General features: G+C 39.2%; 1 pseudogene; it reads right to left on the reverse strand.

Annotated features, from left to right (window-relative positions):
- Positions 1–29,046: 29,046 nt before the first annotated feature.
- Positions 29,047–35,407, reverse strand: LOC146320992 (uncharacterized; annotated as a pseudogene).
- Between the last annotated feature and the right edge of the window lie 36,527 nt (positions 35,408–71,934).

Consider the following 71,934-nt stretch of genomic DNA (forward strand, 5'->3'; position numbering starts at 1 on the left):
TCAATTTTAAGACAAAGATTTTTAAAGACTTTTAACACATTTTTTTAATTGTGTGAAGTTGTGAATTCTTGTAAGCAAACCAAAAATTGTCATTAATTCTATATGTTTAAATCCTTAAAGAATATTTGAGTGTTTTTTTTTTGTATGTTTGTTTGTTTTTTGGTAGGACATGTCCCACTTCTCAATAATAGGTAATATATGACCCACATACTTTCTTCAGGTGCCAACAACTGACTAAAAATTAACTTGTTCACAAGAAATATTAAAATTCAGGTCTTTATCAGGCCTCAAATGTCAACTTTACAAATTAGCCTTCTTAAAATCCAGAGGTTTTCAAAATCAAATCAAATGCATGCTGTGGGAAAAAAATGTCTATGAATGAGATTAATTTGGATGAAGAAACAAGAGTGCTCTAATGCTAGCAAGGTTCATAATATTTTCCTACTTCTGCTTAGGCGTTTTAATAAACTGTCTGTATTCTTGCTGAGATGAGGACAATAACTAAGTAGTCCAGGTTTGTCTGCTCCACACACAGTATGTGGTCAGCGAACATGTGCTGTGCCTCCTGTGTTGTCTTACGGTTTGCAGAATGAAGGACACAAACTCATGGTGGGGATTCCAGATCAGGAGAACAGTGCTGCAGGATCACTGTCACATCATTACACCAGACACTATCGGTGTAAAAATAGACTCCTGTGTCACAATCCAGAGGTCGGCATCAGTTCACACAGCCATGTTTTTATGAAGCTCAAAACAGAAGATGAAGAAAAGTCTGTTGCACAGTGATCACATGTTGGAGAGATAATGGTCTGTGAAGTCATGTGGGTTTCCTTCTCCTCTGGCAATTTACTGCATGGACTAAGTTAAAGGTAAAGGTCAGCTTTATTATCATATGTACAATTAGACAGTGAGAGTACAGAGTACAGTGAGAGTCACTCTGTGCGTTTAAGCCATCCTGATATCAGGAGCTGTGGACTGTGCAGCGCCCAGGGACCAGATCCAGATCTAAGCCAGCACCTTGGTCAGAGGAACTAACTGAAGAACTGACCCACGTTACACAAAAATGTCCACTAATTCCATGGATGAAATTATAATAGTGTGAAATAAATTCACTGGAGTTTGGGGCTGAGTTTCAGAGATCAGTACCAGTGCTAGTACCCATGAAGAGTACTTCCTTCAATACCTTTTTTACATGGTGCAGCTGTTCAACTTGATGAGGTGCTCCATCACATTACAGCCATTTTTTTCTCGATCTAGGAACAAAAGGCTCAAATGCAGATATTGTTTGACTGGAGAAGTTTCGATACTACTTGGCACTGGATTATTTCAATCGATACCTTAAAGGTGCTGCGTACTGATACTCAGCTGTACTGGTGTTGTTTCTATCCATGTATCCATTATTGTACGTAACCACTTATCCTTGAAGGCTTGAGGGGGGAGCTGTTTCCCTGATGTTCATAAGCTCTCCTCTGGTGAAAGAGCTTCGGGTCCCACAACTGAGTCAACAAAAGAAGCAAGACAATACAAGGTGCGCCAACACAAGACAGCCATCCACATCTTGAAAATATGTCAGGTAGCCCACATATATAATCATATCAAACTTTAGGCTGAAAAAGAAAAGTGGTGATGTCAAATCAAAAATATGAAGGAGCCTTTCTCTCTTGAGTTCACACATAAAAGTCACAAAGTGTAAAAAGCTGGGCAAAATATACCATGTATGTTCAGTTGCTCACTAGAAATGAGAGATGTGCCATTCATACTCTTGATCATGTTATTCTAACAAATTTCTGCTTGCCTTTTCGTATTAATCACCCCAAAAATGGGAAAATGCAGACTGTTTACTGAGCCATTTTTGCATGTAAAGTAGCATTATGTAGCCATTCTGCCATCATCTCAAAAATGAGTGTTGTAGTCCAAATAGGAGGCTGGAGCCATGAAGTGTACATTAAATAGGTTGTAATCCTGTTGCTCCCTCTTCCTCAGACACGTCAGGCCGCAGGAGCTCTGCAGGAGTGCAGGATGATTACAACATGGTAAACTGACAATAACAAGTGAGGACGAGTCCTCCACTGTAAGCTGATCAAGCTGTTTGTGCGTAAATGTCAGTTGTCTGTCAAAGTAAAGCCTGTTATCCTGAAAACAAAAGTCCACTGCTCTGAAGTAACACACTCTGGGTCTGGACAATGAGTTGAGTGGCTGTCTGTCTCACTGCTGCCAAACTCCATTAACATTTTTCCTCAATTTAACCATTACAAACATCTACACCTTCTATAAGACTATTAATGATTTCTCACAACTCATAAACATACACGTAAACATTGTGTAAAAATTCAGCATTAATTTGAACTCTGATTAATGTGAAACAGACATACAAAACAGTTGTTCCAGTCCAGAATGGAGGATACCACGGCTGTAGCATTTATGTCAAGGGAAGAATAGTAACTTAACATGTTTCCTTAATCTCTGGCGCCACATCATGGTCATTTTATTTTAAGATTTATTATAGTAAATGTATAACAGATTTCTCCTTTAAATAATTGATTTTACAGAAAAGGCTTGGCACATCATCATTTTGTCATCACAGCAGACTTGGAGTCCTTATGGAGTAAAATATTTTGTGTTGTGAACGCTTCGGCTTTGCTTCTTTCAAATATTCACCACATTATTCTGACAGAATGTTCAAAGGGTTGACCCTGCCTAACCTTAGACAAGTTCAGTGTGGATTTCACCGGAGGGTTTGACTGTCCCATGATGATGATCTAAATGCTTCTCCACCCAGACTGAATCTTTTGCCATGAAAATGCTCCAATTTCATCATTTTGTTTATTGCTTCAATATATCAGCGTCTTCCAGCAGATTCCACGCTGGTGTACAGCACACAGCCTTTATCAGCCCTTTGTGCCTGTCCAGTCTCATTGCCCTGAAATAGATCACAGCAGTTCACACACTGATCCACAGCAGAGGCATTACCCCCACCACACACACACACACACACACACACACATTCACACACACACACACACACACACACACACACATCACCATCAGTCTTTCTGACTGGAGGGCCTGTGTTTTTCTGAGGTCATGGAAGATCAATGTTGACTCCATGGCGTAATCATCTGAGGAATAAGATTAGCATATCTTAGCGCCGATTGAGTTGTCTCAGTGGCTGCAGTGGGGAGGGGTGATTAAGGATTGATTGTCCCAGCAGGAGCAGTTGTGAAATTCAGGAGACAAGGATGGAGAAGACAGGAAAAAAGAGAGCAGAAAGACAAAGAGAGGAGAAAGACTTTGACTCACTTTCAATGTGACAGATCATTTTTTTTAAATTCCAAATGAATAACTATTATTACTCATAATAGCTGGTCTTGACAATTTTACAACTTTGTTATGAGAGCGATTCTGTTTTTTTTTTTTTTTTTTAACTTAACTTGTGTTGTATTCTGGTAGTTTGGGCCATCATTTATGATAACACTGCACTCACCACAGTAATTGCTGACATCAGTAAAATAAAGTGTGGCAGACCAAGAAACATAAGCAGGGCACTTTGGGTAACGATTTTACAATTCACCTTCATTATAGCTCTCAAATCAGTTTGTCTAACCTGAGGAGGTTTGTTTAAAACCTCTCCGCTCATGTTTTTTGCCCACGACGACTTCTTTTTAGTCCTCCCAAGAAAAACAAAAAGATTTGTCGTTCCAGAAGATGTCCAATAACTAGAGGGATGGACATGAGTTGGACACACAAATTTGATGACATTAGACTCAAAATCAAACAAGACTCGCTACTTAACTGGAACTTAAAAACCAATGACGCCTGACTTCACTTAGGTTTGTGCATTTTTACTTGAAAATACTTCATACCTTCCCCCAAACCCTATTAATAAAAAAGTATGTTATTTAAAAAGTGTGAATCAACCAATCAGTGTTTGCTGATTCAGCGAATGAAGGGAAATGAATTAACGCTTTTTCAAACAGTTGTACTTTACTCCTCAGATCCACTTTGTTTGAACAAATCCGACAGCATCTGATCAAGTTTCAGGTGAGAACCATAAAGAGCCAACATTATGCTACTGACCTCCAATTGGAAAAGATCATTTCGTTTCATGTACAAAAAACAACACAAACTATTTGCAGTATGCAAAACATGCCAAAAAAAAAGAGAGACAACAATCACAGATGCAACAACTTCCAGCTTAAACATTTAAAGTTGCACTAAAAATAATAAGTCGAGGCTTAAATTGACATTACATTTAGTGAAGAGTATAATATGACAAGTTTAAGACTTGAGATTTGCCTGGATTTAATGAGACTTGTGAAAGCTCGAGTGCAAAGACTTGAGACTTAATTGTGACGTGCAGAACAATGACTTTGTACCGCCTCCACCAAAATGAGGGATTTGTGTGATGTTAGAGACTCGCAAAGTCCACAGATTTTGAGTTAGAGTGAATCGATGGGTTAACTAACCATCAGACATTAAACATCGATCATTAGATGTCGATCAATCATCATCCCTCTTCTCACTTCTCACTTCTTACTGGCAGTCAGTGTTGGTCTCTTCTCTGGTCTTTGCCTGTCATTTAAGCAAGCAGTTTGTTTTGCACCTAAATCCAACCAAACCACAGCATCCAGAGCAATGGAAGGTCAGAAAACACTTGAACAAATCACTTCAGTAACTTATTTTTAGAGATTTTGGACGGTAAATACAATTTATTTTGTCATTTCATTTGAAAGATTTCTTTTTAGAAATGTCCCTGTTCAATGACATTAGACAGGGACATTTCGTAGAGCAAGGAAATTATGTACAAATAAAGTTGTAGTAGTATACTAGAGTTTTTTGCATTTTGAGGCTCCCAGTTTCAGAGTGCAACTGATGTATACACCTCTGTCATGAACATGAGCAGATGCACACATGCACTTGTTATCATTACATTACTTATGATCAAAAACTAGCAACTAACTTTTCTAACACAGCCAAACATCATGCAAATGCAACAACATAAAACATAGCAATCAGCTAATATTATGGACTATTCCAACAGCTAGAAAGCCTGCTCATCGTCTTGGAGGTTCAGGCAGACAGGAGACAGCAGACGGAGGACACCTGCTGGATGGAACGGGAAAAACAAGCAGTTCGACAAAACATCAGAAACATGTGACACTATGTTACTATGGTGTTGTTGCATTGTTCACAATAAATTGATAAAATACATTTTAAAAAACTGTGTGTATTATCGTATGGAATTATGATAACATTGCATGTGACTATAAAATGTTGCTTTCTCTAAATATTGTACTGAAAACTTAACCTAATGTTAGTTGTCGCAGGTAGTTCCATATTTTATCGACACATGACCGCTAAATTTTTGTTTGGTTCAGACCACAGTTTGGAGGCAAAAGAGTTTTTCTGATGTAGGCAATATAATAAATCAGAATTATCCCTTAATTATGTTCCAGTAAGCATTAGTATTAGCAACCCTGGTCTGGACAATATGAAATACTTGTTCAACATCATGGAAACACTATTTGTGAAGTCTATTTCAGGGTGTATTTCTCCTCCACCTTACCTTCCTTTAGGTGTTAACAACAAATTGAATATTCCCAACAAACGTTTCCCATCACTCATTCTTTATTGTCTGGGTGTTTGTTCATAAATATTCATAAATAAACTCCAACCTCTGACTTTAACTGTCACAGGGGACAGCAGAGGGCTGATTCCACGTCCTGTGCCAGTTGTTGTCAGAGAATATAAAGAGCCCATTACTGTGTCTGTTTGAGTAGCTGTGAATACCATTACAAAGTCCTCTACGCCACCTCTGAGAGCGTTTTGTGGCTCTCCAGTGGGCTAAAGGTTACATCGCGTTGGTTCATTGTGGCCATTACCTGCGCATTCACACCTGCTCTCTCCAGATGCTGCTACATTTGGCTCTTTAACGTCAGAGTGTGACTGACAGATGCCAGCGGTGATTAGATCCAGCGGATTAAGGTGGAAGCTCGCTGCCTGAAATACACCTCTGCAGCTCTCAGATGTCAGCCATGAAATGAGACAGACACTCCAAATGAGGGAACAGCTCAGGCTAATATCCCATTACAAATGCTGTTTACTGCGGGTGTCTGGATTTATCCTGGCTGCCCATGACTGTGTCTGGCCAGAACTGTGTGTTGGAAGGAAGGAGCACTGCCAGAAACATTTCCCTTGAAACCTAAAGAGACATTCCCGACGCTACGCGCAGAATGCGCCGTATCTCATCCGGCCAATTCTCTGTCAGTCATGTCTGAAATCTTCCCCCTAACGCAAGCTGAGAGGCAGGCGCAGAGTGGCGCCTCCTATTGCCGGGGAGTGGCAAAGTGCCACAGAGGCTCCCATCGCAGCCAAAACACAGCAGATAACATTAATTAGTGAGTCCTTTGTCCTTGTGTTTTTGGACGGTTTCCCCTCCTTTATGGATGAAAGTGAAAACTCTCCAACTGAGTTCACCATTGAGGAAATATCACACTTTTGGATGTCAACATGATGTCAATGGAGATTATTACCCCCCAAAAAAAGTTTTTCACTTCCCTGTGAGTACACCAGCTCCATCATGCACCTAAACATGTTCCCTGTTTTGTCATGTTGAAACATTCACAGTATTATTGTGTATGACTTTATGGATTGTGCAGTAATTACAGCAGAGCTTCAAAACAGGACATCATAACCATTATGAAATCTTCTCTCCCTGCCTGAAGTCAACGATCACAAGACTAAAATCACCAGTGGAGAGTATCAGCAACAGGCATACTGGACCTTAAGTCATTTAATCTGCCAAAACTTGCATCACTTAAGACAGAAATACACTTGTGAGCACTGGAAAATGAAGATGTGAGGTTTGGGTCCAAGAGCAGCGGATCCTGAGTGGTTGATTCCACTGGGCACGTGTCAGCCATGGTTTTGATCCATCCTCCAAATGTCTGCAGCCCCCACCAGCAGCATTTCAGAAGTGTTTCAGAAGCGGAGCATTTTGCATTTTGCCCGCCTAATTATGTTAATTTGCTCAGATTTTGTTCATTTGGTCCTCTTTCCTCTTTGTGCTTCTACCATGAATAAGTGGAATAAGTAAATAAATGGATTCTCTCTTTTGTCTACGTCTGACTTCCTGCCCACTCAGTCTGCTCTGTGCTACTTGATGTTGCATTTGGCAAAAGTAGACTCAGTGCGTATTTGAAGATGAGCAGAAAGCCGCTTCTGGAGCACTCCTTGACATTGCTGGTGAAATCACAAGCACAGGCAGTAACGCAGTGCAGTCGTGCCTTTGGCCATGAGATGTTCAACAAATGCAGTCGTCATCTTTCGAACATGCAGTCAGGTCACCTGGATGCACCGTGGGTGGACAGGAGGAGTGGAGTGGAACCGGAGAGTGTACACCTGCAATCCGCCCATCAGGTGCAACAGTCCAGGATGCTGTGGATCAGGCTCAACAGTCTCTGGTTTCCCATTGTTTGGAGTCCCATTTCTTTCATTTCATTTCCCTGAGCGGACATTATCCAAGAGCAACCTTAAGTCATAGCTGTAGCATTGGCTCTTATCCACTCACCTCCACTCCTCCACCTGCGGCGGTGCATCCAGCAGATCTGACTACGCTTGAAAGATGCCGACATTACAACATTTGTTGATCATCTCAGGGTCCACTGCTCTTTAATCCAAAACTCACATCCTTATTTTCCAATACCATATTTCTGTCATAGGTAATTTATGTCACAACAATAAAGCTGAAAACTTTTAAAAGAGCTACTGGCTGCTGCATCTACATGTGCAGCCGTAGATAGTAAAACAGTAAAATGTAATGCTAGAGCGGTACCTATCGTGTCATAGTTTGAAGCACAGGGGCCCTGACCACGCTGCTGTATTTTGTATCTTATGAGTAAGAACAGGCTGTTCTGATGGTAGAATGAGCGGTGATTATTAGCAGTATGAGTATTAGAAGAAAGGACCATCATCTTCTATTTCAGTGGTGGGCCAGTGGCATCTGATAATGATGTCAATAATGTTAAAGTGCAGGACAAAACGGTGATCTCTTTGTGTTTTTTGTATTTTTGAGCCAGAAATATCTGTGTCAGGTTTCAAAACCTACACCGTGGGCACTCAGGAGACAGTGTTCTGACGTGTCCCGGTGTTGTCTGTCAGGGTCCAGCCTGCTGTTTGTTGTCTGTGCTGCTGTTATTCTCGGTGCAGTGGTGTGATAAGGGCTGCTGGGAGCTGATCTACACCTAGCCTCTGTGTCCAGCCTGTTTGTTTTTGATTGTGAGTCAGACCCACTGCAAGGACAAGAAAAATGTACAGCTCCGACCTCCGTGACCCCTCAGATCACTGCTTCCTGTCCACCTCCCCTCACTCCTCCTGTGCTCTTTTGGCTTACACCATAAAGACTTCTTCTGATTGGTTTCTCTTCTCCTCATCTCCTGTCTCGCTTAGATAATAACAGTGTGCAGGGATGTCTTTTTTTTTCTTTTAGTCAAATTATATAAATTATACTTTGAGGTGTTTTTTGTGTTGTTCAGCAACTACCAAGGTCTTTTTTCCTCCTATCACAGAAAACAGAAATGTTAAATAGCAGGTTCAGGTCACACGTCTTGCACTCAAGCCAGACTCAAGTCACAAATTGGATGACTTTAGACTCGACTTGACAAAATCAAAAAGGACTTCTAACTCGACTTGGACTTTAACACCAATGCTTCATGAAAACACTTGGACTTGTGCCTTTTGACTTGGAAATACTTGATACTTTCCTCCAAGCCTGAAGATAAAAAAGTCAAAAGCGTGAATCCACGAATCAATTAATTTCCCTTAAATTCCTGAATGAACAAATGTTAACACTACTCATCCTCTTTAATTCAACACCCCAGATGCACTTTGCTTGAACCAATCAGACATCATCCAGTCAAGTCGCAGGAGAGAACGATGAAGAACTAATGTTTTGTTACTGAACTCCAGTTGGAAAAAAGTTATACCAAAGATAATTTTGTTGATGAACAAAGACTAAGTGGTGGTTAAAAAAATAAAAGAAATTGCAGTATGCATGGTTGAAAATTACAGATGGAGGTACAACAGCTCTCAACTTCATTCAGCTTTTGAAGCTGCACATTGAGTATGTTGAGGCTAATAGTAGCATAGGTAGTGAGCTAATGCTTCGCTAATGTCAGCTTAGCTGTTAGACATAATTGAACACAAGATGTCTGAGAGGAATCTAGATTCTGCTCTTGGCTCTATTGTCAGGCTTTAGAAAGTCTAGCCTTTGATGGTAGACTTTGGCCAATCACAGGTCAGTAAGCTAGTTGAAGCGTTTTGCATTCCCCAGAAACGTCACTTGTTCACAACCTGGGAATGACACTGAACAATCAGCCATCTTTAAGCCACTAATCCAAAGCATCAATAGTTTTTTGACCTGGGAATGACACCTTTAAATATGTTTTATTGCCGTAGAAAGCAATGATTCAGGTCAGTTCAATTTATCTATATAGCACCAAATAATAACACACTTATCTCAGGGTACTTTCATATAGAACAGGTCTAGACTGTATTCTTTATAGTAACAACAAAGTAACATTGTATATCAGTGAAGCTGGAAAATGTTCTATTACATTATGGCTTGTTTAAGACTTGAAAATCAAAGTTTAGAACTTGGGACTTGACTAAGGACTTGCCTGTTTTGACTTTGGACTTAACTTTTGCGTAAAGACTTGGAACACACTTTGACTTGCAAAACAATGACTTGATCCCATCTCTGCTGCGTACAAGACTAAAATAACTCAAAATGATTTCTCCTCATAGGGACTGAATATGAAATGATATCTCATGTTAACAGATGGCAGAGACAGTCCTGACAAACATCTATTATAACTTTTATTATCAGTTTTATGTGGTTATTTTGTAATTGCTTTTCCCTCCATTTCTCTCATGTCTGTTTTTCATGACGTTTTATTAATATTAGATAGATATGAGATAGGTTGTTTTTTGTTTTTTTTAAATTAATTTTCTTAAAGCTCTATTAGTCTACACTATTAGCAGGACTTTAATTTTCATCTTTTTGGCATTGCATGACCCACACTTGGATTTACCTGCCAAATGGAGACTGAACTGGAACTTTGTGTGCATTTTTGCAGAACTGTCATGGTACTGTGATGTTGTTTCTCTTTTCAGATTTAAAGACAAAAATAATTTATTTTTATTTTAATTTCCACCCAGTGAAGTATTTTTTTCACTAGAAGCCATGATAATGAATTGACAGCTGTAATTCAGTTATATTGCCTGGTTTTGCAAAGGTCAGATCGATGTTGTGAGACTGATGAAGTGTAATATGTGTGAACTGTGCATGGTAGCAACATGTATTTTAAAATTAGAATCCTGCTAATAAGCCTCACTAACTGACTGAATGTGTCATTACAGTTCTCTACTTTTTGTATCCTTATTATATAATTCTCTTACATGTAATCTGTTACTCTTCAACCTTGCTTATAGGTGCTTAACAAAAAATAAAACAACAAAATTGTTGTCTGAAATACATGTGACAATCACACTGTTGTTTCAGAACAATGGACCGTGTTTTGTTGTCTGTAGGGCTTTTGAAACAGTTGTCTTACATTTTTCAGCCTTTCTGAGGCAATGGCATGATTAAATCAATTACATTTATTTTACGAAAGAATTGCCCCTTCACAAATATTTAACTGCTCCCTCATTCACTTTACCTGGGGTCTCGTTAATCTCCATTTTTGACTTACAGTCTGCAGTAAGACATTATAAGTGAAAAACTATATTCTGATTCACCGGTTGTCCATTCAAATAAAAGACACAAATTTTAAACCATACAATGAAACATTTCAGCTGCAGCATGTCTCATTTCCCTCTGCAGCATTGTGTATATGTTTGCCAATCATATGGGCTGTGCAACAGTCAATAATGGGTGAATCAGACGCTGAAGCGGAGGGGTGGGAAAGGCTGACAGCATGGCAATGTCGCTCCGTTTTAGCCTTTAGATCAGCCAGCATGTAACACAAAGTGACAGGCAAAGCCGACTCCAAAAATCAAAGCCTCCTTTAGCTTCCACATTCTGCGAATGGAACTATTTGAGTGGCTTAGAAAAACTTCAAAGCCGGGGAGAAGGGGACTTTTTTAATTTCAGATAAGGCCCCGGAGCTGAATGTGAACTGCTGGAATTGTAGAAGTTCACATCTTAATCGACGTGACCAGCTGAATTGAGGAGCGAAGAACTCATCTTCCGAGTCCTGTTTTTCTTTCTCCCTCCTGTTTTTTTTCCCCCTTTTTTTTCAAATTTGTATAATCGAAAGATGTTGCCAAACCTCAGTGTGCAGAGGGGCTGAAAGAGAGTGTGTGTATTGATTTAAAAAGAGCTTTAGTTAGTGCAAAATACATTTACTTTGTTAAGCTGCAGTAGTATCATCAGCTCCATTGATTTCACTGCGATGCTGTTGTCATTATCAAGCCTAGATAATCTCCACTAAGTCGGCCTTCCTGCATGAGCAGTGAAGTCAGTGGCTTTCAATGTATTAGGCTATTGACTCCAGCTTGTTCTGCAGCCTTCCTGTGTATCTCTGTGTGGGTATGTGTGTGTGTGTGTATGTGTGTGTGTGTGCATTGCTTGTTCAAACCCCACTTCTTTCTCTCCCTGTTTGTACTGAAGGTCTGACTAAGGAACAAAGGCCTCAGTCACACAAACACAGACTGTCACACTGTCACATATAAATGAGCCCAGGGAAGCAGGAGGAGCAGGTCTGCACACACAGTGGGCTGATACTGTCAGACTTATTAGGCTGCATTCACACCAAATCAGGCACTGCGACGATTAGCACGGTGTTGTGCAGCAGTGTGGAAATGTATCTATGTGGCCCAGCATTTGGTAGCTATGCTGATTATAGCACAGGTAGAAAAAAATAACCAGAAATCCCAGTTTAAAGAGAAATATACCATAGGGCTGGGTGACAGGCTACATAAAGATGGAGCTCATATCGGTCTCAAAAGTGTGAGCATCAGTCCCTGAAACACATTTAAGATCCCAACATGATAGATTTAGTTATTGATTGATTGATCAGAGTTAACATAGGTGTTTTTCTGTACTGTTACATTACAAAAATATTACTCAATTACAGGTGAAAGTACTGGTGTTAGAAATGCACTTCTGCTCAGGGGTCACCCAGGTGGTGCATTCACCTCGTCTGACCAGGGCTGCAAATTTTGTGCGTGTTCCTTAACCGATAGATTAATAGTTGAAAATGCCAACAATCAATTGATCATTAATAATTTATAAGATGTTTTTTTTGCTCAATTGTCATTTTAAGTTTAAGTTTTTTTATTTAACAAATGGCTCCACCAGACAAAACAATGTCAAATGAGGTGCAGTGCCGTTTCTGACTGATTGATTAAATATCTATGAATACATCTGTAATTGTTTAAATTCTCAATGGCGATTAATCGATTTATCTATTAATCATGCTGCTGCAGTGTTTAGTTTTTCATCCATATGTCCTGGTTTTCACTGGCCTGTTTGTGATCAGATCACCTGATTGGCTACTAAAATGCAGATGAAAGGTTTGGATATTCATTCAAATTGTACTCAGTACTCAACTATGATTTTATAACTAAGAGGATTACATAGTGTAATGAATAATTAAGTACCAGTAAAATACTGAGTTGAAAATCTACTCATAAAAGTACAAGTACCCAAAAAGCTATTTAATGACAGTAATCTGAGTATTTGTAATTAGTTACCGCCATCCCTGGTTGAAACAGACACAAGTTAACAGCAGTTTTTGTTTGATTTCACATGATGTTACTTCACATCACCTTTACAGCATGAATGTATATTTAATCAGAGCTGCAAAGTTTAAATGTCAAACATTGGAGTATCAAGTACAGATTTGATGCATCTCATTGGTTTGTGGAAAATAATTATCTGCAGCGATGATATTAATATGAAATGATGCATGAATTTGTGTCTTTGCTGCATGTGGTGCTCATAAAGGTCTGTCTGCAGTTCACAGCACAATAATCTACACTTAGTTTCTCTGTATTTCATAAAGAAAGATAGTCACAAATGAATTTAATATCCTGTTGTCCTATTTCTTCTTGTTTCACAATCAAACCTCCATAAATCTGCTTAGAAATCATCAATGAAAGATGCTTCAGAAGTTGTCTGCGATTTATCAGATTTCTAAGCTTTTGTCAATATCAAAATAATCCAGTTATAGTTGTCTGTACAGTGAGCTGCTAATAGCCTGAAACTTTCGGACCTGAAGTCTCAGAAAGAAACTTGTTCCCCAGATTTTGTTGGTGCAGAAGAGTCTATCAGGGTTCCTACACAGTATGGAACACTGTGGGATTTGATTTGAGGAACTTCAGGCTCTGAATAACTAAAGACAGAAGAAAAGAGGACGGAAAAAATATTTGTGTTTTCAGACTATTGCCCCTTTTCTTTCTTTTCTTTTTTTTGAAAAGAAAATTCAGAATTTTAAAAAATAAATGAATAATAGTAATACACTCGGCTCTTGGAGCGTAGCATTTTCCAACAAATGAGGGAAGCTTTTTGAGGGTGCTTTTTACAGCAGACTCATACCCACGATGCATTGCAAACACACACTAAAACAAGCAGTGTTGTCATGGTAACAGACCTATGTCTTGTGAGGCAAATGTGCATTTAAAATGTCTGAAAATGCCTTTGAATTTTTTGGCATTGACCAGTCATGCAAACTGTTGTCTGATGCCCTAAATCATGTTTTGATGATTCTCAGATACAAAAGTTGTGATCAGTCAAATAGTCAAAGTACAAGAAACTGAATTTTACTCTGGTGTCGAACTTTTTCACTAGGGTGGTTGATCTTTCTCTTCCAAATCAAAGAAAACTAAACCTTTATGGCTGCATTCATCAGTGTTTCCATGGACACAGTCAACTTTTTTCAACTCATTTTCACTTCTTACTTATAAAAGAAGCTAAAAAATATAGGGGTGAACAGAATATAATTTCATTGATTTCATATGTTGAGGTTAGTTTAGCTCCTCTTTGGTAAGTGTGAGAAGAGATTTCTGCAAAGGAAAAATGTGTAGGAGCCTCCTCTATCCACAGAAGTCACATCCGTTTGTGTCTTTACCTTTTTTCTGCCATTTTGAAGTTTTATCCAAATCTATTTTTGCTACACTAAAAGAAAAAAAAAAGATCAAGTTAAAAAAAAAAGGTTGACAGAAAAATAGTCTCCCCAGCTCTCCTGAAGAAATGAATTCAGTATGAATGGGGCTTCAATCGATTGTAGACGTGACCTTTCACTTTATTTGTGTACATATATTTCTCTTTATGAAATGTGGACTTTGAACTCTCCTCCATGTCCAAACAAGGCTGGTGTGATCAGTGTTGGTTTGAATCCTGCTTGAGGACATGTGTTCTTGTCTTGAAAGACACCAGCAGAGCAACGCCCCCTACAGGCTGCTCTGATTCACAGTGTATGTGGAGATGATTGTTCTTAAAACAAGAAGATTAACATTCATCTGCAACCACTTACCTGAATGATGATCAACCAGTTAACAACAGGATTGTTTCACATTACATGTTTAAACCAACAAAGTTCTTGAAAGTCATTTTTGAGCATTTTACAGGTTGTTTATGAACTCCTGCTGTTCAGCCTGTCAGTGAAATAGATTCATATCTCAAAAATATACTATGCCTACACTCTTAATGGCATGTTTATAAAGCATATGTGGGAAAAGTCCTAATATATTAGGACTATAGAACTATGGGTCAGAATGGGGTTATTGAACCATCAACGTTGGGACACCAAAACCCTGGAGACCAGCCTCCAAGGTAATACAACCACTCCAAACACGTCCTTCAGCCAGAACTGACTTAACTGTGGCAGACTTGGTGCTACTGGTGGAGACTAGTGCTGATGTGGAATTGACATGACTGTGGTAGACTTGGTAGACTGAGTATAGTGGGTAGGAGCACCTGCTCATTTATGAACATCAGCCATATCAAGTATACTCAGTCTACCAAGTCTACCACAGTCATGTCAATTCCACATGAGCAGGAGTCTGCCGAGTCCCCACCAGTAGCACCAAGTCTACCACAGTTAAGTCAATTCTGGTGGAGGAGGGTGGGTGGTGTGATTGCATTAGTCTAGGAGTTAGTCTTCACTGTCTGTTGTCCTAAGGTTGATGGTTCAATTCCTCATTCTGCCTCATGCTAAAACACTTCCTGCTGAGGGGTGGAGGATCTGCAGAGCATCAATATCATCTCCTGTCAGTGTGGTTGTTCATTTAAATGATTCAATACAGCTTTGTCTGTAGAGACACCAACACTTGGTTTCCAAGTGTTGCTCAAACTCATGACCACAGGTATGAACACCACTGTTGGCAATATTAAAAAAAAAATGTCAGCAGGAATAGCTCAACAAGATAAGCAGCTAATATCAGATACATGAGGTTGGAGGATCAATCCAAGCTCACCTGCCCTGAGATTTTCTTTTTCTTTTTTCTGGAGTTTTATTTTGAGTATTTTGGCCAAGAAATACAACTACGATTGAAACTCAAGGTGTAAGCTCAGTCTGAAAGGCAGGCGTGTCTCTGTTGGAAAAGAAAACACAATTGTTACATTTTCAAGTCAAAGCAATGTGGTCATCCAGACTCCTATTAGACACCAACCAAGGTATGAGCATCTTCTCCAATAGCTCAGGTAGTAAAAGGATGGCTTAAGAATTTACCTTCTTATTGCCCACAATGACTTTGGAAGGATGCAGTCTATAGAAAAGAGTGAAGACCTATGAGAACTAGAGTTGCTCTGTCCAATCAGACAGCTCACATTTTAAGAAGATGGTTTGGGAGTTGGTGGTTGTGGGTTCGATCCTTATCACCCTGACTGAATTTTGACGTCCAACACCCAATGTGAAGAGTTAAAAGCGCCCAGAGAAAAGGTCTCAGTGCAAAGAGTGATTCTGGTGCCGTTGTGGAGACGGAGTCAGCAGGCAGTGCACTTCCTGGTTCCTGGTTGGCTATTTGGTACCCGGCATGGTGGGAGGTGTGGGGTCCTGTGTCTCCACAGAGATACAAGCAGGGGGGTTATACTGATTTTATTGTTAATTTTTGCCTCCTTGTCACCCAAGTGGTGCATTCCAGCCAGGTGGGAGACGACAAGAGAGGACAGAGTCCCCCCAACACTAAGATGATGTAGGAAGCTGCTGCATCGACGTCTTCTCTGACAGTGGACCACTGGGGGGCATCTGCCTGTAAAATTCAAAACCCAAGTGAAAAGCAACTCTTAAGGGGACAGTTCATCCACAGTCAAAAATACTTTTATTCCCTCTGGTCCATAGTGCTGTTTATCCATCTAAATATTTTTGTTGAGAGATATCAGCTGTAGAGATGTTTGCCTTCTCTCCAACATAATGGGACTAAATGGCACTCGGATTGTGGTCCTTAAAGCACCAAAAAGTAGATTAGAAAAATTAAAAACCAAAATCAAAATCAGGAGCCAGTTACTACTAGAAAAGAATAGTTCTTACATGAAACTGCTCACAACAAGGTCTGTGGATTATTATTTTGGTTTTGAAATGTTCAAATGTATTTTTGGTGCTTTGAGCGCTGAAAGCTAAGTGCCATTTAGTCTCATTATATTGAAGAGAAGGCAGAAATTGCTACGACTAGTCCCCCCAAAACTCTTAACTTACACCAAAACAATCTAGATGGATAAAAAGCACAACATGCCAGTGGAAGAAATGTATTTTTGATTTAGGGGGTGAACTGTCCCTTCCCCCCTGTCAGTTTTATAATATTGTCACCACTTTACCTCGCTGTGAAGCAGCCTGTTCTTTTGGGAGAGCACCATTACAGAAGTCAAATATCTGTCCAAGTCCCACAGTCAACTGTCAGAAACATCATTTTAGCTCACAGAACAGAGGAGTTTCTTCTCTACTGCTGCCTTGATCACTTATTTCAATTATACAGAGGTGGAAAGAGTACTTAAAGTACTCAAGTACAAGTACTGTTACACTGCTAAAATATTACTCAATTACAAGTAAAAGTACTGGTGTTACATATATATTTAAAAAAACTTTGTGAAACGCTGTCTGTGGATAATTCTTAACTATTTTATCCTTCTGGTAAATTCAGCAAATGTTATACATTATTTCTTTATTTGTGGAACAGGTATTGGGTCTATTTGTCCTTGTAGGCCACCAGTAAAAGAAAAACTGCATTTTGCAAACCTGATTATTTGGACTGTTTTTTCTTATGAGGCTCATTGTCAGCTGATAGAGGAGTTTAGTGTGGAGCTAAACCAAAAGAGGCACAAACAAACATCCAGATGGACAAACTGTCAAAATAGTAATTTATTTGCATATTTGCACAGATGAGTTTTATAAGTCATAGATTATTTTTATATTTTTCATTTACTCTTAATTGAAATTTATTCATAAGCAATTAAAGACAGATAAATTAACTGGCAGAGGAGGAGGTCTACAACACAGTCTATCTGCCACATAACAATGCAGTCTTAAGATCACTCCCCAGGCAGTTGAACACCCACCTACACTCATGATAGCTCACAAGTGACCTTAACATACATGCTTTTAAAAATACTTAAGTATTCAAAAGTACAAATTACAAAGAACATTTTCTAATATCAGTACATTGCTGTATTGTTTTCACGATGCATTTACAGAACCTTGTAACTCTGAAACCACCTGATGATGCACCGACTTGCTTGTAGAACCACTCTGCTACACAAAGCCTATGAAAAGCACCTGTAAAACTTCAGCATAGAAATGCAATCAAAAACCAAAAGGACAGCTACTGTCATTTTCTGATGTGACTGTATTAAAATCACTGCATAAAATTAGATTGAAGTCAACTGTAAGGAGTTCTCCATGTCTTTTAAATAAGTGAGATTATAAAGTCTGAAACAGACTGAAAATCTCCCAAAACAAAAATTGTGATTTCATTAAAATTGTTGTAGTTATGAAAATGGCATTTCCTGTGAATAAAGGCCACAGTCTGGTGAACTGTTCAAACTTTGAATAACTTTTCTACGTTAAAGTGAAGCCACATTCATTCTCATTCATTTTGAATGGGAAATTTTTGGTATTTTTTTGCGATTTTTGCGGAAACAGTTTAGCGAATCATTAACAAAAGTCATAGCACACTTGTCCTGAATTTTCCACACGTTTTGATGTTCTTTTTGTGATGTGCTCCCAGCACGCATCGGGACTAGTTACGCGCCGAAAATCCAGCAGAAGAAAAATAATAAGAAGAAAAAGTATGGAGGATTATATATAGTGTACCTGCACATCAGGCACATTGAACTAACAGATCAGGGTCATGCCAGATGAGCAACAGTTTAGTGGCTTTGGAGAGACATATATCTGGGTAATATAACAGCAGTTTCCTGTCAGAAAAAAACTGTCTGGGATCAGGATGTCAGATACAGCTCAGACCTGAAACACTAAAAACAAAATCTGAAGGAGCTTTATACTGCAGACAGGATTGTTTTTCTTTAAAAAAAAAAAAAAATCTGTAATGTGCAGAAGAACTTGTCATACTTAAAAAGTTGTGTAGATGTGTAGTTTTTCCAGAGGTTTTTGTGTCTTTGTAGCATGTCGGAAGTTTGGATGTTGTTTCTGTACAGACAAACAAGTTAGTGCCATTTAGTCCCATTATTAGAGACAAGGCAGACATCTCTAGAGCTGATATCTCCTCAAAACTCTGCAACACACAACAACAACAACAAAAATCTAAATGAATAAAATGCACTACAGGCTAGGGGAAGATTCTATTTTTGATTTTGAGGTGAACTGTCCCTTTAAGGCTGTGCCAGCCCTCTTCTAAGGAAACTGCAGTGAAGGTTGTTAGCATGAACAGAGGGCAAACACAACTGTGCTGTCTGTCCATGTATCTCCTGCTACGAACACAACACAGAGCACATTCCTTCAGTGGCCGTACAGGACTGTGAGTACAGCAGAAGAAGAGTAAAAGGCAGTAATGTGAGCATCTCATTTGGACTGAATTGTTATAAAGGTGAAGAGGAGCTGTGAGGCAGGCATTCACACAATTTACCCATCTTTCGCAGAAAAACAACAAACAATCAATTCTCTCTTTCAGACTAATTTGATTGGACTGCAGTGATTATGGGCCAAGGATTTTGCTAATTTCCTTTGTGAGAAAACAGCCCTTTGCTCCTTAAACAAGCTAATGGCATGGGCAGGCAGCCATGCTCAGGCATTAGGCACAGCGCCGCCAACAATGGCTAAATGTTTCTCCATTGTTCAGGATGGAGGGAAAGGTGGAGGGCTGTTCACTCACGTCTGCACGGCTCAGCCGCAGACACGGTGGGAAGCATCATTTTAATTTGTAAATGTTCATAAGAGATGTTCATAACTGTAATCCTCCAGTTCTTTTTCTTTCTCCTACTACAGAATTTTTGACAGTTTTTAAAAAAAATGGATTTGAAAGGAGAACAAATATCTTCCACAAAAGCATGACATGATTCAGCAAAACCTGCATTGTTTTAGAAAGAATAACACTTTTATTAATGAGTTTCACTAGAAACCGCATTGTTTCTGCCTGACAGGCCACCACTATTTATAATGTTCATACACTTTTCTAGATGGAAATAAGACTTAATGAGGCGCCTAACAGCTTCTTGTTATATGCATGGATTAAATGCACATACATGAGAAAAGGGTACGTAGGACTAAACATAAGGAAAAGCTTGGCAGCTTAGCCATTTTTTCATTTGTCTTTTACATCCCCCACAAATAACTGTATGCTTTACTGCCTGCCCAGACCAACTGCATGTGCATGAGCCCAAACCTTGTTCCTGGTCCAAGCAGACATCCCCAACGCTAAAAACTGAGGTATATGTGTAAGATGCAGTACTCCTAATTGTTACTACATGTTGGCTTAAAAAAATCCTGTCAAGTCACAACAAGTAAAAAAAATTGGTGTGACTTTGTAGCGATTTAAAATAAGTAGCTTTACCATAAAAATAATTGGGTGTAATACGTTTAAATATGTTTAAAATTAATATTTTGTGTGAAATTATTAATTTATTGATACATATCATGTAACAAACAGGTTGATGTACAGTGAGCAGGTCACAATTGTGAAATAAGGCCATAAAATCATGTTAAAATCAGATGCCATAACATGCCTGACTTTTGCCCACATCAGCATCCAAAAACATTTTTGATGGAGCCAAAAAACAACAACACAACACTAAAAATGACCTCGCTGAAAAGGGTTCAGAATGCCGAACAAAGAAAACAGTAAACAGAAACTGCAGTCTTCTTCAATATGACATTTCATTTGGAAACATCTCTCTACAAACATGACTTGTCTTCAGTTGTTGCTTCTGCCAAGATTTCAGTTATATTTGTGAAAGGATCAAAGAACTGAAGTTGAGCATTTACATATACATCATATACAGATAACACTTCATTTGAAAGGGTGTGCCATTACACTGTCATAACCACGCCATGACACCTGAACTTGGACTCTGTATGAATGTTTATGACTGTCATTAAGTGTCATTTGGTCAGTTATGTCACTTTTAATGCAATTGTCTTTATGACAATGTCACATTATCAAACTTACAGATACTTTTCCACTTTATGTTTTATTATTCTGTCATATGTGGTTGGTTGACACTGGCTGTCATGAGACATTTATAACTGTGTCATGAATATTTTTTTTGACCTGCAGTAATGTGGTACCTTTGGACTTGTCATAAAGATGTCATTAAGTTTTATTACACTGTCAAATGCTTTTGTAATGGTGTCATGAATAATTCCCCTTTACCTCAAATAAAGTGGTACCATTTGGACTTGTCATAAAGATGTCATTAAATGTTATAAGGCCAGTCTGATAACTGAATATAGTACCGGGGTGATTGATCTTACAGAGTTAGCTGATGGTAAGATAGCGGTTAGCTTTTTTCCTTTTTGATAAAGTAGGCTAACCAATGTCTACTGTTACCCATTGCAGGCATTAGCTACTTAAACTGGCCTTATAACATTTCATGACATTTTCATGACAAGTCCAAAATGTACCACTTTAGTGTTGGTCAAGGAAAATAATCATGACATGCTTAGACTCATGATAGCCAACATCAGAACACTAACACCAGTCATAAACATTCATTAAAATGTTTTCATGTTTATGACAGTTGCCATGACATGGTTATGACAATGTAATGACTTATATTCACCCCTTCAAATAAAGTGCTGCCTATGTAAGAACCCAATCAATCAATCAGCTTTCGGGGATTCATGCATTGTATGCTATATCTGTTAGATAACTTTCTGTGTTACTTAAGTATCTGAAAATCCAGATTTGAGTTTGCAGTCATTTTCCAGAAAACTTTTTTGCATATTTCACCCCAAAACATTTTTTTTTTTTTTGCCTCTAAACGTATATTGGTGCCTGACATTGTTCCACCCATTTATTCTGGAGACACAGCAGTACAAGCCAACATACAAAGTTTATATTTATTCATTGTTGAAGTTGAAGTGAACTGAGATTGAACTATGATTGAACTGTGATTGAACTAATGGTGTATGGTTAAAGTTGCAAGCAGGGAAAAGTTCAGCTAGAGGGGAGACGTGTGGGTTTGACAACTAATAACTGAACTTTTATTATTTCGTGCAGTACCTCACGTCCGCTGTGTTTCAGTTTTAATGGCACCAAGATACAATGTTCCCTTTCACTCAGTTAGCCAGACATATGTAGACGTAGAATAGCATCATGGTCCAGTTGCACCTGTTCGAAGGAAAGCTTTTTAAGGAAAGACGAGTAAGGGATACTATCACGAATGATGTGTGGTCAGGTCGCCTTGACCCAGTATTTCGCAGGAAAACACAAGTAAACAAAGAATGGGGGGGGGGGTCATCACTGTGTAAATCCTTCAGTAAGAAAAAACGCAGATAACCAGATATGTCATCCTGTAATGTATTGCTAGTCTAGAGGTAGATTAGGTCACTGTCTAGGACTGTGCATGCAATAAGAAGGTAAGCAAAGAGAAGTCTGTTTGTATGCTGCTGTGTGCAAATAAACCCCCTGTGGATTGAACTGCACTCTGCTTCTGTTGAATTCTTTGAATCTCTCTCAATCTTTTTAACATCATCCTGAGTGAGATCTTCTGGTGCCGCACAAAGTAATTATTATTGTAGTTATTTATGTTAAGTATAACATAGTTAAAGGTAACGTTATTCAGACAAGGAAAAATTGACCAAGAAATCTCCAGTGTGTCTAGCCAACATTACCCTACAAAGCTACATAACGATTCATGTCAAATGTTGACAGGATAGTTTATATGTCTGTAAGAAAACTGCAGCAAACATTTCTGACAACAGAGAGAGAGACACTGCAAAAACAGCCCTTCTAGAAAGTGCCAGATATTTTTAATGTAATCAAATTGTCTCATTTTCTGGTGTTAGCCATTTTTTATGGGTTGAATTCTTAATGCTAGCTCATAAATCTATAGACTTTAAGACTGTAAGTGGCCTTAAAACTAGAACAAATGTCAAATATTTCACTTATTTTAAGAAGTACTTACTTAAAATAAAAAATGTGTTCTCAGATTTAGATTTACAGTTAGTAAAAAAATGACTTTATCTTAAATTAAGGCATCACAATAGCTCAATATTAGCTGTATTACATTATTAAGACAAAGTTGGATATATTTTCTTAAAATTAGATTACTTTTGTAATGCAAAATTTGCTTGACAAGATTATTTTTCTTTTAGACCAAAAATAAAACTTATTTCACAGAACCAAGGCTTTTATAGTTTTTCGAAATTCATTTTTTTTTTGCAGTGTAGATTGATGGCTATGTTTAATAGAATAAATCTGACAGAAAACTTCATATTCACTGTATCTTACAGTGTGATCACAGCACTGCACTCATCTGACAGCCAGTATAACAGCAGAGTTTCATACAGCTCGGGCAGCTGAGGTGAATCCAAACCGGTGGTGGTTTGTCTGACCAATATGAAGGATGTATTTCTACAAATCAAATCTAGTTTGGGGCAGATTTGAAGCAGTATTACCCCCCAAAATACAAACAGTTTTTCATGTGCAGGAGTTTGCTGGCTTTGCCGCCGTGTTGTGCCTCGCCTGTGGCTGCTCAGCTTGTTTCATTATGTCAAAGTGTAGCAAAACAACCCTGTAGCAATCATAATCCTGTAGTCTGTGGCAGTCTTTGGAAAACTCCAAAGAAAATTCCATTCCCGTGCTTTCAAAGGCAGGTTTTCACACTTCAGAGATGGCTGACTTAGTAGCTGCAGGCAAGCGCCGGGAACCCACACAGCATCCTCGCTACAGAGGGAGAAATAATGCAGTCCTCTGGACAGTCGGCAAAAATATTTGCTTTGGAGCTGCAGCCGGAGACACGGGGGGAAGTTCTTTAACCTTGATGTAATCGCCTGCAGTGACAGAGCTCCTCACACGTCTCCAAAGTGAATTGTGGATTAGTCTGCATTCTGATGTGTGCAGAAGCTGTTTCCCAAAGGCTGTATAATCGTCAGAAACATACTGAGATTCTGCCCCTGTGGTCAAATATTTAGGAGGACTTAAGTGCTGCAGACTGAAGCCTGTCACAGAACTACTTACTGTTAATGTCTGAGATGCAGAATTATGAATATCATAAACACATGTGCAGATGATTGCTTATACTGTATGCAGACTCCCACTGGCTTTTGCAAGTGTAATTATAATTATGTACAGTACACACACATATGCACACACATATACCACCCTCAGCTCGTACTTCTGTGAAGCTCATGGTGCCTCTTAATCCCCACTGCGAAGCTCAGCACTCTGCCTCAGCTCATTCATCCTATCTTCTTTTTTTTTTTTTTTTTTTTTTTTGTGGTCTACTTGATGTTCAGCGTGCATATTGATGACATTTCTATATGTGACTGAGACCTTTCCCCCCTTGCTCCGCATGGATCAACAGGTCAAAAGACTGAGATAATTCCTGTGTTCTTAAATGGCAGTGTTGCTGTGTGGGTGGATGGTGCCGCCGCCGCCGCCGCCACCGCTGTGGCATGTGTCCCCACATCCTTTTGTGAATGCAGATAAACGCCAGCTTTGAGACGGCACATTTCAAACACAGATTAGCGTTCAGCACAACACTGCTGCCGGCTGAGTGCGTTTCTCTCAACCTGTCATCAAACAAATTCTCCACTGAAGGCAAAAAATCAAGCTGTCACAATAAAATGCCTGCATGTCATCTCTCTGAAGAAAAAATGTTTTTGATTCAAAAGGATGATTTATTACCAAGTCATGCCAGTATTGAAAAACAAGCCTTTATATTGCACTTCACCTTACTAATGGTACTTTAATAAGCTGTAACTTTACTTACAATGAGGATGAAATGATGAATCACAAATTTGGAAGGCAGGTATGTGTGTGTAGGTGTGTGTTTTATCCTGTTCAGCATTATGACATATATCCACAATGAGTTGTCAAACACAAAGAGACAAACATTAAAGTCTGTGTAAAGTGAAAAATTTGTTTTTCTTCTAAACACATTCTACATGTTAGAAAATAGTTGCTGTGAAAAATCCGAGAATTATGTAGCACTGATTTATGGAGTTAGACCGTTAAATTGTTGTTCACGATTTCTGTGTTCAGGATTTTTTGGGTGGACCTCAAACATGGCTTGGCAACATGCCAGAGCCGTGGTCCCCCAACACTATATAAACCCCATTAACCAACACATGAACAACATCGCTTCCCCTCAGTCCAAATCAGCCCAGAAGTTCACTTCAGCTCACTTTACTTCCAATAACCTGACAAAGAAGAGAAAAAAATACCATCCTGTCACCATCCTCTGGCTCTGGTGGCTCAAACATGTCTGGACATGTCCAATAAAGGACAGTGACAAGATGGTATTTTTTTCTACTGTGTCAGGTTGTTGGAACTGAAGTGAGCTGAAGTGAACTGCTGGGCTGATTTGGACTGAGAGAGTCGCTGAAGGTATATTCATAACTGACCATTGAGGGGATAGGAGGCAGTGTCAGTCATGTGTCAGTTTGTGGGCCTTATACAGTGTTGGGGGACCATGGCTCCAGCATGTCACCGAGCCATGAACACAAAAATCATGACCAACAGTTTAATGGTATAACTCCACAATGCAGTACTACATAGTTCTCAGTCTTAGTTCATTAATAAGTTCATTAATGTCCTTGGAATTAGTCAAGGCAAAACAATCCAAACTCAAGTTCCACTCTTCATCTGTATCACACTGTCTTCTTCAGTGGATGAACCTGCTGAGCTTTGTTCTGGAGCATCATGTGCAGAGCCACACCGCCAAACTATGGTGTGCGTTGTTGTCACAAACAGTTCAAACATCAACATGGTTGCTTGTCAAATTGCTAACTGTGCCTTATTTTATCTGTTAGTAAACACCTTTGTAGTTCAGATAACTGGAACGCTCCTATTACAAACCTGCAGGGGACAGTTCCAGGGAAATCAGTGTGATACTTCAGTTTGCATAACAAAAATTTAATTCATTTATCTGAGCAGGGCAGAGAAATGTGAAAAGGAAGTCACTGTTGCTAGCACAACAGGTGCTCCTTCATGCACTAATTTTAGCACTGGTAGTAATAGCATATCTTTTGCTCCTGATGATGGTCACAAACCTTTCTTGAAAACTCATTCAACATATTTGCTTGACAGGATGCAAGCCAGAGATGAATTGAAGAGTTTAGGATGCAGGGATGAAAACTTGGCAGCTTTCATTAAAATTGAAACCAAAATCTGATTAGAAATGTTTTTTTAGATTGGGGGGATGGGGAATGTGGTAGGAGTCTGACAACTAAAAGCAACTTCCATAAACACAGTGGAGCATCTGATGCTGTGGGCGAGCATTCGGCTGTGTATGCACCAATTGCCCACAGCAAATTAATCAATCAATACACTCGTCACAGTACAACGCAAGCTCAGGCTGTTTTCCACTACTGTTATAAGGGGAAAAAACGCCCTGCCTTGTTTGCATTTCCGTATACCAATCACAGACAACTTGGGTGGAGCGATGGTGCTGCTGCAAAATAGTGCTGAGGGGTAACTTGTATTAAAATGGCACATCACTGCAAAAGAAAAAGGTAATAGCGTGTTTATGTTTATACTGTTAGCATCTGATTGACTAATTTGCCATTTTTAGCATGCTGGTTGCAGCTTGGAGGACACCACGATGCCACTTGAAGCAATCAACCAATGGCAAGACTTGTACTTGCAGTGTGCATCCCATGAGTCAGAGTAGTCTAGATATAACATGAGCAATATCGTAGCCGTTTGTGTTTTCTCCCACTGCAGAAGAGTAAGTTAAGTGTCTAAGTTATTTATTTGAATAAACATTCAATATAATTTTCTTAAGTCATTCTATATATCTCCGTGTTTTCCCTCTAAACCATGTCCTTTTTGAAGATATTCACATAAAAAGGCTGCTTTGGATCATATAAAGTGGTCTCTTCTTAACCCCATAAATTAGTCTCTTGTCCTCCCTGTTCATTGCCATCAGCATTGGTTTTAACCAAAAATAATAATAGTTTGGTGGTGAAGCTAGTGTGCAAAACTTAGTAAAAAAAAATAGAGCCAAAGCAACAGCCTATTTGCTGATGCTTGGAGCAGATTACAACCTCCTCACTGACAAAACCTGAAACAATCAATGTAGCAAATGATATTTGCTCGCTTGCGTTGCTTCCAGTCAGGCAGCTTTATCTCAGTCTGTGACCTGCTGTATGAGAAAAGCTGAAACGAAGTTGCCACAGGTAGCCTGCAGAATGAGATCAAACTGGAGGAAACAATAATTGTTAGCAGGCTAGCTAACATTGTTAACTACTGACTCATTTGTAACCCACTGTAATTAGTCTTCTTGCAGAGGACATGCATGTCGTACTGTATGTATCATATGCAGTGCATGCATGAGCTAGCTCTTATCAAAAGCAGAAGAAAACAGGACAAAACTGAGTTTTTAGGAGTTTTTTGCTGCTAGTTTTTACAGTAACCTATAGCAATAGCAAACAACAGACCAGATAAATTAACAAGGCAGACTGTTTTGCTAACTTTCAATCACTAACTATTAATTATAGTTGTAAGGTTTGTTTTTAATAATCTAATTCACCCCTGACCAGTTTGAATGTCTGGGATGTCTTTGTCATGCTGTCTTATCTGAGTCACTTCTCCCACATTTCCCTTTATTGAGATGAAACACAGGATGGATCATAAATGTCTTTGCAGTGGATCAATCCAGCCGTGCAGTGAAAAGATGTGATATAAGTGGAAAGGAAAAGGGTTAGAAGAGCAGGTAAGGAGGGCCCCCATACCTGTGTTTGCCTTAGGCCCTGGACCACTGAGTCAGCCTTCACTCAGTAAATCATTCATAACACACAGACACACTCAGAGACCTCCCAGACTGCCAGGAGAGTAAGTTAAGACGTGTCTTCCTTTGGTCTCCCTGGTCCCTCTATCTTTGTTGGACTGATTAGACAACTAACCTGAGGGCGCTACTTTCCTCCTCCGTCCTCTGTTCTTCTGGGCAACAGCCTCAGAATAATAATAGATGCATAAAGACAGAGGGGTGCTGGTGAGATGAAGCGAGATCTGCTGCAAAGCTTCTCCTGCTTTAACAGTCCCTAATCACTCCTGGGATCGTCTTTCAGCTCTGCTCTTAAAAGACGGGCAAACTGAACAAGAGAGACGAAGATATTAAAGAATCAAATATGGAGAGACTGAAGAGAATGTGTGAATGGAAGCGCCAGCCTCCTGTGATCTCTTTGTCTCTTAAAACACACACACACACAGGAGGGGAAAAAGATAAGTCACAAATATTGATTTCTTGCATCATGCAATTAATTCATATGAAGATAAATATTTCCTATTGACGCATGTTAAACAGTTCTAAATTGCCTCGAAGGTTGAGCCAAAGTTAACTGTCAGGATCGGTTTCTGAAATTGCCTTTTCAGCCAAACCACTTTATGGAATCGATGGCCTGAATAAGAAGCAATTAATTGACCTTGCAGTTCTCTGTGAGGCTGCAGTATCACTTCTCCACACGCACAGCAGGGCTGTTATAATAGCAGCATCCTCTCTCTCATACAGTGTATACTCCCATTTTAATAAAAAGGGAAGAGTTTTTAGGCTGAGTGTTTTTTTTCTTTTTCTGCAAATGTTTTGTGAGGCTGGCCATTAGGGTGTTCTGTGCATAATTGCTTGTAAATTTACTTTTGACTTAAAATCTAGTTACCACTAGAATAGTTGCCTTACCTTCTGCAAAAATAGAAAAACACTTTAAATGCAGACAACACCTGATATCTGAACGAATCTGAACCACATACAAAAATATCAAGTGACATTCTTACAGTTTTTCTCAGTCGCTTTGGTACATTTCTCCAATGATCCTCGACATTTGCAAAACAGTAAATGCATTTCTCAAAACAATTCGTACAAATAGCAAAACACTGTGGACACACCTGCAAAAGCCAGTCTCTTGCTCAGAATCCTTAGTTTATCTCTCAAAAGTAAATATCTGTGTCAATTAACATGTCAGTGCCATCAGAATGACAAGTCCTTGTGTCATTGTGTACAGATAAGACAAATTGCTTAGTCATGTTGTCAATATAAGAGTGTACTCTGGACGGATGTTCTGATGTAAACTATGGCTAAAGTTTTGATGACAATTATTGTAAATTGTAAGTTACACCTTAGTGTATGTGGGAGATTGATTGCAAGAGACTGGACAAGATTCACATTTACACTTTTACTGTTTGTACTGTAACTTGTTGACAGACCAGGTCATTGTGATACAGAAAGGAAAAGACAAAAAAAACAACAGTAGAAATGTGAACATAGGACAGTCTCCTCGGGGAAAACTGTACATGCAATGCTGTAGGAATTACAGTGCAGTCTTCCTACACCTCCTGACGTTCCTGTCTGTTGGGCCACAAATTCTCATCCACATCACAGCAAATATCTTCTCTTGCGATGCAGCGCGGCAATAATCTTTTAGAGTGTCTTATTCAGCCTCTGCAGGCGTCTGCTATGATGTCATCACACGCTGCATCCATGGCAGCCAGAAGGGTCATCTGTGTATGTGGCTGGCGATCATATACTTTCCATCTCCATGCTGAGAAAACTTCCTCAATGGGGTTAAGGAATGGGGAGTAGGGTGAGAGGAACTCCATCAGCATCGTGTTGTGTGTCGCAAACCATTGCCTGATGATGTTGGAGCGATGGAAACTGACATTGTCCCAAACTATCACGTACTTTGGCAAGTCATCTCCAATCTGACCCCTCTCTTGTTGAGGGATGAGATCCCTGTAGAGAGTGTCTAAAAAGGTGACAAGATCCTCTGTATTGTATGGCCCAATAATGGGAGTATGCGTTAGCACACCATTCTCAGAAATAGCAGCACCCATGTTCTCTCCCCATTGGCCTGGCACATCAACTGTGTATGATATTTCGACCACGCCTTCTGTGTTTCGTTAGATTGAAGCCAGCCTCATCCATGTAGATGAAGTTGTGCAGTGGTTCACTTGCTTCCAGTTCCATTATACACTATATCTAGAAGACACAAAATGAGTTTTATGAATTACATGCATTTTCATTTTGGACAAGACATCAAATGTACAGCACATATTGCATCTTCTTTTCTACAGCCATAGCAAATGTGTAAAGGTCACACTTACTGTACTGTATATCACTATACGATGTACTGTACATGTTGTTGTACATGTACTGTTTACTGTGGGGTACAGTTACTGCATGCTCATACATGTTTTACCTGTACATACTGGTAGAGCAGCTCCTTCACTCTTTCACCATTTCTTTCAAATGGAACAGTGTACAGCTGCTTCATATTCATTTGGTGTTTTTTCAGCACCCTGTCAGTGGTTGAGATGCTGACTGTTTGGATGTTTTCAAAGATGTTGTTGTCCTCTATAATGGCACTCTTTATCTCCCTAAAGGGGTAAAAAGAAAAGGGGCCTTCTGCCACCCCTGTGAAGTTGTCTTGCAGTCCTATGTGGAAAAAATATAGTAATGCAAAACACAAAACTGAGTAAGATAAAATATCACTGAATAAAGTATACTTACTGTATATTGTAAAATGCAAGTGGAATACTGTAATATTGTATGAAGCATTACAGAAAATATACAGTATTACAGTATGGTGCCTACTGTTAGATAACATACCTGTTCTGTTGACGAAAAGTCTGAATGATTGAGGACACAGTTGGTCTCCCAACATTTGGCTGCACCCTTCGACCGGTATTAGTTTAGTTTAGTCTGAGTAGAATGTTACAATTTTTCCCAGTCTCCCCTTTCTCAAAATATTAAGTTTGTATCTCAGAATAATGAGAAATGTTCTGAAAATAATGACTTAACATTTCAATATAATGACTTGTCTGTCAGTCATTTTGAGAATTCTAATTATTTTGAGATCCTAAGTCATTGCTTTGACAAAGTTTCTAACTATAATGACTTACAGGATATTTTTCCTGCCACATTGGTGGAAATGAGCTTCCATAGATACAGACTTTGCGACATGCATAACACAGACCTCTCTATCTGTTTCTCACTGTTGACAGAGACTCCAGTCTACAGTGTACTTCATATACTTCATCCATTAACCACAGAATTATCCTGCAAGTTAATCAGTGGTGTTTATCAGACTTTAAATGTCCATGATCAGGCTGTTGTGGCGCCCCCTGCAGCACTTGGTGCCCCACACACGGGGCAGGATTTGCATATAAATACATAGTGGCAGTGCTGTTTGTAATAGTTCTGTCAGGACTGTAAATGGACCTAAAGGTCAAATGTGGAAGATTGAGGGTGCTCTATTAGTAGAATATGGCAGAAATAGAATAGAATGTTCATATGTTTTCATTTCTGTATAATCATCTGAAATTAAAGGGTTTTTGTTACCATAGAAGACAGCGTTTATATCTACAATGGGCACAGGTCCGCTTCCATGGAGGCCGCAGTTTCTACAGTAGCCCAGAAAGGACAAACTAAACACTGGCTCTAAAGAAAAACTTTTGCATTTTTCACAATTTTGCAGCCCCCGTAAGTGGAGCATGAAACTTACAGCACAAACTGCGATAAAAAAATCTGTACTCAGATGTGTCATATTCTAACATTTAAAATCCTGCTTCCATTCACTCCTGAAGTTTCATTGCCATTTTGTACTTTCCATAGCCCACCTTTTGTGTTTGCATTATCAATATACTGGTAGCTACAAGTACAGTTCACTGTTTTTGTGCAATTTTGAACTAAACGGTGTAATGGAATTGGGATGTTCATGAAACTGCAACATTGTGTTGGTGAAGGCACACAGTATGGAGATAAATCTTGGTGACCACAGGGGGCCCACCTACATGAAATATTTGGTGGCCACAGAATCATTTTTTGTGGCCATGGCCCATGGTTAATGTCAAATCCTGAACATTCATTCATTCATTTTCTGTAACTGCTTATTCCGTAAGGGTCGCGGGCTGCTAGAGCCTATCCCAGCTGACATTGGGCGAGAGGCGGGGTACACCTTGGACAAGTCGCCAGTTCATCGCAGGAAATCCTGAACATGAATGGGGAAAAAAACAACCAGCAAGTTCAGTTTACTTGACAGAAATCATGTGTGCCTTTTCTTTTCTACTGAGTGACCTTACAGCTAACTATTGTAGTAAATGAGTGTGTGTATGTGTGCTTCACATGTTTACATGCACACCTGTGTATCTCAGTTTGTGCCAGTACATACTATGCCTCAGTGGTTGCTCCAGCAGACGGCGTGGCATTGGTTTGATATTCAGCGCCACGCCAACATAATGAGACCTGGGAGAGGGCAGCGGGCCGATGCCGACAGATGGCCACATCCACTGGACGTAAGAGCACTAAAACATTTGGAAAAGACTGCATACTGACTGCTTTGCATGACCAGCAGCAGTGTTCCTTCAGGAGACTGGGAGGCTGCAGAGCAGTGGGAGGGATCCATTAGACTATTACTACCCATTAGAGCTGCTGACGTCAATGCCCGGCTGTCTGCTGCTCTGAGGACAGAATGATAGTCTGGCTGCTTCTATTATCATTCAAATACATGACAGAATAAATAGCAACTTTAGGGTTGTAAGTTGTGAATAGATGGCCAGATGCAGACACGACTGATGCAGATAATTTTTTTTATGTCCTCTCTGTCCAAACACAAGCTACTGAAGGGCTGCAGTCACAGATCACAGGGTTGTGCATGTACACAGGGGTGTCCCAAGCCTTTTTGGAACCCTAAGGAGAATTTGAGGTGGGTGGGGTGCCCCATGTTCAAAAAGAAAAATGTGCACCTTCTGGATGCTCCTATAGTAGTTCACCTGCATACACTTATTGCCTCTGCATAGATTTATATAGCAACCAAAAACCTGAGTTTTTTTTTAAATGAGTGAGCTGTTGCATGTGACCATACACATACCTCTGCTGTGGACCATAATGCAATTACAAGCGGTATTTGACTTTCAATTTGCGTCCATGTACACAAACCTAACAATTAATTCTTCTGACTATTTCACAAGCTGCTGAGAGACTGTGTTGAATAGACAGACAGACAGACAGACAGACAGACAGACAGACAGATAGATAGATAGATAGATAGATAGATAGATAGATAGATAGATAGAAATACAGAAATACATACATGCATGCAGACAGATAGATACATAGGTAAATACATGCATACATACATACATACATACATACAAAGAATATACTATATAATAGATAGATAGATAGATAGATAGATAGATAGATAGATAGATAGATAGATAGATAGATAGATTGATAGATAGATACATATGTGGTGGAAATACTCCTTGTAGTATAGGTGAATGTGTGTACTGGGTGAATGCAGCCTTGGTCTGACTTCTCCACTAGCCAATGATCTCCCCTTTCTGCCTCCTGTTCTGTCCCTGCTGTGACTGTTCTTGGTGTTTGCTTTAGGTATGTGCATACATGTATGCATGCATGCTTACTTACATACATACATACATAGATGCAAACATTCATGTGTGCATATGTGTGCATGTGTGCATGTGTGCATATAAAGATAGAGAGATAGATGGTTAATTGCCTCTTTGGTCTTCACACTTAGAGCACAGACATGAAAGGTGATTTGATTTTGTCATTTAACTCCTGAAAGGTCATAGACAAGTGTCCATGTTTCAGGTCATTTTCAGGTTGTAGTGGTGTTTGACAAGAACAGACACACATCCAGTGTTTCACAGCAGAGAAAACTCCTCATTTTTTCATGATTTTGAGATCTAATTTTATATAGTTAATTATTTATTTAATCCTTGGCTGGGTGGTTGGTAACACATTTCTGTGGTGTGACAAACTGAGAACACATTTATTGTTGCTTTACACAAAATCTAACTAATAAACAAACATGGATAAGTAGTCCTAAAACTACTTTGGATGCTTACACATAAACTCTATCCTCAACACATCCTCATTCCTAATTCGTCAAATGCAGCATCTTGCTCAGTGGCCCTATGCTTCAAACTCCGTACCCCTGTTGTGTCAGTTTTCCATGTGCAGAGCTCTGCAGTCAAGTTAGTAATGATAAACATGCAACATTTGAGTAGATTTTGAAAAACAACACAAAAACCATATGACGATCTTGCTCTTGATACTACATCACCTGACTTCATAGTTATAGTTTGAAACAAATGGGAACTGACAAAGCTGCTGTATTTGACACGTTGGGACTAAGAACTTCTTGGCTCTAGTTCTGGCCTAGAAGAGTGGTGTAATGATGGATTAGCCTAACTGCAGACCTAGTTCTGATACAAAATACCAAGATAAATACTGCCAGCTGGATGGAATAAATCATAGTACTGATGATACTAGTGCCTGTTTGTAGCCAGTGCGCAAACTACTCTATTGGGCATTACCATGGAGTAACACCAGGGCAAAAATATCAACCTTATAACCTTCAAACAAACCAATTTAGCACCAAGAAAGCACACACATCCAGCTTCATCTTCACTCTTGTTAAATTTTTATAATACATGTAGGTAAATAAAAAATGTAAATGTGACACCAGTCCTCTGTCTTAGAATAGAACAGACTCTGGCCAGGCATATAGCTGCCTTTACATTTTATTTCAGTGTATTCAAGTATTTACTGTTTTCATCCTGCAGCCTGGAAAATGCTAATTTGAAAAAAGGAACACTTTTACTAAAGGTCAATTTTGACTGCAAGAACTTTTTAACAGCCCAGTAAGTTATGTATTCTTGGGCTATATTGATACAATACAGTTTCTTCCTCTGAGGTAGTACTTTCTGATGGCCCAGGAGCTATATGACTGCACTGGGATCAGGACCAGGATCCCACAGGTCCTGCAGGACACAACGCAAATCATGCAGCAGTGAGCGGTTTAAACATTCCTGCAGGTGGTCAAAATACAAACTACCAGAGTTCTTTTATGTGAGTCAGTGACCATATTGTCTTTAAATAGCTGCTGGTTTAAGAATAAACTGAACTGAACTGTGAACTAGTCTGAACCACGTTGCCATGGATACACATACAAGGTAGGTGGTGGCTAATAATGACCAGACAATCATTTAGCCAAATGATCGCCATAAATCAGATTGACATGTTATGTTTAAATGCAGAAAAGAGGAAGGTAATTTTGGTTGGTACGAGAACTACTGGTGGTATGCAGGTTCTCTCCATTGGTATGTGGAGAAATCTAATTTAAATTATTTTAAAAACATAATATCATCAAAATAATACAAAATGTTGAATGAAAACATAAAAAAAGAGATCACTGACATGTAATTTAAAATAAGTTTTGTCTTTCATGTATTTTTATTTAAATATCAACGCAAGCATTAATGCATGATTGTGACAATGTAGCAGACATGGTCACAATCATGCACATAGCACACGCACATGTCAGCCATGATTACTGATAGTTACAAGCTAAACAAAGACAAGGAGGTAAAATGAGGGGACGGAAAATCAATGCTTCAAAAACATTGTGATCGTGGCTTCAAATGGGAACTATTACAAAGAAAAGTGCAGTTCAGGGGGAGGATATTTTGAGCTGCTGTGTTGAAAATGAAGTGGATGACAGTTAACTGAGCACAACTGCTGATGGCTAGTTAAGAAGTGCCACTGAGGTGTCCACAGCATCTGCTAGCAAGAAACAGCACAAAATAGTTAGGTGGTACTTGACGAGTTCACTGTTTTCTGAGGTGGTGAGCGATGTCAAAGTGTGAGAAACACTGCACCAGGATTGGGAAGCTGTGGATCCTATGGGACCATAGACCTAGTTACCCATAGGTTTGTGAGGAGTCATTGAGAAGCTCACAGTGTGGTGGTTCCAGCTGTCACCATCTTGATAGTGTCAGCGTCGAACTTCAAGATAATCCAAAAATAGGCAAAGAGCTGAAGCATGGCTGGAGCTGAGGCAACCAAATGAAGCAACAGGCTAGCAAATAACTATCTGTGACAGCACCCACCTGTGCTGAGAACTATGTAGAACTGAATTGTGGAGTTAGACTATTAAACTGTGGTTCCTGAATTTCTGTGTTCAGGATTTTTTTGGGTGGACCACAAACATGGCTCTGTGACATGCTGGAGCCATGTTGCCCAACATTATATAAGTCCCATGAACCGACACACAAACGACACTGTCTCCACCTTCCCTCATCCCCGCTAATAATCAGTTGTGAACATACCTTCAGCGACTCTCTCAGTCCAAATCAGCCCAGCAGTTCACTTCAGCACACTTCAGTTCCAACAACCCGACACAGAAGGAAAAAAATACCATCCTGTCACTGTCCTCTGGCTCTGGTGGCTCAAACATGTCTGGACATGTCCAATAAAGCTGTTAAACAGTGTCCATGTTTAAGTTCATTTTCAGGTTGTAGTATTTGACACAGACAGTGGAGAAGACACACCCCCACTTTCATTTTATATACTTTTTTTAATCATTGAAATTTGGTCGGGTGGTTACTAACACGTTTCTGTGGTGTGACATACTCAGAACACACATTTATTGTGGCTTTACATGAATTTGAAGTGGACACACACATTATGCATAACTTAAAGCCTTTCACTTTGGCTTCATTTTTCAGCCCCAGAGGCTGTCACTTGCGTGGGACTCCCGGGATCAGGCAGTTTAGGCTTTTTATTATGGGTGGGCGATAATAGCTAGAAATCAAGTGACAAGCTTTGAGACTGCTACAACTTGTGTAGCACAATGGTTAGGACTCCAAAAGAACCGCTGGTAGTTGCTCACATCAATGCTGAGATTAGAAATTGAAACACCCTTTACAACATGAAAGAGAGTGAGTGATTGAGAGAAGAAACAAGAGAAATTAAACTCAGCAGACTTTTACGATTATTCAGGCAGGTGTCTTGCTGTTCCCATCATTTTCAGTTTTCCCTTTCCACCTCTGCAAGACTCCATTTCAGCATCTATTCAGACTCTCACACAGTTAATTACAAAGACAACATGGTGACTGTGTTTTTGTTTCTCAACAAAAACCCATTGTCCTTTAATCTGGGATCAGTCTAACTTTTCTAATTGTCAGTTATGTTGAAAGGCGATCAAAATATCTTTTTTTCTCATCACATATCACCAGGATGCGTCTACCATATTTATTTTTCATCCTACAACACTTGGGTGGGCTTTGCATGAATTTCCATTTAGAAGCTGTTAGTCTCTTATTCATCCATTTGTCATGAATCACATGTGCTCATAAGAGAGACGAGCGCAGATTTAGTGGTTTTATTAGGCTGAGATTTAATGAAAGTTGACAGTGTAACCTTTGTACCTGAGATAAACTGATCCAGAGAATGGAAGAGTATTTAAGAGGAATGTGAAGCGTGTGTGTGTGTGTGTGTGTGTGTGTGTGTGTGTGTGTGATTGTGTCAGTTTGTGAGGCTCATTTTATCTAATACAGAGAAGAAAAACTGTGCAGCTTATTGACAGGTCTGGTATTGTCCCTTTGTGCATAATCCTAGATTGTCACACCAGCTGTATAGATCGTCTATGCAAGCTGCTTATTATGAACCATACTTATGTTTATTGATAGTCATAACCTCTTGTGGTCGTAGTAATTATGACAGGAAAAAGTGTTAAGAGAAAGAAAGTACATGTAGGGAGGAGGCTGGGATGAATGGATGGCTCAAACAAATAATTATTATTATTTAAAGTTTTAAGATACTGACATTATGTTACTTATCCTAAACCATTATCTTTTCCTAAACCTAACCAAATAGTTTTGGTGCCTGAACCTAAACAAAGTCTGACTGTTGGTTGGTGCAGTGATTCCCACTTTTTTGACAAAGGACTTGCCAGGAACCACTGGGTTAGGGTGTCAAATGTGCTTTGGTCCAGTACGCTGGACGCTGGTACTTCAACGGTCCTTTCTAATGTTTTGGGAGTCACTGGCAATCAACCATTGTTGTTGTTTAGGTATGATGTGAGGGAATTTCAGTCATGCCAGGCAGATGATGCCAATGGTTGTAAAGTCATTGAAACAAAGTCAACTGCTACAAGAAGAACTGGATACACTGCTTACTAATTACCTTGTAAAACCCATAGACTGTAGAAAACATGGATGTAATCCCATTGTGAAGCTCACTGCAGTCTCTCTGACCATCGCCAACTTTGTAGTGCCTGACTAAATCCATGCTAACCCAAAATGGGCTAAAAGGTGGAATGTAGGTGGAGCTGAGGCAAGCAAATGAACTGGCTACCTTATGTCTAGCTACTTGTGATGGTAGCCACCCAGTCTGGCATAGCCAGAGATCTGAAATGTCTACATCACTGCAAAAGAAAAGGTAACAGCCGTTAGCTTGTTTACATTGACATCATTAGCATCCCCAGCGCTAATTTGCTATTTTCGGTGTGTAAGTCAGAAGTGTTTCTTGCTTCCCAGGGACTCTGAAACCAATGCCAGGACTGATACTGACAGTGTGCATCAGGTGTGTCATACTAGTAGCCACCTGTCACTCAAAGCAGGTGCTCTTTTAATTATGCATAACTGTAATTCTTAATATAATTTATATAAAGATTTAAAGCTGTCATGAAGGGAAATTGGCTATAGAAAACAGGATTTTGCATCGGAGTCTATGGGAATGAACTCGCTGTTGGATCCAGCTTCAAGTGACCGTTTGAGGAACAACAATTTTTGGCACTTTCATGTTGGCTTCCTTTCTCAGCTCTTGATGTTGCTGTTTGGAAAAAACTTTTACAGTTTTTGCACACTAGTGGACAAGAAGTGTGGGAAGAAGGAAATGTAAATTTAATTAATTTGTATTTCAGTACATTCACTGTAAAACAAATCCAAGGCTGTTTTTATTATTTTCAATGGAAATTTGTATTCAGTGTCCCTTTGTATTCATGGAGATTAATCAATTCAGTAATTTATGTTCATAAATTTAATGGTACAAGTGCTTTCTTCAATTTAAGCCATTAACCAAGGTCCTGTGATCTTTACATGAGAGGTTATTAAGCATTAGAGGTACTGAAGTTAAGGAGTGACAGTTAGAACTAACAGCAAGATTACTGTGGGTCAGATTTACTGCAGCTTGTTAGTAGTTTTTGTCAGGTGCAGTGATGTGGCAGACAGTAGAAAGAAAGTAGTTCCTACATGTGACTGCTCTTACAAGGTCTTATTTTGGGATTATTTTGAGTGACATGGTCATGATTTCTGGACAGAGACATTGCTGTTGAGTCCAAATGCATTTTTTGGTGCCTTGAGCACCACTAGCTGAGTGCCATCTAATAATTAGCACTAGCACCCAGAGAAAAAAATGGATATTTCTGATTTTGAGGTGGGCTGTCCGTTTTAGAATCTCCAGAAATATGTATATCTTCACTACAAAGACAGAATAAGACAAATAGATTTAACATAACTAACTAGATTAAGACTTTGACCTGATTTCTGACTGCAGAAAGGGATGAATCTGGTCGACAGCAGGCCTAAGTAAGATGCTGTGTATCTCGCATGGAGCTTGATGACTTTATAGGCTCTGACACTTCGTGAGGCTTTAATTATCTTCCTCACTTATTCATTTCTCTAAAAACAGCCAGTCTGACTTTACATTTCTGAGCTTTTCTTCCATCTTGTACTCCTAACTTTGTCTCTTTCTACCTTGAGCTCTGTCCTGCTGTGACCGGCCCTGCTCTGCTAGACAGTAATTGGACAGTGAGGAGGTCGCGGGGGAACAGCTGCAGCACAATTTAGAGGCTGTTCTTAACAATAAATGTGTTTTACCATCAAGATCAATGTGTGGTTCTCTCATGCATAAAAATGCCTTTTTTCCTACATTATGGTGAAATGTTTGGACAAGATGAGGAGACTGAGAGTTTGAGACATGTATACCCAATAAAAGCACAAGTACAAACTCAACTTCTTTACTGCAGTAAAAGTGAAAAAGTTCAGGCTCTGAAAGGTACTCAAAGTATAAACGTAAAAAAGGAGCCATCTGAAGGATATTTCTACCAGCTGTTACTCCTCTTACTTTTGCATAGTTCTTAGTGTTTTGTCTTTTTCATTTTGTTACTTTTTTGTCATTACATCTTACGTTATTGTCTTGTCTTGTAATGTCTTTTTGTTGTTTTTTTGTCTTGTTGCGTCTTTCCTTTTGTTACTGCTTTTACATTGTTTTTCGTCTTGCTATATATATTTTTTGTCTTTTTACCTCTTTATTCTTTATTCTTGTTACTTATTTTGTCCTGTTGTTATGTTGTTTTTGTCTTGGTATGTCTTTTGTCTACTTTTGTATAGTTTTTTGTTGTCATGTCTTTTTCATTGTTTTTTGGTCTTGCTCCTTAGACTTAGTCTTTTTTTTCTTTTAGTTTCATATTTTGTCTTGTCACATTTTGTATCTTGTTTTTGTCTTATGTTTTTTTTATGTTGTTTTTATCTTTTTATGTCCCTATACATCTTTTGTTTTGTCTTTTACATTGTTTTACATTGTTTTGTATCATTACATCTTTTTCTTTTGTTATGCCTTTTTATCTTGTTACATTTTCTTTTTTTTGTCTTGTTAGTTTTTTTACATTGTTTTTCATCTTGTTGCATCTTTTTTCTCTCAATATATTTTTTGTCTTATGTGCTTTACATTGTTTTGCATCATTATATCTTTTCATCTTGTTACATCTTTTCTATCTTGTTATGTTATGCTACGTTGTTTTTCTCTTGTTACGTCTTTTACATTGTGTTTTGTTGTTATGTCTTGTTACGGCTTTTATATTTTTTGTTTTTTGTCTCGTTACATCTTTGGTTTTATGTCTTTTTCGTTGTTTTTGATTGTTAAATCTTTTTCATCTTGTTATGTCTTTTTCATCTTATGTTTTGTCTTCTTACAGTCGTTACGCATTGGTGGATAACCTGAAATTTTTTTTTTTGTTTGTTTTTGTTTTTGTTCCATCTATTTTGGTTAAACTCTAATATAAATACTAAGTACAGGTACCTAAGAAATCTACTTAAGTGCAGTAACAAAGTATTAGTACTTAGTTACTTCCCTCCTCTGTGTATACCCAATCTGAAGCCATGGTCCTGTTTCAAAAACTGCAGTTATCTGCACACAAAAGCAGGACATTTGCACACCATTAGCTCAGCACTGTGGCTCTCTCCTTGCCTATAGAAGTGAAGTGCAAGAGGGTGGGAGGAAAAGACAGATGGGAAATAATAGGAAAGATATGACTGACCAACCAGAGGAGGGAAAGACGGTACAGTCAGAGGAATACAGGATGAGATACTGGAGGAGAGGAGGGGAGAGAGAAAGAGCAATGTAGCAGCAGCTGCAAAACTGTTTGCTTGAGAGTGCCTTTTAATCAGCAGAGAAAGCACCGGCGAATTGGATAAAATGTTATCTGGGAGCTGGAAAAGTGGAGGTGGAATTTATGGTACATTATGTTCCCACTATAAACAAGTGCTCCACGAATTTTAGCTCACAGAAGTCATTCATCACACAGCTCAAAGCTCTCCTTTCCTTTTCTTTGCTTTTGCACGCCGGCTGGAACCGTGCCCAGACTGATTTGGGGCTCCAAACACACACACAGCACTACGAAAAGTTAGAGGCGGACAAAAGCACTTTTTCATTGTTCCAGAGGACATTCATTGAATCTATATTTCTCTTCTTTATCTGTGATAAACATATTGTATTATTTGTCTGAGCGGAGACGTGTCCAAACACTCAAATGTACACACTCATGAAGAGACACAGTGAGGAATGATGAAGTCAAATAAGGACATTTCCAAATAGGTTTGATACCAGTATTCTGTAAAACTAACTATGCCATCCAATCGAACCTCTTCCAAGCATCTTCTTAGAAGTAGATAAATGAGATGCCTGGGAGTGTCTTTTTTTTCAGTACTGTTTACCATTCCTATAAAATGAGCCTAAAACACCTATTTTCCCAGGCGCACCCAAAGGAAACTGAAAGCTGTCCTTGAACCACTTGGAGTACATGCATGGTTTGGTCTCTTTTGAAAAGCTTTTTAAAGTTTTTTTCTGCAACAGTCAGAATCACTATAAGTGCTGCTGGCACTGAGTAATAGAAGTTTGAACACACTGAAATAGAAGATTTTCTTTGCAAATATATGCCTGCAGATGACCTATACATTCAGTTTATTAGAAAACGCAGTGGAACCACAGCTTTTAACCGTGTCTAGTCCCAAGTTCAAATCTGATAACAATAACTCAGAAAATGGAAATTTACTTGTTTTTCTGAGGGTATGTCTTGGCATTTTCTTAAAAAAAGATTTTTGGAAGGAAAAAAAAAGGAAATGCTCTGCTTCACAGTAATTGAGGTATAAATACATATTTTCCCTTGTTGAAACTACAATTTAGACCTTTTGCACTGCATACTCTGAGCCCAGGGCAATCCTTAGCCCCTGGGCTCAGAGTATGCAGTGCATACTACTTTATGGTTCGTGTACTACAGGACTTTTTAACAAACCAAGGCAAACAAGGGGGCCTGAGCCTGAAACTGAGGATTTATTGGCATGAGGAGGAGATGCTTGTTGACATGCGACAGCCCAGAGTTCATCATGCTTAAAAGCTCAGATGAGTTGAAATAGCTCAACACATTAGCTGAGGGGCACATTCCAAATTGAACAGAAAGCACCAAAATGCAGATGTTTTCCAACTGAAGGCCCATTTGAACAGCATTAATGATTCTGGTGGATGTGTGTGATAAAATATCAGTCATGCTCCTCTGTGACTGGACTAATTGTTCAGCATTTTAGCAAGTGCCAAATTACAGGGCGTGAGTGGTGACAGACAAAGCATTCTCACATCCTCCACACTGTGATCATTACCTGTCGCTGACATTAACAACAGACAGTTTGATGAACTTATCAAACCTCAGATGAGATTCTGTTCCCTCTCTTTCAGTCCAATGATCTCCTGAAGCTAATAAAATAGTTAATTTATAACAGAGTCACATCAGTGTTCACACATTATATTCAAGCATAACAAAAACATTCACTTGTTGTTATTTTTGAAAAAAGCCCATGAACTTAATGTTAACTTGAAATCCTGCAGCTCACATGCCTGTACCAAGGACCACTAAGATTCAGAGGTAATTATTAAAAATGGAATTTAATTTTAAGTAGGTATGTTGTCATTAGTGTATAATCAGCTGATAATAAGAATCTTTTTTTGTTACCTTTAGCTCCGTGTCCATATAGTGTATATATTTTTGGTACAAAAATGCAAGCAAGGCTCTGTGATGAAACACTTGCCTGATGAAAGAAAAATGCTGCGCTGTGGTCTGACATTATGATTGCATTAGCTAGGTAGCTATCTTTATGCTACATTACAGAGGATTGGCTACACAGATTACAACACACAACACAACATTCACCAGCAACACTCAGCGTTTGGCTGGAGCAGGCTCCCACAAATGGGCTTTACTGTCTCTGTTACAATAGTAACAATAGTACAATAGTAACAATAGTGTTCCAGCTCTCTGATTCAACACTTCTGTATGGTATCCCAGAACAGACAAACCAAAAACCAGCTCAGGGGTCTGCAACCTGTGGCCCTGGAGCTTTATGTAGCTCCCTGTAGGTAAATGTTTAATTTTTTAAACATTCTAATTTTCATTATTGTAGGCCTAAAGTGATTCTTATATTCTCCGACTCTAAAAATGTGTAGTTTACGCACTGAATGAAAAAAAAAAGCAGCTAAAATGTGTGTGATAGCACCTTTTCTATCTTCCTGGCCTAGATATGGATTCCAAATCCAAGTTATAGTCCTTGGTGTGGACGTCCCACTGCTACTTTTACTAAGGCTAAGGACAAGCCAATGTTGATGGAATTTTTTTTTTAGATAGGACAACTGAAGATATGCCAGTAAAGGGGGCAAGAGAGCTGGAGATGACACGTAGCAAAGGGCTGCAGGCGGGAGCCGCTGCAGAGGACTAACAGCCTCTGTACATGGGGCGCTTGCTCCACCAACTGAGCAGTAATGACTCAGAATGTATCAGAATAATCAGCAAGGAGAGATTTTGTTATTTTTTTCAACATAGTTTAACCTCGCACAAGTTTCATTGTCTAAAGCACAGGAATAAATACCTTCCAACTTCCAACAGTTAACCAGAGTCCTGGTCGGAGCAACATCACCTCGGTACTGCATTCCCTGTCGTCAAACCAGTTTCCGTTGGTTTGGGCCCACTAGCTTATAGCAGCTACAGCACAGTTAGCAGCAATGTGTTATGAGAAATAAGGTCCATGTTGCAACAATCCTCTGATACTTCAGTTCCAGGCCTACCAACAAGGTGCTGCTCCCAAATGGAGTTTGAGGTTCTGCAACCAACAGATTAGTGAAAAATTCTGCAGACTCTTCTGTTTTTTTACTGGCATTTTTAATTGTAAGTGGATTGTTGTACTGTGATGTGACATGACGTGTTTGCACATCAACTGTCATGGACGTAGTACAGCTAGCTCCATCTTGTTGTGACAAGGACAGGTTGATGGACTATCAGGGACCACTGTGGAAATAAGTCTTGGATTTTATCATGTTATCCCCGAAAATGTCATATATGCTGGTACTGCTTTTACTATTATATTTGATCCTTTTTCAAATAAACTAAACTACAGTCAACAATTTGTGAGCAGCCCTAGTTTTTAGTGATAATGAATGATGGTGTCTTTACTGCACATTAAAGTGTCTATAATGGATGTTGTTAGAATAATAATTTATCAAATGACAAAGTGAAAACATTGTGAAAGTGCTCCCTGGTAGTAATCAACTTGGAGAGAATTATGAGCCAAATCAGCAGCTCCCCTGCCTTACGGAGCTTTAGAATTTGCAATAATTATATAATAATTTGTTCAGTGCATTGTTTAGCTGTCCAGCTGAAACTTTGCTGGTTTGGCTCACTTTTACCATTCATACAACATGTGTTTCTCTTTTTCTTTTTCTCCTCTTTTGCTGCAGAGACATAAAGTATGAAAAATTGTGGGTTTTGGAAATAGTGCTCATGGTGCACAGGACATGGGACACCCCCCTACTACAAAGAGTATTTTGCACACTGGTCACAGAGTAAGTGAGTAACAGCAGGACATTTTAAAGACGTGTGTATTGGTAAATTGATGAACAGTCCTCCGTCTCCCCACACTGGCAAAGCTTATCTCCCCGCCGCTCTGTCGGGAAACTTTATTAACATCTGCAATGTTCATTCATCCTGCGTTTTTCCCCTCTCTTGTTCTTCTTCTTTGTCGTCTTTTCCTCCTTTTCTGTTTCTAGTCTGTTTTGATTTCCTCTCAGCTGGAGCGAAGGTCACCGCCGTGTGCGAGCCATGTGATATGGACGGCCCCATCAGTAAATGGTGGAGCAGCAGAAACAAGATATGGTGATAGGAGGTTTAGCACGGAGCATGTTCAACATTACAGATGGGCCTTGACGGTGGTCCAGCGCAGGGCTCCCACCATTCACAGGCTTTTATCTCTATTTAACCTTGAGGACTGCAGATAGAGAGCAGCAGCTGTGGTTTCACTCCTTTGACAGGCAAAAATCTAATATCCCGTGGCCAAGGCGTGCAGGAACCTTCATTTTCACCATTTGTTCTCGCTGTCACCCCCCAGCTCCCTGCTTTGCTTGCTTTTATGATAACACCATGTTCAAAGTCGAGGATCCACTCAGAACAAATGGTTGGAATTACCATTTTGGGCAGAAGAATCAGACTGTGGTCATTAAGCCTAATGTTTAAAAAGTGCAGAGAATATGTAGAAAGATGTGCTGGAGGACGGCATGTCGCTGGATCTTGATTGAAATCTTCGATCATTAAGCTCAGTGGATTTGATTGAGTGAAAGGCTGTGAGACAGACTGCTTTCATCTCCACTCCTGCTCTTCCTCTGCCCATGCAAATTTCTAAAATAGATTCATGGATTTGAAATGAATTTTTCTCCCCTGCTCTTCCTGCATTAAGAAAATTGAAAATGCAGCCAGATAAGTGTGTGTGTGTGTGTGTGTGTGTGTGTGTGTGTGTGCTACTCATGTTGTGGGGACATGAAACTGTTTACACACTCACATTGTCGGGACTCAAATACAGGTCTGTACTTTACTTGAGCATTTATATTTCTGACAGGTTTTTACTTTTGCTCCTTACAATTGAATACAAATATCTGTTCTTACTACTCCTTACATTTTCAAAACAGGCGTGTTACTTTAGTTTGAATGCATTTTAGGGGAATTATTGAGACAAAAGATGTTCAAAACAAAAAAGACAACGAAAAGACATAACAAAATGAAAAACTACGTAAAAGACGTAACAAGATGAAAAAGACGTAACAAGATGAAAAGCAACATAAAAGACACAACAAGGTAAGACTGTCTCCCAGGTCTTGTTGCACCACCAGTGTTATTTCTTTCCCCAGGACTGTTCCGCCACAGTCCACCCTACTATGGTGTGATTGGCTGCTACTACTGCGCCCTGATTGGCTGTGAGCATGAATGTATTGGCACTTGGGAGAAGTTAAGCAAGGCACTTGTGGGAGATGAATGGATCAATTGCTGGACTTTTACCCAGGAGACTGGTCTTAGTGACCAATGTGAAGCTAAATGTCTCTTTTTTAGACTTAGCTGACTTATTATTTTTTGGTTTTCAGACACAGTTTGGGTAGGTTTAGGCTAGAAAACTAATTGGTTAGGTTTAGACACAAAAACTACTGATGGGCACAAAAACATGCGTAGGTTTACACACAAAAGCTACTTGGGTAGGTTCATGAAAACATTAGACATTAGAGAGGCACTCTGGCAATCACACAGACAAGTCATTGAGGCAAAAGAAAGAGCCAATCACAGCCCAGTAGTAGTAGCCAATGACAGCACAGCAGAGCAGGACTAAGCAGAACAGAGAACACTACACCCCTTAACCAGAGGTCTCCATCAGGCCATATATACAAACACAACGGAAACATCTGACTGGCTAATGAGGAAACATTAAACTGATAGAAAACTACCCTGACAAGCTTTCTACTCCCCTCTGATTGGCTGATGAGGTGGAACAAAGCTCTGTGTCTGTTGCAGTGTGCACTTTTAAATAACATTGCTTGGAAAAGAGAGTAGGCTGACTGAGTGCAGATTACATGTGTCAGTGTGTATGTGTGTGTGGGTAAGACTTGAGCTATTTTTCAGGACAAAAGGCCCAGTTAGAAAAACACTTCTGGGTCAGTGGTTAAAGGTACTTAACCACACTTATCTAGACATTACCCGGAGGAGCTGTATGTACGAACACAAATGTCTGCCTAAGTTTGCCAAGACTTAACCCTGCCAGCTCCCTAGTCATAGAGCAGGCCCTTGTCCGGAGGATTCACAGTGAGGGAGTGGGCGTATTGATTGCATTTTATGTAGCTGCATTGTCTCTTTTCTGCTTGCCTGTATGTTGCTTTCCACTCTTTCATTGATTTTCATTTTGTTTTCATGCTATCTGCCAATCAGTATGAGTGGCAGTGATAGTCTAATTTTTTTACGTCATATTTTAATGGCTGTCTTCATCATCTGTGTGAAAACATCAGATTTCAGAGAAATAATGTAAATAATAATATAATAATAATAATGTAAAAGTTTGCATCCTGCTCGTAGTTAGGTTGTAAAATCTCAGTCACCGCGAAGGTCCTCCACTTCTCATCTTTCTCAGCTTCTATCAGAGTTATAGTTCATTTTGAGACCATCTTTGATTTAATGTTGGTCTGCCTGCCCCACCCCTTGCCTTAACCAGATGTGAAAACACAAAGTATTGCAGGTTTCAGCCCAATACTGAATCAAGAACACCCCAAATGTCGGGAAGGGAGGAAAGAAAATCTGTGTTGTGCCTAGAAATGGAACCACAGACCAGGGAAAGGTCTCTCAAGAGTGATCACTTTAGGGGCACCGCTATAGCTCAGTTGGTAGGGCATGTGCACCATGTATTCAAGCTGTCAGTCTTCTGCAGTGGCTGCCAGTTCAATTCCCGCCTGTGGTCCATTTGCTGCATGTCATCCCCTCTCTCTCTATCCCCTTTCCTGTCATATCTTCAGCTGTCACTATCACGATAAAGGCAAAAAATAATCTAAAAAAAAAGAATGATGACTTTAATCCAAACCATGGTCTTGCCCTAACCGTAACCAAGGTTTTTTGTCCTCCTTTAAACCTCCCCAGATCTTAACCACAGTGTTGGCACATTATGAAATATAATTTGCTTGTACAGCATGCACAATGAAGAAACAACGTATAAGAGTCTTGCGAGAGTTTTGCAAAATCTTTCTCCCATGTGGGGCCATCCGTAATCTGGGAGTCTTAGCGATACTGATGTATTTTTGTCCTCATTGATCGAGTCGACTGCAGACAGAGACGGCAAACATGAGAAGTCAGAGGGGGATGTGGGATGTGTAACTAAAGCCTCTGGTCAGAATCAAACCCAGGACACTGCCATTTCTGGTAGATTAGTTTTAGCTTATTACTTTCACAGACAATGTTCCTTACAGACTTAGATTATCATTATTATCATTATTATTATCATTATTATTATCATTATTATTATTATTATTATTATTATTATTATTATTATTATTATTATTATTATTATTATTATCTTTGTATTTCTTTAAGAGATATATCTTTTCTATTTAGTGTCTGATACTGAAGCAGAAGGTACCCTTTGGCTGCTGTATCTGACATGGTCAGAAAGCATTTTGAACATGTGCTTAGCACTGTGAAAGAGTCACAGTTTGATGAGGTTAAGGCTCAAAAACTACATGGATAGGTTTATGGTAAGACCATGTTTGGGATTACCATAACTACCAAATATGTAACATTATGTGCCTTACAACTTTTAAAGATTGTGTTAAGCAATAATAAATGTGTTATTAACTAGTATATAACAGTATATACAATTAGGTCTTCATGAAAAAATCATGATAAAATGTGTCCACTGCACTGTCTCAATGACTTGAAACATGGATGCTCCTTCTGGCAGCTTTATTGGACATGTCCAGATATGTTTGAGCCACCAGAATCAGAGGACGGTGACATGATGGTATTTTATGCTGCTCTTTCATGCACATGCAAATTTCTAAAATCGATTCATGGATTTGAAATGAATTTTTCTCTCCTGCTCTTCCTGCATTAAGAAAACTGAAAATGCAGCGTGTGTGCCCGTGTGTGTGTGTGTGTATGTGTGTGCGCGTGCATGTGAGTGTGGAGGACATGTGGAAGTGAGAATGTCTATGCACAAATAGTGAACATTGCGATGATGAGCCTGTCCATATTGACTCAAGCACTACTAAACACTGAGTCCTCAGTCCATTTTCTTTTATTTCCCAATTATACAATAACAATAAATACATGTTAATACAGATGAGACAAATGAAACAGCACCTGAAGCCGGCCCAGGGGTCACACAGCTGCACTCCAGACAGAACTAGCACAGCACTACATAGTTCTTAGTGTTTTCACATTTTCAGCATCTACTTCTTACAAGAAAAACTCCCTTTTTCTTTCACACGATCTTCAACACAAGAACAGACAAGGAGGTCATTTTGACTGTTTTCAAATTTAGATGTGCAGTAACTTTGTTGAATTAAAAAAAATACTGTATATTTTCATTTAAAATGTTTTTATATAAATTACAAAAAAGGCAAAGAAAATGTTATCATTGTTACCTGTTTCTGCCGCCGGTGGTCATATGGATCGAATAGAAATCACGACTGTTTACTGCATCTTGGTTGCTCAGCAGCTATCATTGTCTCTGTCAATAAAACTTCACAAGTGGTCTCGATATCCAATTTCCTTACATTAAAATACAAATTATTAATCAATTAAAAATAATGTAGGGGAGACCAGGGACGGTTGTACCACTTGTTGTCTAAGCACTATAATGCTCTGAATTTTTGTATTAAACTTGTATACAAACTTTGAAACAAAGTGTCCTTAGTTATTGCAAATATCAATGTTTACAATTTCTTTCTTTTTTTTTTTTTTTTGTACTTCTTAGCAAACTTTTTCCCATAGGCTATTAACTTTTGTGATGATTTTAGGTGGAAATTTATTATTATTCATGCTAATGTTAATAATGTTTATAATCTCACACAATACATTTAACTGTTTCTCGCTCTGAGTAATTCTAGATGAATCTAACATTTGAATGGGATCACTGATGGTTATTATCCTACAGAAAAATACTGCTGTGAATATTTGCAATCATTACAGTTTACCACATGCAATGACATTCATATTGTTAAATATATAAATACATTTGACAAATTTTACATTTTGATGTCATTTCATTTTTAAAAAGATAATCTAAAAGAATAAATGCATCAATCTCCTAGTCTGGTATTTATTTTGGTGATAATAGAGTTTGGAGTCAAAGGTTAAAACGGCTGCTTATGGTCGTTCTAGTACTTATGGAATTCTGGAAGTCCTGTCCTGTCCCCAGCTGCCCCATGTGTGGACTTTCTCCGTCTTTATACTACGTCACCAGCCTGGGATGTCTTATATAGCCACAGATGGCTTTATGTCAATGTCAACTGTAAAGCCTTGTGTGTTGGTTTCAGCTCTATTGTTGTATTGATCAGCATCTTCTTCCCACTGTAACTCTCTCATCTAATTTCCATCTAACTGTATATTTAAGCCTGATTTACAGCCTTATAAGGGAGAGCATAACTTTCCTCTGAAAAATCAAAAGACTTCATAACTTCTTTCAGCATCCTAATAAAAGCTTATTTCAATCTCAGCCGGGTCAATTTCCATCTTGCTCTGTTGTGTTCGTGTTTGTCTTCAGGGATGAATCCATCAGATCCAGTTGACTGGCTGAGCGTCGGCAGCTCATGCGCTGCTTGTCGGATAGGTGGAATAATGGCATATTCATTCCTGGTGAGTGTCAGTGGATAGTATGCTGCAGGCACGCCCCACTCTGAATGCTGCAGCACAATAAAAACACGGCAGGATGCGTTCCCTCCTGACCCATCTCAGAGGGGCTGGGCCTAATAAAAGAGATATAAGTAGCCCATCATCAAACCCATGTGGAGATGACTGCGGTGGCTGTTGTTATTTTTATTCCATCTGCAGCCATGAAATGAAAGCTGCTGTTTGATTGTACAGAGGGTGAGGCAGGACTGGAAATTAAAGTCCGAGCCTGTGGGTTCTGCTGGGTATAATAGATTGTGGTTCTGCAGGATGTGCTTTTATTGCCTCTGTCTTTTCATTATCTCAGCTCGCTGTTGTTCAGTCTGTGAAGTTTCTGTGTGTCAATAATTTGACACAGCAAGATTATCCAGAACAGGCTGCTCAGAATTCATATCTTCATTCAGAGATGTTGGTTCAGCCACCTGTTCTCTTCCCAACTTGTCAAATACTGATGTTTTGTCGCCGCCCTTTAACGCCTGTCCATTCACTCTGATATTAACCCATTCACAGCACTGTGTGACACACTGAATATCAAACCCGGTCGACTTCTGTCGCTGCTTCATCATCCCCCGCAGCGTTTCATATGGATCACAGGTCAAAGTAACTAATTACAACTACTCATATTACTGTAATTAAGTCAGCTTTTTTTGGGGAATTTTGACAGAGTATTTTCTCCATCTTCTATATTTACTTGTACTTGTTCATTTCACTGTGTAATCTACTTACTTTTAAAATCATAATTTAGCATTTTATGTTTTCTTGAAGAGTGTGCTCTACACTTAATGTGAACACTTTGGTGTCTTATGTTCTCTGCTGCTATATGTGTAGTATTTTCTTCCTGTTTTTTCCAAAAAGGCTGTCAGATCACAAATGGGTCGACGAAAACAGTGATATATGGATGAAAAAACAAAACAGGTTTGGAGATGTGAACATGATCACTGAGTAAAATACAGCAGGAGTTGGGAGTCATTTACACTGAGGATTTGGAGAAACAGAAACTTTTTGATTAAATGCCTGCCATTGATAATGTCATTGATAATTGAAAAAGTCACTGAGGGGCAGTGATAAAATGTTGGTATCAAGTTGGGAATGATCCATTAGTGAATCAACTCAACAAGACAAGCAGTAGAAACTATTCTTAATATAACATTATTTTAAGCTATTATCTATTAGAGATGTAACAGTACATCGAGTATTGCTATGTCCTGTGATGTTACACGGTTAATTATTTTATTTTATCATTATCATTATTTATTTTAGAATTGGACTGCTACTGACTGCTGCATTATTTCTCTTTTGCATTTTGCACATGATTCTGACATTCATCGCCAAAGACAATTAATTTTTTGCATGCATGCATCTTTAAGTTAAAAGTAGCAGTGCAAATTTAGTGCATTTCCTCCAACTGATAGTTGAAAATGCTAACAACTGATTAATCAATTACTCATTAATAAGTAGTAAGATTAAATAAATCACATTTGAAGTTTCCTTATTCAACAATTGGCTCTGCCAGAAACAACAATATTGAATGAGGCTCAATTACTGCAATTTCTATACTATTGATGAATACATTTTTAATTGGTTACCAGCAATTGTTTGATTAAGGAATGATCATTAACATCCATAGATAAAAGGAAAACTTTATACATTAGAAAAATGCTGTACATATGATTTATTATCCAATAACAGACCTTTCTTCAACTTGTAATTTTTTTTCTTTTTTTAAAAAAAATATTGTGATAAATAATAAAATATAATAATAATAATTATAGATAAATTATTTTGCATATCATGGACTTTTTGTCATTAGATTATCATACTGTGAGTTTTTGGCATCATTACATTCCTACTATCCACAGTGTATATATGTGATTTTAGTGTCCTCCAAATTACTCTTGACTGCATAAAGTTTTGTGTCGTCTTTCAATGATGATTTTTTTTTCTCTCTGTGTCTCTGGCTCAGACAGAAGGGGACAGACAGGTGTGAAATGGAATGCATGTCTTCTAAAATGTCTTTACTCATACTTCTACTGGTGGGCACTGAAATTCAAAATGTTCAAATTCTCTACACAGTGGCTCTAAGAAACAACAATATACTAAATAACAAAACAAAAATATTTCTCACATACCAAGGAGAGAATCTGTCAAAATAAAAATAGTGATAATGTCACATCAGTCACATCTTGTGCAGCTGTGGCTCAGGGGAGAGTGGATGTGGATGTGGTACAGTTGGTGTTTAATCACCAAACTGCAAGAAATGAAATGCTCTGTCCTGCTCAGGTAGAAAAACAGTACATAAATCTGTAATTTATTTGTATCTGTCACTTTTGTGCTGGTTCCAAATAAAGATTTCCTCACCAAAAGAAAAGCAAAAAAAAACCCAGCAATATATACATGCTGTCTGGTCAACTGATTCAAAAACAATGGACAGCAAGCAGCTTGTAAAATGGACCTAAGGAAACTGTCATCACATACAGAATATTCATCTAACATTTTAATTACATTATTCTATCAGACTGGTCTGTTATTTAAAGGTACATAATCATATGCTTATAACAGCTTTACATTGCCAGAAGCTGTTGCATGCACTATGAATGTCACTTGGAAACTGCAGACATGTCTTTTGTCATGGTACAGTGTGTTTACTTCTTCTTTTACTTTTGTACTAAAACTGTTGGTTGCAGATTTTAATTTATTTTATTAGTTTTTTAGTACTTGATGTCTTTACATCAGCTGTTTGTATGTTTATATTACTGTTACATGTGTTGTGTTCTTTTTGTACAGACCAGTTGTATAAATGCAATAAAAACTGTTGAAATAAAAAAACATTCATTATTTATCTGTGGGATACTGAAAGTGCAGTAGCACAAATAGAAAGGAGTAATAAAGTCATCAAAATGAGTCATAATGTCACTTACATAGTTGTATTCACACTGCCTAAAGTTTGCTAACATGAGCTATCATAAACTACTGATCACACCAGACCATGTCTGAATGGGTGTGTTGGTGCGTTTTATTACTTATTAAACTTTTCACTTGTAAAAGGTTTATACGTCGCCAAGCTGTGATGACCCGCCCTACAGCCATGCTGTGGTTGGCCCAGCTGGGCAGCAGGACCGATCGCAGCCAACCCGTGACGTCTCCTCACATCTGCGTCTGCGGTGGATAAACTCGTTTGAATCTGTGCTGGAGACTATAAAGGGTAGATCTGTATTTAGAAATCACTGTGCGTTGAGCTGGCAGGACTTTTGCAGTTTCCATCAATCTCTGTGGTTTAGAGTTTAGTCTCACCTCTGTGTTCCTCTTTGTACTTTCAGATATCAGATTTTAGATATGGGCCTTATTTTACACTTGTGTCAGAGCTGTGCTAAGTTACTGCTGATGCAAACCAAACCTTTTCTGCTGTTAGGATGCTTTTACTGGTATAGGAAATAATGCGCTTCCAGTGTTAGTGTTGAGAGTGTTGGTCAACTTGATTCTAAAGTAATAAAATAATAAGGCATTATAAAATGGAAGAAGGAAATGTTAGAGTTTGTGTCACAACAGGCAAATGAAGCACAGAAGCTAAAGTTTAGTGCAGCGTTAGTATAAAGTGGTGTCCAGTTTCACCTAAATCAGTGAAAAGAGTAATTATATAGTATTTTTGTACAATATAAAGTTGGAGCCAATGAATGGCTTTCCCTCAGATAAACTAAAACTGATGCGAATACAATCATTTCAAAAGTGCAGAATCTGGAGTTGCAGCCATCTCAGCCATAGTATTTCAGCAACAGGATTCTTTGGGAGATATATTTTCTGGTGGAAAACAGGATGGATGAATGAACACTACTGGGTGGTAACATGTTATTTGATAAACTTGACAGAATAGGTCAGTTGCCAAAATGACACATAAGACTGTGGGAGAGTACCAGTGTGGATCAGACCTTAGTCCACACGAAATGGAAATCAGCAGTAGCTTTTTGTTATTGAATGAGCCAGCCATGCAGCTACAGACAGCAGTCCATTAATGTAGCTGACTCCAGCTGAACTAGGAGTTTCCAGTCCAGAGACTGGGATTGAACACAGCCTCCAAAACCGATGCAGGTTTGGCAACATGAAATGCTGTGCAGAGGTGGTTTGCTTGCCAGTTTTTGGCTCCTAGCACCTCTGGGCTGAGTCAGCTAACTTAGCTGCATGGCTAACCAAGCTAACGCAGTTAGCGGTTACCTACTTTAGCAACAAGTAAAGCCATCCCTCTGTTATGGAACTCTATAAATGGCTTTGGCCCTATATCCCCTGTTGGCCTTGGAGGCTGTGTTCAGTGCAGGTCTGGCTGTGTGCACTGTCAGGCTGCTGAGCCCAGTTAACAGAAGCTGGTGCAGCAGCCTGCCAACAGCTAACAGCAGCTAAGTTAGTAGAAACTCTGAGCCAAGATTGAAGCTGAGCAGCTGGAGGATATCAACCAGTAATAAAAAAAAGTAAAATAAAAAGTATTTTCTCCATAAAATATGATCCAGTGTCACCCAAGTCAATGAAAAGAGTAATTATTTTGTATTTTTGTATATGATATAAAGTTGTGCTTGAGCACAGTGATGTTAATCAGTGAGGCCATGGCCACTTTCCCCAGAGTGAACAGATTCTAGCCAGCAGGCCCAGAACAATGGTATTTTGGGAAACAGACCAAGGTTTAAGGTGGCTAACATCTTGAAAAACACACACATATAGCGTTGCCAGATAGCCAACTAATTAACCATATACACAGATCAGGCATAACATTATGTCCACCTGCCTAATATTGTGTTGGTCCTCCTTTTGCTGCCAAAACAGCCCTGACCCATCGAAGCGTGGACTCCACTAGACCCCTGAAGGTGTGTTGTGGTATCTGACACCAAGATGTTAGCAGCAGATCCTTTAAGTCCTGTAAGTTGTGAGGTGGGGCCTCCATGGATCAGACTTGTTTGTCCAGCACATCCTACAGATGCTCAATTGGATTTAGATCTGGGGAATTTGGAGGCCAAGTCAATACCTCAAACTAGTTGTTGTGCTTCTCAAACCATTCCTGAACCATTTTTACTTTGTGGCACGGTGCATTATCCTGCTGAAAGAGACCACAGCCATCAGGGAATACTGTTTCCATGAAAGGGTGTACATGGTCTGCAACAATGCTTAGGTAGGTGGTACATGTCAAAATAACATCCACATGGATGGAAGGACCCAAGGTTTCCCAGCAGAACATTGTCCAAAGCATCACACTGCCTCCGCCGGCTTGCCTTCTTCCCATAGTGCATCCTGGTGCCATGTGTTCCCCAGGTAAGCGATGCACACACACCCGACCATCCACGTGATGTAAAAGAAAACGTGATTCATCAGACCAGGCCACCTTCTTCCATTGCTCCGTGGTCCAGTTCTGATGCTCACGTGTCCATTGTTGGTGCTTTGGGTGGAGCACAGGGGTCAACATGGACACCCTGACTGGTCTGCAGCTATGCAGCCCCATACACAACAAACTGTGATGCACTGTGTATTCTGACACCTTTCTGTCAGAACCAGCATTAACTTCTTCAGCAATTTGAGCAAAAGTAGCAACAGTAGCTGGATCGGACCACATGGGCCAGCCTTTGCTCCCCACGTGCATCAATGAGCCTTGGCCGCCCATGACCCTGACGCTGGTTAACCACTGTTCCTTCATTGGACCACTTTTGATAGATACCGACCACTGCAGACCAGGAACACCCCACAAGAGCTGCAGATTTGGAGATGCTCTGACCCAGTCCAGTTTTTCCTGCTTCTAACACATCAACTTTGAGGACAAAATGTTCACTTGTTGCCTAATATATCCCACCCACTAACAGGTGCCATGATGAAGAGATAATCAGTGTTATTCACTTCACCTGTCAGTGGTCACAATGTTTTGTTTCTGGTGAGAACACGCTGGTGGAGCACCAAGCACACTGAGGCCTACATTACAACCAATAATGACCTCAGTGGAACACTAATCAATGACTCTATCGGGGTTAAGCCAATACCATTTTTAACAGTTCTGCTGTGGCATATCATAAATGATTTGTGACAAAAAAGATCATATTATCATTATGACTAAAGTTATTCCCCCTATTAAAAAGTCTTTGAGTGCAGTCAGTTAGCACTCCCAGAGCACTTTAACATTATTATTTACTACAGCCAAACTGTGTGCGCCCACTGTTGGTCCAGGAGATGTCATTTCCATTGACAACAGGAGAACAAATGTGCCCCGGCCTTGATCTATGTAAATATAATATAAGAGCAGAATGCCACTCCCCTCACTCAGACACTTTATAGCTGTACCAGGCACTTTATGTCCTATAATAAAGTCTCACTTAAAGTAGCATGAAAATGACATTCCCATTACTGAGCTCCCACTGCTGCTATCAGGCCAAAGTGCTGGAAAGGCCCAGCCAATTAATCAGAGAGCATTACAAGGTTTGTACATTCAGACGGCTCTCTTTAAGAAGGAACACTGAATGAAACAGCCTGTAAGAAATGACAGAGAGAGCCGAGCGTCTCCATCAGTCCAACAAAGACTCTGTCACTCTCTGCTTTTAGTAAACAGGAAGTGTGTTTAAAGCGAGGAAACAAACAGGAACAGTTAAATGTCTGCGCTGACAGATTGTATTGTGTGCCGTGTAGTGCAACATGACAACTAAATATGTGTAATCATGTTCAGCCTTGAAATGGCACTCATCAAGTTGGATTGTTTTTCCCTCTCTGAGCTATTGAGCACTTATTGCTGCGATGTTGTTTTTCACTGCACTTTCAGTCAAACATTTCACCTGTGAATCAAAGAAAAAGTTTCTATCGAACTACGTTTATAGCTGTCTCAAGCAGTTTCTGATTCTTTATTTGAAAACTCGTGGCTGTATTAAGCCACTGGGAGGCTCTGGGGGAAAAGGACCGACATGGGCCCTCAGAGCTTTTTGCCAGACAGCTTGAAAGGGATAGGTAGGATTTTTTTTAAATGGGGTTGTATGAGGTACTTATCTATATTCTGGCTCCAGCACATCAACAAGTCATGTCTCAGTCCTGCCCAAAAAATCCTGAATGGCAGAACCAGCAACTGTTCCAACGTGTAATATGTGTGGAAGTGCCTTCAGTCTTTTATAACACAACATACAATACTTGAAGAATGCACTGCAAACATCTAAACCTCATTATGCACAACCAAGGTTGTAAAAAAATGTCAATTCACTTGAATGTTTTGTGAGTTAAGGTTTTTCTGTACCCAGTGTTACACTGACCAGTTGTGTTTGGATGAGAAAAGTAGGGGGAAAAAGTGCCTCTGGACAGATTACGTGGATTTGCCACACCCATAAAACAAGACGTTTCATCTAAATTGGATTACACACATCTCATTTGTTTAGGATGCAATATTCCAGCCTTTCTCACAGTGCTGCTGGACTAAAACAACAATATGACAGCTGTGTTAGGGTTGACAGAAGTAACTGATTCACAAAAGAATCACAGTTCTTACCCTCAATGATTTTTAATCAATTCACAAATACCAAAAATCAGTTTTTGCAGATTGTTAATAAAGGTATCTTGACATGACAAAAATAGAATAGAATAAGAATAGCTAACATTGGAGGACTGGAGCACTGAACTCACACTGCAGCACTTTACAGTGCTTGTTTGCAAGCTGGAAAAAAAGATATCAAAAAAAGATATTCATGTTGTTCATATGACATTTGTTGTAATGTTTTATAACGGTGTACTGTGCCCTGTAACTTCAACTAGCTAAGTGTGTTGTACTACAGAGTGTCAGTGATCAGGAGTCTCACATCAAGCTTGAACAGGACCTCGTACTGATATGACAGCTTACTGACTTGCCCAAGATTTCCTCTCCAAATAGTTCATGATCATTTCATTAAACAGATTGATTGGAACATACATTCATGCAAAACAGGAGTAATACAAGTCTTAAAGTGTTTTGTAATTGTATTTTGCTGGAGAGAAAAATAAAATATGTAATTTGTAACAAAATACTTATTTGTGTATTTAAAAAAAAAAAAAAAAAAAAAATATATATATATATATATATATATATATATATATATAAATAATAATAATAATAATAAGCTTTATTTATATAGCACCTTTCATACAAAGCATGCAGCTCAAAGTGCTTCACATAATAGAGACTATGAAGAATAGGAGTAAAAAGTACAAATAAATATATACATACAATAAAAATTAAGCAAGAATAGCACAATTTAAAGAAGATTAAAAAGAATATATATGTGCATATATATATACATATATATATACATATATATACATATATACACACACACACACATATGCAATGCATACATACAACATACACATAATGATGATAGTAAAGATAGTATAAAATGACAATTTAGAAAAAGCCATTGGACATGGAGTAAAAAAAAAAAAAAAAAAAAAAAAAAAAAAAAAAAAAAAGGAACTAACTAACTTAGCCTTTGTACTACTTTCAAACTACTGTGAAGGCTCGGTTGAAAAGATGTGTCTTTAACTGCCGTTTGAACATCTCCACAGAGCCTGCCTCTCTGATGTGTTTGGGTAGGCTGTTCCACAGTTTGGGAGCATAGCTGAAAAAAGCTGCATCTCCAATTTTCTTTTTGTTATAGTTTTGGGCGTCTAAAAACCCAGCAGTGGAGGACCTGAGAGGTCTTGATGGAACATAGAACAGCAGAGAGTCTCTAATGTAGGATGGTCCTAGGCCATTGAGAGCTTTGTATACAAGCAGGGACGCTTTAAAGTAAATTCTGGCAGACACAGGAAGCCAGTGCAATGTGGCTAGAACTGGAGTGATATGTTCTCTCTTCTTTGTTTTGGTCAGTAATCTAGCAGCCGAATTTTGAATTAGTTGTAGCCTGTCAATGGACTTTTTTGGAAGACCTGTAAATAGTGCGTTGCAATAGTCCAATCTGCTTGACACAAAAGCATGGATTAGTTTTTCAGCATCCTGCTGACTCAGGAATGGCCGTACCTTGGCAATGTTTCTGAGGTGGAAAAATGCCACCTTGGTCAGTTTATTTATGTGGGGGGTAAAACTGAGTTCAGAGTCTAAGATAACCCCCAGACTCGTTACTTCTGGTTTTACCCAGGAGGACAAATGGCCACTTTTTTCCAGCAGGTCTTTCCTTTTTGATAAGGGGCCGACTAATAAAATTTCTGTCTTGTCCTCATTTAATTTTAGAAAATTATTGCTCATCCAGTTATTTATTGCTGAGAGGCAGGTAGTGAGGGAGCGTACAGCATCTATGTCATTTGGCTCTACGGATATATACAGTTGTGTGTCATCAGCGTAGTTATGGAAATTAACATTGTATTTCCTGATGATATTACCGAGAGGCAGCATGTATAGGGAGAACAGCAGAGGGGCAAGGCAGCTTCCTTGTGCAACACCAGAAGTTATGTCATAACTCCCTGACGAATGGTTCCCAAGACAAACGAAAAATTTTCTTCCTGTAATGTATGTACGGAGCCAGTTTAAGACTGAATTAGAGAGTCCAACATAGTGCTCAAGGCGGTTTATGAGAATTTCCTGGTCAACTGTGTCAAATGCAGCGCTTAGATCAAGGAGAACTAGGATTGAGACCTTGCCGGTATCGGCACTAAGTCTCAGGTCACTGACTAACTTTGTAAGGGCAGTTTCTGTACTATGGTTAGTTCTGAAACCAGATTGAAATTCCTCTAAAATATTGTGTTCGTTAAGGAAGTTATTAATCTGGTGGAAAACAACTTTTTCTAGAACCTTGCTTAGGAATGGAAGATTTGATATGGGCCTGTAATTGCTCAGCACAGTAGGATCTAGATTAGGCTTTTTCAGTAGAGGTTTCACAACAGCAGTTTTAAAAGCCTCGGGGCAGATTCCAGTATCAAGGGATGTGTTAATAATTTTGAGAACAGACTTTGACATACTGTTGAAAGCACTCTTAAGGAGTGAGGAGGGGGCTGGGTCAAGGCAACAGGATGATGGTTTGCTCTTGGTGACAATCTTACAGAGGTCGGTGATTGATATGCTGTTGAAGTTGCACATGGTTGCCCAATTTTCCTGAGGTTGAATGACAGGGTAAGCTGGAGTTCTAGGAATACTGGCTCTGATTGCTGAGATTTTATTGTTGAAGAACCTTGCAAATTCTTCACATTTTGAAGTGGAGGCATGGCTTAGGAAGTCAGTGTTGGGTGCCGGATTTAATAGTCTGTCAATAGTGGAGAAGAGTGTTCTAGAGTTATTTTTGTTTTCAGTGATGATCTTGGAGAAGTATGCCCTTCTGGCAGTGCGAACAGTGCTATTGTAAGTTACCATGCATTCTTTGTAGATGATATGATGGACCTCAAGTCTTGTTTTTCTCCACTTTCTTTCCGCTGCCCTGCATGATCTTTTGAGATTATGGATGGTGGGGTTTATCCATGGCGGTGTTTTATTGTATGACTGCTTTTTAACCTTTACAGGTGCGACTTTGTTTAGTGCGGTACTCAGGTCGTTGTTGAGAGCAGTAACCATTTCATCTACAGAGCAGTTCACAGCACATGGATCATAAGAACTTACAAGCTCCGAGAATTCATTTTTTGCTGCAGCATCTAGAAATCGTTTCTGAACCAAGCATTCATCTGTGGTCCTAGCTAAGAACAGGGTGCTATCAAAGAATACACAATAATGATCAGAGATTGGGATTTGAGACACTGAAACATTATCAATGGCTAGCCCTTTTGACACAACCAGATCAAGAATGTTGCCATGCTGGTGTGTAGCCTCTGTGACATGTTGAGTGAGTTCAAGGCTGTCAAGCAGATTTATTAATTCCATTGCTTTAATATCGGTGCTGTTGTTGATATGAATGTTGAAATCTCCATTTAAGATGATTCTGTCATAACTGCTGGCCATAAGAGCAGCCAGATCAGAGAATTCTGTGAGAAATAGAGATAGCTGTTTTGGAGGCCTGTATATTGTTAAAATGAGTACTGCTTGATCAGCCTTAAGCACAAGTGCAAGATACTCGAAAGATAAAAACGTACCCAGGTCCACCTTTGTGCAGTTAAGCTGTTTTGAATAGATGGTGGCGACTCCGCCCCCTCTCTTTCCCTGTCTCACTGACTGATAGAAGTTATAACCTGGTGGGCATGACTCAGTTAGAGTCACATTGCTATTTAGGTCTAACCAGGTTTCTGTTAAAAACAAAAAATTCAATTTATGATTTGTAATAAGATCATTAATTAAAAATGATTTGTTGGTTAGAGATCTAACATTTAGTAAGGCTAATTTAATAGACCTAGTGACAGGGACTAAGGCAGTGTGTGGCAGACAGGGAATGGATATCAAATTTGTGGGGGTTACTGTGCACGTTGATGACTCTCTATAAGGTCTTTTACTAATCACAACCTGTATGGGCAGCACTGTAGGGGAGGGTCTTTGAGTTATTGAAGGCCCCACAGGGTAATCACTGGCTCTCCACTTGATACTTGATACTAGAGGTAGGAGGGTTGATGGTATAAGTGACCGACAGGGGGAGCTAGTGGAAGGAAGCGTGCTATGTGATGTTGCTGTCGACGGAGAAGAAGATTCCAGGGAGGGGGTGTGGGATGTAAACAGTCAATCACGTGGAGAAGACTGTATGCTATGCTGTATGTTATCCGCTAGCATTCGGCTACCCATCCTGTTTGGGTGAATTCCATCTGTCTTTAAAAGGGAGGAGCGGTTCCAGAAGAGATTAAAATTGTCGATAAAACCTATATCGTGAGTTCTGCATGCAGACTGGAGCCAGGTGTGCAGGCTGAGGATTCTGCTAAAACGACCCGTCCCCCGGTTCAGAGTGGGAATGGGGCTGGATATAAAAACTGACTTTCCAGTAGTGCTTAAAAAGTTAAGAAGGTGGATAAAATCCTTCTTGGTCAGCTCAGACTGCCTCCGAGCTGCATCGTTTGTTCCCACGTGGACAATCACTCGCTGTGTAGAGGATGGGAGTGAACGGAGCAGCCCCGGGAGTTTATCCAGAATGACAGGGGCCGTGGCTCCTGGGAAGCATTGGGTGGCAGCGTTAAAGAAACGGACGTTTCTGATTATTGAATCGCCAACAATTAATGTAGTTGGAGAGAAGAGGGGACGAGGACCTGACGACTGTGGGCTCTCTGAGCTCAAGGGTGCACATTCAGCCTCCGAGCTGTGTGCTGACGCCGTTGGCCGAGGGTGGTGCATCCGAGCCGGCGAGCACGGTGGCGGGGCAGCAGCATCTGATATATATATATATGTACTTGATTATTACTTGATTATTACATTAATCAACAACCATTTGGATAATTGATTCATTTGTTTGAGTATTTTTTTTTAAAGATAAAACATTTAAATTATCTGATTCTTGCACTTTAATGTGAATCTTTCTTGGTTTTGATCTCAGCTTGGACTTTCAGAAACACTGATCGACATTTTTTTTTTACAATTTTCTGACATTTTATGGACCAAATAACTTATTGATTAATTGAGAATGTGACTAACAGATTAATTGATGAGGAAAATAATTTCTACAGGAAAGGCATGCAAAAATACGTCCGAACATGTGGAGCTCCACATATTTGTACCTGCTTTTCAAGTGACAAGAGTGTGACAGGTTTAATTAATGGATGAATATAGAGATTAATCAACAGATTAACGCTCATATATACTTGCTTTTAACTACGCGTTCATGTGCGCAAGCAGTGTGCCTCGTTTATCCTGCGTCCATTTGGAGCGTCAGTTTTCACGTCCTCAGGAGTTAATGCTACGCATTCGCAAGATGCATGGCTGATAGGGTCAGTGTAGGGGCAGAATGCAGTGACAGGGTCAGTAGATATGTCACCAGCAACAACAATTGTGGAAAACTTTGAGGACAGGCTCACGGAACAAGTCTGCAACTACCCTCATCTTTACGCCGTATCTTTGTTGCTACACAGTGACAAACATGCCTGGCACATCAGCTGGTGACACTTAAGTTCAGTTGTGGCAGGTGACATCAAAACGTGTTGAAAGAAATGGAAACAGGCTCGAGACCGCTATGTATGTGCATGGGGGAAGATGATGGAAAAATCTAATTCTTTTTCTTCTTTCATTTGTTTTTACGGGTGGTTTATGGTCTGAGTTCTCCGTTGTGCCCTCTAGTGGTGCTTTGCAGTAACACGCGTTACAGCCACGTCGTGAACAGTTCGCTTCACTACACTACACACAGCTAGTTGTCTACACAAACACATGGTCAAACAGCAAGTATGTCTCCAGCCTGACAGCCTCGACACTGAAAATAATCTATACTTGCAGCCTTAAAGTACATCATTATAAGATCATTAGTTGTATTAGTCTCAAATATGACACATTTTATGCCCAGGTTTATGAAGGAAAAAAAGGAATAGTGTGAAACAGTCAGCCTAATCAGTCTATGGCTAAATGCAAGTGAATCCCATTCCATGTCCTGTCAGGTCCAGCAACACACTCATTGTGAAATACACTATTTCATTTCTGTCACTAAAATACAACAGAAGGAAAAGCGCAATTAGCAAACACATGGCAAATATACCTAAACAAAAGAATAGGTTGATTGCCAATAACTCCCAAAATAACATATATGACCACTGGAGAGTACTGGCAATGGGCGTACTGGATCTTAAATACTTGATGTAAGTCATGTGACATATGTTAAACACGTGGTTCCATGCAACCAACCCTGAAATCAGAGTCTCCCACCTACAAGATATCCTGATTGGCCACTTCAAATCTATGAAATTTGCAGAGCTCATTTTTTCATTACAGGAGGGTTTAGATCTGACCCATACTCAGACATTTTTGTATTGTCAAATCACTTGTATTTTAATTAAACACATTTGATAGGCATATTTATAATTTGCAACAAGATATGTTTTGCTGTGTTTGTCCTCTTGGTCTGAGGACGTTGCTGACTTTGCCCTGGTGATAATTTTATCTTATTGGAGCTGCTCATTGTTGACTTGAGATACATTATTTAATAATCAAGGCTGTGACTACATGAATGTGTAGTCAGTGATGATGAAATTATTCAGAGCGACTATTAAATATGAGTTGGTGATGATGGAGTAGAGGAGGACAGGCTCATTTATCTGATAATGATGTTAACAATAACTTTAAGTAGTGACAAATAGTCCTATATAAAAGACATTATTGAACTGATGAGTGTGGTGTGCACGTGTTTAGTCTCTCCTTCATGCTGTGTCCATCTGGTGTGTGTGTGTGTGAGAGACAGAGAGAGACACTGAATGGGAGTGTGGTCGATGAGGCTGCCATCCAGTCCAAAAGGCCAATGATCCTCTCAGTAGGTGGATGTCCTGATTGTGGGATGGAGTTGTCATTAGTCATTGTCCTGGCTGCCTCCCTCCCCACCAGCCTCTCATTTGTGTCCCATCTCCCTGGCCAATCATATGGCCATTAGTCTTCATTTCTCCTTTTATGGCCAGGACTCGCTTGGTCCAATCAGCTCCTGCTCTCATTTTCTTCACATTGGTTTTTATCTACAGAATCGACAGAGCTGGCAGCCCTCCAGCCACATACTTCCCCATCACTTACTGAGCCCTAATAACACACACAGAGAAATACACACACACACAGACAGAGAGAGAGAGACTTCCAAACATCTAAACATTAAAAATATGTCATCCTTAATAAGATACCTCCTATGGAGTCAAGGTTCTCTTACTGACCAGAAAACAAAGTTGTTAATAAGTAGTAGGATACAGAGACAGGTTGGAGATTTAGTGTCATATTTTGCTGATAAATAGCTGTTTTGAAGAACTAATATGATTAGTTGAGGAAAACCCCAAAAGGTGGAGCCAAAGAACCGCAATTTAAGTACAACTGTGTAGGACAGTCTCCAGCAATGTTTCAGCTAAATGAAAAAGGCAATCCTGGATACTTTTCACAGGATGACTTTTGTAAGATATTTTGAAGTCCGGCCTGGAATCACCGGACAAATTCACACATGTGAGTCTTAATTCCAAGAGGTGTTATAAACACGCGTGCCTCTGGACACAACTGGATAGATCTACAACCAATAAGAGCAACGAAACATGTGATGCAGCAGTGCTTACTGTGTGTTTCAAGCAGGAGACTGTGGCATTGGATGGATCCGCTGACTGGACAGCAAGTGGATGGACCTACAACCAAACAGATCAGTGACTCGTGTGGCATGTGACTTTTCAAACCTGGACCAGTAACGCTCGTCTGTGATTGGCCTGATTGGATACAAGGCTATTGGACTTTTGTCTGAATGAAACAGGGGACAGACGAATGAAGACATGAGCTCAGCAGATTCATCTGGTTCCATATCAGAGCAAATGTTTGCATTTTCATGTTTCACCCTACAGGTCATAATGCTCAGTAATCAGAAGTGGAAAAAGTACACAGATTCTTTACTCAAGCAGAAATACTGATTCAACTTCTTTACTTAACTGTAAGTGAAAAAGTGCAGGTTCTGAAATGTACTCAAAGTATAAAAGACGTCCTCTGAAGGACATCTACTGTTTCTGCGCAAAGCTAACTGAACCTCACCTTCTCTCCATGATTGAGTTGCCCCGAGTCTGTCTGTTTCGTCTTGTCTTTTTCATCATGTCTGTCTCATGTCTTCCATGACATTTTTGTGTTATTATGTCTTTTAATGTAATTTTTGTCTTGTATGTTTTATTGTCTTAACACCGTTTGTGTCTTGTCTTTTATGTTGTCATATTGTGTCATTTTCATTTTATGTCTCTTATGTTGTTACCTCATGTCTTCTAGGTCATTTTCATCTTGTCACGTCATTTTCATTTTGTTATGTCTTTCACATCATTTTTGTCTTATTTCTTTCACATTTTACATCAAGACATTTTTGTCTTGTTGTTTTCATATTTCAGTAATTTTTGTCTTGTTAGATCTTCTTCATCTTGTTTTGTCTTTTACATAATTTTTTGTCTTATCTCTTTTATGTTGTTTTCATTTTGTCTTTTATGTCATTTTTGTCTCATGTCTTTTACAACAATTTTGACTTGTTATGTCATTTTCGCATTTAGGTCAATTTTGTTTTGTTGAATTTCTTCTTTCGTCTTTTTCATCTTCTTTCATCTTTTACATCATGTCTGTCTTATGTCTTTTACATAATTTTTCATCTTGTTATGTAATTTGTAATTTTCTACTGAAGTGCACTAATGAAGTCTGTACTTGTATTCTCACCTCTGTCAGTGAAGCAGTTGCTCCACCATGGCAGACTTCACAGCTCCAATTAATGTGGTGACGTTGGACTAGATGCAGACAGAGCGGGTCTCAGTCACCATGGAGAGGGAGGCCTTTATCCAAAAGTGGAGGAACTTCACACTGAGATTAAACATGTGGAATTCTGCACATATGTCCCGACTGGAGCCCTAATGAGTGAGTACACATGCTGACTGGTACTGGTAGTTGGCTGTATTCTACACAAGCTGCATCTAGTATGTCAGAGTAATACTGAATGTCTTCCCTTTTCAGACCCAAACAGAGCAACATACAAGGACCTTGAGATCAGGCACAGGCTCGACATGTGGCACGGTGCCAAGAGCCAAGCGAAATAGACTTCAGCGGCATGATTTACTACCTATGAGCATGTTTTCTTTGTGCAGAAAACACTGTTCTTTTTGTTATCAAGATTTCTCAAGGCTGCACTGAAAATAAAAGGCATCCTTCTCACCTGGTTTGAAAGGCATGGCCAACTTTTTCTGGTGGTGCTGCAAGAAGGCAGTTTTTTTGTACATTTTTTTTCTTTTTCATTGTTTAATGTGATCATGCAGACTTTGGTGTATCATATTTGTTGTTGTGCCAGCTGCACAACTAAAACAAATTCTGTTTAGAGACTTAATTACAACTAATGCACTACGAGGCTATGTTTTTTTAACTTAGTCGTGGTGCACGTTTCCAGTGGTGGTCCACTACTGACTTAATGCTAAGGAAAGAGGCCACTCAGTTGAGTGCAAATAAGCAAATCCTTCAACAGATGATGAAGCACCTACTGCAATGTCACCACAACTGCCAGATGCAACCAGCAGAGATTTGCAAAGTTCCACCCACATTAACGTGACCTCCACATATGTTGTCCGGAGCTGAAACAAGATCTCAAGCTGGTTCTCACTGTACATGTGATTCGAGTGAATCATTTCCACATTGAAACTGTCTTCACCTAGAGACTAGTTTTACAGAGGAGGACAGAGGACTGATAGAGAGCTGAACATTATGATGTCACAGTGAAGCTGACCTTTGACCTTTTGGATATAAATGTATTTGTGTGTAATTTTGTCATAATTAGCATATTACATCTTGAGTTATGGCCAAAAATGTATTCAGAGATCATTGTGACCCTTGACCTTTAGCCACCAAAGTCTAATCAGTTCATCTTTGAGTCCAAATGAACATTTGTGTCGAGTTTGAAGAAATTCCCTCAAGGTGTTCTTTAGTTTTGCTTTCACAAGAATGGAATGGCTTGAAAATGCCTCTGGTCATAAAAGGCATTTAAAAAAAAAACTCAAGTTTTTCAAGAATTCTGAATCACAGAAGTCCCTCAGCATGCAGTCATGAGTGAGCACAAAAATAATTAGTCTCATCGGTCCAGTGCCATTTGAGATTAGCTTTGGACACACTCACTCACACATATATACACGGAGGTGATTGCATGATCCCAACAAAACAATAAACTTAGAGACACAGAAAGAGAACAAATCAGGTGAACAGTGTCATTGATTTCTACTACAGTAAGGCACTTCAGATTGGAATCATCCAGCATGTCTGTGGTAGTCACACTTGTGCTGTTAGAACCTGCCGTTATGACCACGTGGAGGACTTCAGCCACAAAGAATCCATCCAGGAAAACGCTGTCAAAGTGGTGGCTGAAGAATGCACACAAATACTTGACCTTATGGTAATTTTGTTTGACAAATGAATGCATTCAAAGCGTGTGTTGAACGTCCTCACAGATCGACTGTTGACCTCGAGGCACTCCAGAGCCACGTCCTGATGTGAGCAGGGAACACTTTGCATTCTCACCAACAGTCTGCAGAGCCAGAGGTCTGCCTGCTGCCCGAGACTACAACTTCCACCTGAGCAGACCGCTTCATGAGTTTATAAGTGTTTATAATAGCATTACAAACACATGTATTTAGGTCAGCTTTTAAACCTTTTATATCATTGTTAAACTTTTACTAAGGTTTTGTTGTTGCTTTATTAAGATTTCTACATACTTCATTATGCATTTATTAGCAGTTAACTATGCACTTAATTAATGAATAGTTAGCTATACACTTTGGGGGTATTGGATCTAAAGTGTAAACAATGCATATTAAGGTTAATAAATCCTTTATTATGCACTTATTAACAGTTAACTATGGATTTTGGGATAGTGGAGCTAAAGTGAGAACACTGTTTGGAAGGACTGGTTCTTAAGTGTGAACAATACTTATTAAGGTTAATTAATCCTTTATTTTGCACTTGTTAACAGTTACCTGCAATATTTTGTCATTATTACTATTACACGCTCTTTCCTCAACTAATAATTGCTAATAAATGCATAATAAAATATATAGAAATCTTAATAAAGCAACAAAAATGCTTAGTAAAGCTAAACCAGAAATCAATCAAATCAAACTTACTACGAGCTGAATGAACATTTTGTCATAATGAAACTTTAAGTTAAGACACTTAAATTAGTGCAAATTCTACTTATCTTTTAAACTGCAAGTTCTTATGGTGAAAGATGGGACTAAGCAAAAAGTACATCAATAAGTGTGAAAGAAATCTGACAACACGAAGCCTGAGACAATGTACATGCAAAAAACAAAAATAACCAAATTTAAGAAAAAGAAAAAAAAAACAATAAAAAAACAGATAGAGCCAGTTCACTTTCCTTTTTGACACTGGCAGAGTCATATAACTTAAAACGTACTTTTTGCGCATACAAAGTGTGTCGCTCACTTTTCTGCATAACACAAACACTGTAAAAGACTAACACCACACATTTAGCTTCTATCTCACCTCCTGTGGGAGAATGTATCTAAGTACATTTACTCAAATACTGTACTTGGAGGTACTTATATTTTATGTTATATTTCTACTTCACTACAAAGTCAAATATTTTTTTTCTCCACTCTATCTATCTGACAGCTACTACGTGTTACTTTCACTCAGGTCAGGTTTTGAATACAGGGCTTTTACTTGTAGTGAAGTATTTTTCACAGTGTGGTATCAGTAGTTTTACTGAAGTAAAGGATCTGAATACTTTTTTCCACTGCTGCTCACCTCTGTAGCTTCCTCTAAGTTCATCTGGTCTAGAAATACATTATTTTTAGTGACTTAACAGAATTTTCTGTCTCCACTCTAGCCTGTTAAATTACACTTTCCATCTGTTGCACAAGGTTTCTGTTCGCTCATTCAACAACTTCTCATTGCGGAGCATTAAATGTCAGATGTATCACTCGCTCTCTGATGCCACCCAGAGGCTTGTTGTGTGTAAACTATTAGCTTTTAGTTGCATGCTGAGGGTGTAGGTAATGTGCCCTCCAGAAAGCTCCTATCTCTTGTACTAAGAGGATCGAACTGCACATGTACAACTTTTAGCGAAAAGAATTTCCACCACAAGCCAAAAATATGTCACCAATCAGTAACTTTAGACAACGTAAAACATTTTTAATCTGCATTTTATTGTTGATTATCTATTTTACTGAGTAAATACACAACATTTGCTGCAACAGTATATATTTCAAAGTAGTTATGTCTTATTCAGTTCAGTTCTAGGATATGGGGAGAGGTGGATCGGCACCCTGATGCCCTCTGTTGGTCAGCTGCCACTGCCGTCAGTTTCAGTGGTACATCAGGACACACACAGCCCAGACAGCACACAGTTCTCTTACACACAGGACACAGTCAAATAATTGCACTGCAGTGTTCATGTGACTGGTCCCAACAGAAAGATTCCCAAGTCACTGGGTCCCAGAACAAGAAAAAACTGAATGAAAGTGTTTGTGAGACGGAGAGGAGGCCGAGTCCATCAAAATGTTGCCTTCAGAGACCTGGTGACCTTTCAGATTCATGAATGCCATTGTAATGGCTGACTGAAGGAAAGAAGCATGCGTGTGTTATTTCAGATTCCTTCTTTGACATTAAAGTTTGCCGCTTGGTAAACTTGCCACTTTGATTTTTGTGGATCTTCACATCTGCAACCTTTGAGGCATTTTTCATTCTTGTTTTTATGTCCCTTCAGAGCAACATATTTGCATAGCTGAAAGCCTCTGTCCGACACAACGTTTTCAACGGCGTAACTTAATTTCTCACGTCTGACACAACAACCATGGTGAAATGAGAAATGGATCTTAAATTGAAATTGTATTTTTCATTACGCCTTCATACACTCGGCACAGATGGAGAGAGGTTACAGGAGCAAATGTCACTTATTGTTTCCACTGCATTCTCTTTTTTTTTTTTTTTCGTCTAACACTCTTCATTATGGCTTTATTTGTTTGAGAGATGCAATCGTTGCGTATGAGCTCTGTTTTCTCAGCCTATGGAGCGGCTGCTCTGAGGGGACTCCGCCAGCCGCTCACAATAAATGAGATGTGGCATGGCAATCTGTGGTAAGAGGCTCAGGTCATAATAAGTGCCCTCATACATAAATTACCTAGTTAATGCACAGCTAATCATCCAGCCAGACCCGCTGGCCATGTGTATGTGCAGTTACGCTGCATGAAATAGGACTGACATCAGCAATCAGACTATAATGATGGAGGTCTACATGTGTCTCTACAGGCAACTCTGTCAGCTACTTACAGGATACATGCATCCACAAAGCAGACCATAATTGTGCTCACAGTTTATTATATACAAATTCTCTTAACTGTACGTCTGTGTATCCATCTAAAACAGTCATTCCCAAAGACAGGGTCGTGACCCACAGGTGGGTCACAGAAAATGTTATTTTGGTCACTAAATAAATGAGAGACTATGGATGAAATTCTGCAAAATTTAAGATTTAAATCTGCAGTACACCTTTTATAAAGCATTTTAAATGGGTACACTGTTTAATAGATGAGTGGAAAAAATGAGAGCTTGTTAATAAATGCACTTATTTTGTCTCATTTATGAAGCAGGCTAACATGTCCTACACTGTAAGAACAAAAACGTTTTCAAAATTTCAAGGCAACTTACTTCAATAGTTTTTTTTAGATAATTTACTTTTCTTCTTCTTTAGATAAACTGGAACGAGTTTAAGAAAAACCTCAAAAACGTATGTAAAAATGATTGACTTCACTCACAGCTCACTGTGAATCATTTTTGAAATAGAGGCTCTTTTTCTGAGTTTCTAAACTTCAAAGATTCAATTTTATCTAAAGCAAAAAGCAAACTGATTCAAAAGTAAAAAAAAAAAAAAAATCTATTTCAGTAATTTGTCCTGATATTTTTAGTTGGGGCAGACCAAGGACTAGGTGGAGGGATTATATTTCTGCCCTGGCCTGAGAACGC

The sequence above is a fragment of the Lutjanus erythropterus genome, chromosome 9, assembly GCF_056507025.1.
Source record: "Lutjanus erythropterus isolate fLutEry1 chromosome 9, fLutEry1.hap2, whole genome shotgun sequence".
Taxonomy (NCBI): domain Eukaryota; kingdom Metazoa; phylum Chordata; class Actinopteri; order Lutjaniformes; family Lutjanidae; genus Lutjanus; species Lutjanus erythropterus.